This window comes from Pristiophorus japonicus, chromosome 9, assembly GCF_044704955.1.
Source record: "Pristiophorus japonicus isolate sPriJap1 chromosome 9, sPriJap1.hap1, whole genome shotgun sequence".
NCBI classification, from domain to species: domain Eukaryota; kingdom Metazoa; phylum Chordata; class Chondrichthyes; family Pristiophoridae; genus Pristiophorus; species Pristiophorus japonicus.
Window position 1 is genome coordinate 121309540 of NC_091985.1, and position 72089 is coordinate 121381628.

Here is a 72089-nt window from a genome sequence, read left to right on the forward strand (position 1 = left end):
TACACTCTGTCCCCTCTTCCAGGTCATCTATGTATATTGTAAACAGTTGTGGTCCCAGCACCGATCCCTGTGGCACACCACTAACCACCGATTTCCAACCCGAAAAGGACCCATTTATCCCAACTCTCTGCTTTCTGTTAGCCAGCCAATTCTCTATCCATGCTAATACATTTCCGTTGACTCCGCGTACCTTTATCTTCTGCAGTAACCTTTTGTGTGGCACCTTATCGAATGCCTTTTGGAAATCTAAATACACCACATCCATCGGTACACCTCTATCCACCATGCTCGTTATATCCTCAAAGAATTCCAGTAAATTAGTTAAACATGATTTCCCCTTCATGAATCCATGTTGCGTCTGCTTGATTGCACTATTCCTATCTAGATGTCCCGCTATTTCTTCCTTAATGATAGCTTCAAGCTATAGGTTAAAGTCACACATGATAACTGCTGTACCTTTATTGTACGCATCCCTAATTTGTTGTTTGATGCTGTCTCCAACCTCACTACCACTGTTTGATGGTCTGTACACAACTCCCGTTTTCTGCCCTTTGGTATTCTGCAGCTCCATTCATACAGATTCCACATCATCCAAGCTAATGTCCTTCCTTACTATTGCGTTAATTTCCTTTTTAACCAGCAATGCTACCCCACCTCCTTTTCCTTTCTGTCTATCCTTCCTGAATGTTGAATACCCCTGGATGTTGCGTTCCCAGCCTTGGTCAACCTGGAGCTATGTCCGTGATGCCAATTATATCATATCAGTAAGTAACTTTTAGCACTGTTGTTGCCAATTTAAGTGTATCTAAGGGTTAATCAATGGCAGGAGCGCTCGGACACGTGTTATGCTCCTCCTGTGTTATGTGGGAAATCAGGGATGCCGCCGGTGTCCCTGACGACTACGTGTGCGGGAAGTGTATCCGCCTGCAGCTCCTGACGGACCGCGTTGTGGAACTGGAGCTGCGGGTGGATTCACTCTGGAGCATGCACGATGCTGAGAATGACGTGAATAGCACATTTAGTAAGTTGGTCTTACCGCAGGTAAACGGTACACAGCCAGATCGGGAATGGAAGACCAACAGGAAGAGCAGTGCAAGGAAGGAAGTGCAGGGATCCCCTGTGGTCATCCCCCTGCAAAACAGATACACCGCTTTGAGTACTGTTGAGGGGGATGACTCATCAGCGGGGAGCAGCAGCAGCCAGGTTCATGGCACCGTGGCTGGCTCTGCTGCAGAGGGCAGGAAAAAGAGTGGGAGAGCTATAGCGATAGGGGATTCGATTGTAACAGGAATAGATAGGTGTTTCTGCGGCCGCAACCGAGACTCCAGGATGGTATGTTGCCTCCCTGGTGCAAGGGTCAAGGATGACTCGGAGCAGGTGCAGGACATTCTGAAAAGGGAGGGTAAACAGTCAGTTGTTGTCGCACATATAGGTACCAATGACATAGGTAAAAAAACGGGATGAGGTCCTACGAGGCAAATTTAGGGAGCTAGGAGCTAAATTAAAAAGTAGGACCTCAAAAGTAGTAATCTCAGGATTGCTACCAGTGCCACGTGCTAGTCAGAGTAGGAATTGCAGGATAGCTCAGATGAATACGTGGCTTGAGGAGTGGTGCAGAAGGGAGGGATTCAAATTTCTGGGGCATTGGAACCGGTTCTGGGGGAGGTGGGACGAGCACAAACCAGACGGTCTGCACCTGGGCAGGACCGGAACCAATGTCCTTGTGGGAGTGTTTGCTAGTGCTGCAGGGGTGGAGTTAAACTAATATGGCAGGGGGATGGGAACCTATGCAGGGAGACAGAGGGAAATAAAATGGAGTCAGAAGCAAAATATAGAAAGGAGAATAGTCAAAGTGGAGGGCAGAGAAACCTAAGGCAAAAAACAAAAGGGGCCACATTACAGCAAAATTCTAAAGGGGCAAAGTGGGTTAAAAAAAACAAGCCTGAAGGCTCTGTGCCTCAATGCGAGGAGTATTCGGAATAAGGTGGATGAATTAACTGCGCAGATAGCAGTTAATGGATACGATGTGATTGGCATCACGGAGACATGGCTCCAGGGGGACAAGGCTGGGAACTCAACATCCAAGGGGTATTCAGCATTTAGGAAGGATAGACAGAAAGGAAAAGGAGGTGGGGTGGCATGCTGGTTAAAGAGGAAATTAATGCAATAGTAAGGAGGGACATTAGCCTGGATGATGTGGAATCGGTATGGGTGGAGCTGCGGAATTCCAAAGGACAGAAAACGCTAGTGGGAGTTGTGTATAGACCACCAAATAGTAGTAGTGAGTTTGGGGACAGCATCAAACAAGAAATAAGGGATATGTGCAATAAAGGTACAGCAGTAATCATGGACGACTTTAATGTACACATTGATTGGGCTAACCTAACTGGTAGCAATGCAGTGGAGGAGGATTTCCTGGAGTGTATTAGGGATGGTTTTCTAGACCAATATGTCGAGGAACCAACCAGGCAGCTGGCCATCCTGGACTGGGTGATGTATAATGACAAGGGACTAATTAGCAATCTTGTTGTGCGAGGCCCCTTGGGGGAAAATGACCATAATATGGTCGAATTCCTTACTAAGATGGAGAGTGACAAAGTTAATTCGGAAACTCGGGTCCTGAACTTAAGGAAAGGTAACTTCGATGGTATGAGGCGTGAATTAGCTAGAATAGACTGGCAAACGATACTCAAAGGGTTGACGGTGGATAAGCAATGGCAAACATTTAAAGATCACATGGATGAACTTCAGCAAATGTACATCCCTGTCTGGAGTAAAAATAAAAATAAAGGTGGCTCAACCATGGCTAACAAAGAAAATTAAGGATAGTGTTAAAGACAAGGAAGAGGCATATAAATTGGCTAGAAAAAGCAACAAACCTGAGGACAGGAAGAAATTTTGAATTCAACAGAGGAGGACTCAGGGTTTAATTAAGACGGGTAAAATAGAGTATGAGAGGAAGCTAGCCGGGAACATAAAAACTGACTGCAAAAGCTTCTATAGATATGTGAAGAGAAAAAGATTAGTGAAGACAAACGTAGGTCCCTTGCAGTCGGATTCAGGTGAATTTATAATGGGGAACAAAGAAATGGCAGACCAATTGAACAAATACTTCAGTTCTGTCTTCACGAAGGAAGATACAAATAACCTTCCGAAGGTACTAGGGGACAGTGGTCTAGTGAGAAGGAGGAATTGAAGGATGTCCTTATTAGGCGGGAAATTGTGTTAGGGAAATTGATGGGATTGAAGGCCGATAAATCTCTGGGGCCTGATTGTCTGCATTCCAGAGTGCTCAAGGAAATGGCCCTAGAAATAGTGGATGCATTGGTGATCATTTTCCAACAGTCTATTGACTCTGGATCAGTTCCCATTGACTGGAGGGTAGCTAATGTAACACCACTTTTTAAAAAAGGAGAGAGAGAGAAAATGGGTAATTATGGACCGGTTAGCTTGACATCAGTAGTGGGGAAAATGTTGGAATCGATCATGAAGGATGAAATAGCAGCGCATTTGGAAAGCGGTGACAGGATCGGACCAAGTCAGTATGGATTTATGAAAGGGAAATCATGCTTGACGAATCTTCTGGAATTTTTTGAGGATGTAACTAGCAGAGTGGACAAGGGAGAACCAGTGGGTGTGGTGTATTTGGACGTTCAGAAGGCTTTTGACAAGGTTCCACACAAGAGATTGTTGTGCAAAATCAAAGCACATGGTTTTGGGGGTAATATACTGACGTGGATAGGGAACTGGTTGGCAGACAGGAAGCAGAGAGTCGAGATAAACGGGTCCTTTTCAGAATGGCAGGCAGTGACTTGTGACGTGCCGCAGGGCTCAGTGCTGGGACCCCAGCTCTTTTCAATATACATTGATGATTTGGATGAAGGAATAGAGTGTAATATCTCCAAGTTTGCAGATGATACTAAACTGGGTGGCGGTCTGAGCTATGAGGAGGATGCTAAGAGGCTGCAGGCTGACTTGGACAGGTTAGGTGAATGGGCAAATGCAAGGCAGATGCAGTATAATGTGGATAAATGTGAGAATTTCCATTTTGGGGACAAAAACACGAAGGCAGAATATTATCTGAATGGCGGCAGACTAGGAAAAGGGGAGGTGCAACGAGAACTGGGTGTCATGGTTCATCAGTCACTGAAAGTGGGTACGCAGGTACAGCAGGCGGTAAAGAAGGAAAATTGTATGTTGGCCTTCATAGCTAGGGGATTTGAATATTGAAGCAGGGAGGTCTTACTGCAGTTGTACAGGGCCTTGGTGAGGCCTCACCTGGAATATTGTGTTCAGTTTTGGTCTCCTAGTCTGAGGAAGGACGCTCTTGCTATTGAGGGAGTGCAGCGAAGGTTCATCAGACTGATTCCAGGGATGGCTGGGCTGACATATGAGGAGAGACTGGATCAACTTGGCCTTTATTCACTGGAGTTTAGAAGGATGAGAGGGGATCTCATAAAAACATATAAGATTCTGACGGGACTAGACAGGTTAGATGCAGAAGAATGTTCCCGATGTTGGGGAACTCCAGAACCAGGGGACATAGTCTTCAGATAAGTGGTAGGTCTTTTAGAATTGAGATGAGGAGAAAGTTCTTCACTCAGAGAGTTGTTAACCTATGGAATTACCTGCCGCAGAGAGTTGTTGATGCCAGTTCACTGGATATATTTAAGAGGGAGTTAGATATGGCTCTTACGGTTAAGGGGATCAAGGGGTATGGAGAGAAAGCAGGAAAGGGGTACTGAAGGAATGATCAGCCATTATCTTAGTTAATGGTGTTGCAGGCTCGAAGGGCCGAATGGCCTACTCCTGCACCTATTTTCTATGTTTCTATGTTTCTATATTCATTAATTGCTGCCTGCGCAGTTAATTCATCCACCTTATTACGAACACTCCTCGCATTGAGGCACAGAGCCTTCAGGCTTGTCTTTTTAACAGACTTTGCCCCTTTAGAATTTTGCTGTAATGTGTCTTGCATTTCTCTGCCCTCCGCTTTTACTTTTCTTTTTTCTATCTTTTGCTTCTGCCCCCACTCTACTTCCCTCTGTCTCCCTGCATAGGTTCCCATCCCCCTGCCATATTAGTTTAACCCCTCCCCAACAGCACTAGCAAACACTCCAACTTGGACATTGGTTCCTGTCCTGGCCAGGTGCGGACCGTCCGGTTTGTACTGGTCCCACCTCCCCCAGAACCGGTTCCAATGTCCCAGGAATTTGAACCGCTCTCTTCTGCACCACTCCTCAAGCCACGTATTCATTTTAGCTATGCTGTCATTCTTACTCTGACTAGTACGTGGCACTGGTAACAATCCTAAGATCACTACCTTTGAGATCCTACTTTTTAATTTAACTCCTAGCTCCCTAAATTAAGTTCGTAGGACCTCATCCCGTTTTTTACCTATATCGTTGGTACCTATATGCACCACGACAACTGGCTGTTCACCCTCCCCCTCCAAAATGTCCAGCAGCTGCTCCGAGACATCCTTGACCCTTGCACCTGGGAAGCAACATATCATTCTTGAGTCTCGATTGTGGCCGCAGAAACGCGTATCTTTCCCCCTTACAATAGAATCCCCTCCCACTATAGCTCTCCCACTCTTTTTCCTGCCCTCCTGTGCAGCAGAGCCACCCATGGATCCATGAGCCTGGCTGCTGCTGCCCTCCCCTGATGAGTCAGCCCCGCCAACAGTACCCAAAACGGTGTATCTGGTTTGGAGGGGGATGACCGCAGGGGACCCCTGCACCAACTTCCTTCCATTGCTCTTCCTGTTATTCACCCATCCCCTATCTGTCTGTGTAACCTTTACCTGCGGTATGACCAACTCACTAAACGTGCTATTCACGACAGCCTCAGCATCGCGGATGCTCCAGAGTGAATCCACCCGCAGCTCCAGTGCCGCAATGCGGTCTGTCAGGAGCTGCAGCAAGATACACTTCCCGCACATGTAGTCGTCAGGGACACTGGAAGCATCCCTGAGTTCCCACATAACACAGGAGGAGCATGACACATGTCCGAGCTCTCCTGCCATGACTTAACCCTTAGATTAACCTAATTTGGCAACAATGATAAAGGTTACCTACTGATAACGAAATAAAAAGAAGAAAAAAAGATTAAATACTCATCAATCCACCAGCCAATCACTTACCCGCTTGGCTGTGACGTCACCTTTCGATTTCTTTCTACTTCTTTGTTTACCTTCAGCACCTGCACCAGCTGGCTCCTGACTGCTGCTGCTCGAACTCCCGCTCGGGCCTTTTATAGGCCTCTCCGGCTCCCCGAACTCCCGCTACTGACAGCCGATGTTCGAACTCCCGCTCGGGCGTTTTATAGGCCTCTCCAACTCCCCGAACTCCCGCTCCTGACTGCCGCAGCTCAAACTCCCGCTCGGGCCTTTTATAGGTCTCTCCGACTCCCCTAACTCCGTTCCTGACTGCTGCTGCTCGAACTCCCAATCGCGCCTTTTATAGGCCACTCCAACTCCCCGAACTCCTGCTCCTGACTGCCGCGGCTCGAACACCCGCTCGGGCCTTTTGTAGGCCTCTCCAACTCCCCAAAGTCCCACTCCTGACTGCTACTGCTCGAACTCCCGCTCGGGCCTTTTATAGGCCTCTCCGACTCCCCGAACTCCGGCTCCTGACTGTTGTAGATTGGGATGTTTGAAAGTTGGAATGTTGGGATTTTGGGATGTTGGGATGTTAGGAATGTTGTGAGTTTGGATGTTAGGAATGTTGTGAGTTTGGATGTTGGAATGTTGAGATGTTGGGATGTTGGGATATTGTGGTTTGGGATGTTTGAGGTTGGAATGTTGTGATGTTGGGAGTTGGAATGTTTGGGGGGATGGGATGTTGGGATTTTGGAATGTTGATGGTTGGGATGTTGGAATATTGGGGGTTGGGATGTTGGAATGTTGGGGGTTGGGAAGTTGGAATGCTGGGATGTTGGAATGTTGGAGGTTGGGATGTTGGGATGTTTGGGGTTGGGCTGTGGGAATACTGGGATGTTGGGAGTTGGGGTGTTGCGATGGTGGGGGTTGGGACGTTGGGATGTTGGGATGTTGGAGGTTGGGATGTTAGAGGTTGGGATGTTGGGGCATTGGAATGTTGGGACGTTGAGGGTTTGGATGCTAAGGGTTGGGATGTTGGGATGTTGGGGGTTGGGATGTTAGGGGTTGGGATGTTGGGGGTTGCGATGTTTGAATTTACTGGGTTGGGATGTTGGGTTTTGGAATGTTAGGATGTTGGGGATTGGGATATTGGGGGTTGGGATGTTAGAATGTTGGGGATTGGGATGTTGGAATTTTGGGGGTTGGATTTTGGGATGTTGGGGGTTGGGGTTTGGATTTGGGGATTTGGGGTTTTGGGGGTGGGGTTGGATGATTGGGTTTGGGGGCTTGGGTTTGAGGGGTTGGGTTTGCGGGGTAGGGGTGGGATATTGAAGGTTGGGCTGGCCCAATTTTCTGATCTCAACTCCTTCCATTAACTCATAATTTGAATGCATTCCAGAATCAGCTCTGCTTTCTCTGACACTTTTTACAATTAACACACCACGCCTTGTTTATTTACTAAAAGTAGAGGTAGATCCATAACGTTCTTATTTTCTTTAATGATGTAGCTTCATCAGTCCCATTGCTTAAAAAAATTATGGTTGAATGCTAGAATACAAAGTAAATCTACCAATAATATAGAAAGTGTCAAACCAATGTCTGATTTTGTGGCTATGATTTAAATATTTAATTGTAGCGATTGAAGAGTTATCACCCATTTACCATATAGGAAATACTTAATGCAATTTTTATTTATCAAAGGCAAAGCAGATCAATTTTGTCAGAGATAGGATTTGAATGATTCATTTTTAGTCATCGCTTCACATTTGGCTGTGGAAACATAGAAACATAGACAATAGGTGCAGGAGTAGGCCACTCGGCCCTTCGAGCCTGCACCATCATTCAATAAGATTATGGCTGATCAATCACCTCAGTACCCCTTTCCTGCTTTCTCTCCATACCACTTGATCCCTTTAGCTGTAAGGGCCATATCTAACTCCCTTTTGAATATATCCAATGAACTGGCATCAACAACTCTCTGCGGCAGGGAATTCCACAGGTTAACAACTCTCTGAGTGAAGAAGTTTCTCCTCATCTCAGTCCTAAATGGCCTACCCCTTATCCTAAGACTGTGTCCCCTGGTTTCTGGACTTCCCCAACATCGGGAACATTCTTCCCGCATCTAACCTGTCCCATCCTGTCAAAATCTTATATGTTTCTATGAGATCCCCTCTCATCCTTCTAAACTCCAGTCTATAAAGTCCCAGTTGATCCAGTCTCTCCTCATATGTCAGTCCAGCCATCCCTGGAATCAGTCTGGTGAACCTTCGCTGCACTCCATCAATAGCAAGAATGTCCTTCCTCAGACTGGGAGACCAAAACTGAACACAATATTCCAGATGAGGCCTCACCAAAGCCCTGTACAATTGCAGTAAGACATCCCTGCTCCTATACTCAAATCCCCTAGCTATGAAGGCCAACATGCCAATTGCCTTCTTCACCGCCTGCTGTACCTGCATGCCAACTTTCAATGAATGATGAACCATGACACCCAGGTCCCGTTGCACCTCCCCTTTTCCTAATCTGCCGCCATTCAGATAATATTCTGCTTTTGTGTTTTTGCCACCAAAGTGGATAACCTCACACTTATCCACATTATACTGCATCTGCCATGCATTTGCCCACTCACCTAACCTGTCTAAGTCACTCTGCAGCCTCTTAGCGTCCCCCTCACAGCTCACACCACCACCCAGTTTAGTGTCATCTGCAAACTTGGAGATATTACACTCAATTCCTTCATCCAAATCGTTAATGTATATTGTAAAGAGCTGGGGTCCCAGCACTGAGCCCAGTGGCACTTCACTAGTCACTGCCTCCCATTCCGAAAAGGACCCATTTATCCCGACTCTCTGCTTCCTGTCTGCCAACCAATTCTCTATCCACGCCAGTACATTACCCCCAATACCATGTGCTTTGATTTTGCACACCAATCTCTTATGTGGAACCTTGTCAAAGGCCTTTGAAAGTCCAAATACACCACATCCACTGGTTCTCCCTTGTCCACTCTACTAGTTACATCCTCAAAAAATTCCAGAAGATTTGTCAAGCATGATTTCCCTTTCATAAATCCATGCTGACTTGGACATATTCTGTCATTGCTTTCCAAATGCGCTGCTATTTCATCCTTAATAATTGATTCCAACAGATCCCCCACTACTGATGTCAAGCTAACCGGTCTATAATTATCCATTTTCTCTCTCCCTCCTTTTTTAAAAAGTGGTGTTACATTAGCTACCCTCCAGTCCTTAGGAACTGATCCAGAATCGATAGACTGTTGGAAAATGATCACCTTCAATCCCATCAATTTCCCCAACACAATTTCCCACCTAATAAGGATATCCTTATTAAGGATAAAAAGGACTTGTATTTACAGGAGTATACAATAAAAGAGAAAGCACATTTGGTTTCTAGACTCTAATGAAAAGAATAAAGAACAGAATGTGCAAAGAGAAAGGCCCAATTATTCAACCTGTTTCGAGCACAAATTTAGAATGGTTTCAACGTCCCCATATTTACCAATCTGTCTCAACTTTTTACTGATCTTTTCCTTTCAGAGGCAATTCCAAACTGGTTCAAGCACATGCCCATAGTGTTTTAAGTGATTGGGTTTAAATTTATAGCCCTAACCAGGAATGGCACATCATACAATACAGTAGCAGCAGATTCTGATTGTCTTTGGATAAATTGCAAAGCTGGGGCAAAGCAGTGAAATACTGATCAGTTAGTTGCATCTTAGCAATTCTAGGTTTGCTGTCAAATGTGTGCATGTTTACAAGACGGAGAGGTGGCTAACCTTTTGAAGCATATGACAAAATGCTATTTCCATTTGCGCTATGGCTTTACCCTTTTGTATTTGATGCAATGCAATCGGATTATTCTGTCCCCTCTTTTGTCACAGAAGATCATCAATCCCCGACAAGGAAATAACTGAAATGGTATTAAAACTTTGTTACTGAAAGAGTGGTATAAGTCACAGAGCTGCCTGAATGGTTCCGTGAGTAAATACATTGTGAGGTATTTGTTGGTGTTGCAGGCTCTTTTAATTAGACTCAGACATACAGAATATCAAACAAGTGAGTTTGAATAAAACAAAGGCAAGAATATTCCACTTCCCACTTAGCAACGCCCTGTCTACTCCTAACTCCCTTTTCATTAGAGTCTAGAAACCAAATGTGCTTTCTCTTTTATTGTATACTCCTGTAAATACATCCTTTTCCACAGCCAAATATGAAGCGATGACTAAAAATGAAACATCCAAATCCTATCTCTGACCAAATTGATCTGCTTTGCCTTTGATAAATAAAAATTGCATTAAATATTTCCTATATGGTAAATGGGTATCAATTCTTCAATCGCTACAATTAAATATTTAAATCAAAGCCACAAAATCAGACATTGGTTTGACAGTATGGAATAGCAGCCTCTTTACACTCTGTGACCACTGAATTAGCAAAATAGCTGAGTATTATCACAGCTCTTTAACCTGGTTATCCCTATAGTACTAGACTAGGAACAGACATTTCCGAGTTCAATATCTGCTCTCTAATCGGGCAGTGGTGGGTGGTTTTACAATCAGCCATGGTTCATGCTCTCGGTCTCTATTCAGACATATCACTCACACACACACACACGCACCCACGCGCGCACACACAAAGGCAAAGACAAGCACATAGGCACGCAGAGACACACACACGCACACAAACATGCACAAAGGCATGCACACACACATGCACACAAACCCATATATGCGCACATGCACCCACACATGCACACAAACACATGCATGCATGAACACACTCACGCACAGACACACACCCACACATGCACGCCCGCACGCACACATTAACACATGCACACACACACACAGCCACACATACACTCGCGCCCACACACACAGATGCACATACACGTGCATGCACACATGCACCCACACATGCACGCACACACACACTTGTACACACACACATACTCACTCGCATACGTGCATGCACACACATAGCTTAGGTAATAAGTTAGGTAATGTTTTTTTATATAGTTACTAAAATTACTGTGACTAGCACATAATAATCTACAAAGGTTTCAAAAATAGATTTAAAAAATAGTTAAAAATGTAAATATACCTAACCTAATGAGGGAGCCATTCTAAAATAACTGTTATTTTTTTCAAACATCTTTCTTCTCACTATTTCTGCTGTGCATTTCCTCCATGACAACCATCTGAAACATCTAATGTACTCACACAAAAGACTGCTGAAGATCGATCCAAATTAATATTTATTGGCAGCACAATCAGTTATATGTGGCAGGGCCCAGTGTGCATGGCCAGCCACAATTCATTCATTAACGCTTGTATTCTTGCCAAGAAACACAGACTGACATGTCCAGCTAAAATATGATCTCATTGAATAAGCATGTGTAACACTACCCTAGTCCTTTCAATGTTTGTGCTTAGTTTAATTCCACTATTTTTATTCATATTCTCTCTCTTTCACAGCTTCTTGCTCATGCATCCAGCAGAGAAATCGAGGCGTTGCTTAACCAGAAACCAATGTAGGTCAACGAACACGGGGGTGATAGGTGAGCGAGACTTGGTGCAAGCTAGGAAATGGGCTGCCGAGTTTTGGATCACCTGTAGTTTACGTAAGGTAGAATGTGGGAGGCCAGCCAGGAGTGCATTGGATTAGTCAAGTCTAGAGGTAACAAAGGCATGGATGAGGGCTTCAGCAGTGGATGAGCTGAGGCAAGGTCGGAGATGGGCAATGTTACGAAGATGGAAATAGGCAGTTTTAGTTATGCTGAGGATATGTGGTTGTATGCTCATTTCAGAGTCAAATATGACACCAAGGTTGTGAACAATGTGGTTCAGAAGTTGGGGAGAGGGATGGAGTCAGTGTCTAGGGAATGGAGTTTGTGGCGGGCTCTGAAAACAATGGCTTCGGTCTTCCGACTTTTCAATTGGAGAAAATTTCTGCTGATCGGACAAGCAGTCTGACAATTTAGAGACTGTGGAGGGGTCAAGAGAAGTGGTGGTGAGGTAGAGCTGGGTGTCGTCAGCGTACATGTGGAAACTGATGCTGTGTTTTTGGATGATGTAGATGAGAAATAGGAGGGGACCAAGGAAAGATCCTTGGGGGACACCAGAGGTAACGATACAGGGGAGAGAAGAGAAGCCATTGCAGGTGATACTCTGGCTATGATTAGATAGCTAAGAATGGAACCAGGCGAGTGCAGTCCCACCCAGCTGGACGACGGTGGAGAGGCGTTAGGGAAGGATGGAGTGGTCAACTGTGTCAAAGGCTGCAGACAGGTTGAGAAGGATGAGGAAAGGATGTCATTTGTGACTTTGATGAGAGCCGTTTCAGTACTGTGGCAGGCGCGGAAACCTGATTGGAGGGATTCAAACATGGAATTGCAGGATTCTGGCTCTCTACTTTTTCCTTCTTTAAGATGCTCTTTAAAACTCAAGGACCTAAAACCTTGAGACTTAAACACGGGAGAAATAGAATTAACTCCTATTTAACAGACACGTTCAATGATTACAAAATCCAAACTAATCCTAATGACTCCCTGAGTTAGCAATAACCACCTTCACACTGGGTTCAAGCCAATGCAAGATAACTGCAAAGAAATTAAACTACACAGATTGTGAAATGAATCTAAATAGCAACAAGCAGTTAAAGCCACAGGAAAATGGAGGTCCCATGAAAATTCAAGGTTTTCCTGCTTAATTGGGCTTAATGACATGAGAAGTAGTTGACGAGAATGCACAGCAGGGATTTAAACAAGTACTTAATTTTACGTGGGATGTCAATTTGGATGAGTTAACCCAATGACCGTATTTGTTATTAGGTATTAGGCTTGTCAGTCTGCGGAATTTACCAAGGGGAGGGGAGAAGCACAGAAAAAGGAACTCTCAGAAAAATTCACACAGTGCATGACCATTTTACTTTTTTTATAAATGGGTTTTACCGGAGGGAAAGTTCTGGCTTACGTTGAGGCACATTTCAGCTAAGTGAGCAGTGAGAGTTACAGGCCATGATATTGGCTTGGATTTTGCAGTCAGCGGTGAAGGGACGCCACTTGCCGTTCACCGCGCTGGCAGCTGCCCACAGAGTTTTGGTGGGTTTTTAAGTGGAGATTTGCTGTTATCGGGTGTCTGATCAACACGACGCATTCTATGGGTGATCTGTAACGTGTTTGAGCAAGTCAAGCAACAGCGAGACTCTTCAATCAATCAGATTGATGAATTCTCACTGAGCCACTCAGAGTCCAAACTTGGAAGTATAAAATAGGAATTATAAGTTATATTTAAATCATGCACAGAAAGCAAAATAAAGATTGAGAAAGAAACATAGAAACATAGAAACATAGAAAATAGGTGCAGGAGTAGGCCATTCGGCCCTTTGAGCCTGCACCGCCATTCAATGAGTTCATGGCTGAACATGCAACCTCAGTACCCCATTCCTGCTTTCTCACCATACCGCTTGATCCCCCTAGTAGTAAGGACTATATCTAACTCCTTTTTGAATATATTTAGTGAATTGGCCTCAACAACTTTCTGTGGTAGAGAATTCCACAGGTTCACCACTCTCTGGGTGAAGAAGTTTCTCCTCATCTCAGTCCTAAATGGCTTACCCCTTATCCTTAGACTGTGACCCCTGGTTCTGGACTTCCCCAACAAGAAAGATGGGATCAAGAGAGAGATAAAAGAGACAAAAATAAATTAAAATAATCGATGTATATTTAAATCTCTAACACCAATTAAATTGTGAAGAAATGAGACTCCATACTTGGGGCTAAACTTTACATTATTGTGCAGATCGCCCAAAAATGGGCGTTATTTCCAGCATTGGCATTTATTATGGCTTTTGAGATCACTGGATTACCGGCCATTTTCAAACCCCCTAGTTTCCACTTTATAAAATGGGCATTAGCAGGAGCGATGTAAAATGGGCATTAGCAGTATTTTTTTTTTCTTCTGTTGTAAAATGTCAGTGTCCATAGCAGCGCCATACCAACGGTCTTTTCCCAAATTTCAGAAGGTCAGGGGTCATTAATACATGCGCAGAAGAGGAGAGAGAGAGAAAGCAGAGAGGAAGAGAAAGCATGTGTGGGTTTGTTGTCTGGGTCTTTGTGGTTTGTTTAGCTGTTGTGGGAGGTTGGAATGATTTTTGTGAGGAGTAATAATAAATTATAGCACTATTTAGTTTGGAGAGACAGAAATATCATTGGGGAAAAAAATAATAAAATGGAAGGCATGAAAGAGGCGAGAGAGCACAATGTGGAGGTGGAGGAGGCTGGTGAGGGCAATGAGGTTGGAGAGGAATTGGAGATGGGAGTACGAAAACGAGCGAGGAAATTCTCCGATGAGGCAAATGCTGCCCTCCTGCAGGAGGTGGAGTCACATTGGGGTCAATTGACCCGGAGTGGGCGTGGGAAGCCCACCCTGAAGGTATATCAGAAGATTTGGGCTGAAATCGCTGAGGTGGTCTCGTCAGTGACGCACAAGGTGCGTGAGGACAACCAGTGCCGCAAGCGCTGGAATGACCTTGTTGGCTCCGGCAAAGTATTACATTTATTTACATTTACTTATATATTTATATAATTGGAATTGTAAGTATAATGAGTAAATTAATTCCGATCTAATGTTTTAACATTAATTCTGATAATGTTTTACTCAAATCCTACATTTATGGTGTACATCTTTAGGTTATTATTAATAATAATAATAATAATAATAATTATAACATCTGTCGGTTATGTGTTGTATCAGTATCTGTGACAGTACCTAGCAGTGATCTTATGCAATGATCTTATGCCATGTCGTGCTGTTGTTACTTTTTGCAGAAGAAGCTTTAGAAGAATAGGGCCGAGCAGTGGCACACGGGTGGCGGCCCACCAGTTATGTGTGAGCTAACCGACCTTGAGGAACAGGCGCTGGCACTAGTGGGGATCCAGATGTTATGCCATGTGAGTAAAGTATACAACATTGCGTGATGTAAAGTCAATAGATGCTACACCCACTCATATCCGTACAATATATGATAGATGATTGATGAAAGTGTTATGTAATTAATGATGGGCTCATGAAAATCATTGTAATGCAGAATTTGATTATGTTCATTAAGTGTGATGTCTGTGATTATTTTGAAAGTGATAGTGCTGTTCTCGTGCATATGCTCTGTGTAGCGTTTGAATCACCCTGTGACCCTAGCACCCCCTTCTCCTCTAATAACCTCTTTTATGTTTTGTAGCTCAGCCAAGAGCACAGTCACTGGCAACAACGCCGAGGCACGGTACAGATTAGTGGCGGCAGCAGTGGTGGATCGTGCTTCTGGTGGTGAGAAGCCCTAAATCTCGCCCGTGGAGCTGCAGGGTTCCCTCTCCACTGACGACAGAGAGGTGTTGGAGGAGCCTGCAGCAACAAGCTACATGTCAAGTACACAGATGACATTTAGTGCTCCTGCGGCCATGTCCTCCTCCACCATGGAGGTAGCAGGCCCAAGCACGTTGCTGTAGGGCACCCCAAGTGTCTCCATGCTGGCGCCGACCCCGCGGAGGTTGGTTCGACGCAGTAGGACTGCTCCACGATCGGCAGATCTCAGCGGGGACATGGTTCATTTGTCCAGGAGGAGTGTTGACATAGGTCAGCAGATCCTCCAGACAATGGGGAGCATATCTCAACAGCTGGCCACAATATCCATGACCATGACGGAGAACATGCCGCGGATGGCGGTGGTCCTGGAGGTGATAGCCAGGAACGCTATGGTGCCAGAGGACTACCAGTGTTCCCAGAGTGCAGCACTGAACCCCAAGGTGCCGCACTCCCATTGCCAATGACACATGCGAGCCAGGAGGAAGCGTCCTCCTCAGCATCTGGCCAACCAGCGGATCTGCCGTCATTCCCCGCAAAGAAACAGCACCTGAGGAGCACTGCGGCAAGGCGGCTTGGAGTCGGGAGGGGAAGGGGTAAAGGTGGGGCGAAGATGTGGGGGGAGAAGGAAAATGAGGTGCATGGCCACAGGAGTTGTAGTTGTGACAGTATTGATCTTGCTTTTGTTGCTAGTGAATAAATGTTAGGAGGTTTGGGGGAAGGGGGGGTGGGGTGGGGGGTACCTTGTTTTTTTTTGCTTTTGTGCTTTTTGTGTTAGTAGTCTTATTGGAAATGTTAAAAATGCAATAAATTATATAAATGTTATAAATTTGTGTGTGGTGGGGTTGGGGTGGGGTGTTTTTTAGAGTTATAAGTATAAATTAATACAAATATTATCATGAAAATAATTTTATTTAACATAACATTGTTGCGCATTTTCTCAGATAAGACTGCTTCTCCCTTAAAGTGCGTCAGGTGTAAGTTCTCGTCCTCCTCCTCCTCAGTCTGCCACCTCTTTGAGCACATAATGCTCTTCAATATACCTTCTGCCATCTCTAGTCTGCAGCATGTGCGTAGTCATCAAGACAGGCTGAGAAATTACAGGCCCCATTACAATAACTATCAGTATTATACATATTGTTCACAAACAATAAATTTACCTACTAAAACAAATAAAATAAATTCAATTCCTCCACAGTATGATAAGATGTTTGTTCAGATTTTCAAATCACCTTAAAATATCTCCAGATTTCATCAAAACTCCGCAGAAGTTGAAGCAGCTTTTCATATGAAAAGTCCTCCGATTTACAAAAGGGCATCTATACCGTTGGGGTAAGGTCAGGTGAGAGCAGCTTTTTCTCAGCGTCTGTTTCGGCGAGCGATATTTTCGGCGATATATGGGCGAGATGCCGAAAGTAACGCTCGCCGATATTATGGGCGTTAGTTTTCATTTTTCTGACATTTACGGCAAAAAAAAAATGGCCGGGCGGTATTATTAATTCTCAGCGTTAACTATATGCCGAAACTAACCCTGGGCGATAAGTGAGCGATAAATGGGCATAAGTTTCTTTTTTTTGCTAAATGGGCAATATCTGGGCATTATACCTCATCTCAGTGTTAAAATGGGCATTAAGTGGACGGTAGCGATGCAAAACTTGTGGACAGTCTAGCCCTTGTAAAATTAAGTTTTCAGTACCAGAGAGATGGTTGTCAATAATTATGACTTATTAGGCTGTTAAAAATGCACCAGTCCTAACTTTTTCTGGCATGTTTAGTGGGTACATACCACAACTTCACACCCTTACATGGATTTCAATGCGGAGTCTATCAGCAAGGTACTGTTATAGCGCAGCTGTGGAGGAGCAGGGTAACTTGGAACACAACTTCCGGATTTAACTGCGGATGCGTGAACTCCAGAAGTTGCTGTCCGATTAACTCCGTAATAACTGTGACCACTGTCATCAATGCAAATTCTGGTCCATTCGACTTTGGGGGCTTCTTGTTGCACCTTCAGTCCAACCCGAATAGCCTGACCCTTAACTTGGCTCATTTTCCAGAGTTAGCATCATTTAAATAACCTAGGTAGACTGCAGGCGTGATTCCACAGTAGAGGAGTGGTGCGTAGTTTGCCCTGGAATGGGATTGCAAATGGCTGTGAGCGGTGTCAAACTCCACCTGATAACATATGGGCAACTGGAGAAGACATTGACATTTATGCAAAAAATTTTAACTTTGTGGGATTGGTGCGCTAAATTGATATGGTAGATAGAGAGAAACATTTTACACTGGTGGAGGGTTCTAGGACAAGCAAATATAACCTTAAAATCAGAGCCAGGCCATTCAGGAGAGAAGTTAGGAAGCACTTCTTCGTGCGAAGCGTAGTAGAGCTGTGAAACTTTTCCCCACAAAAAGCAGTAGATGCCAGCTCAATTAATAATTTAAGATCTGAGATTAATAGATTTTGGGATATGGAGCCAAGGCGAGTGGATGGTGTTAAGATGCAGATCAGCTCCGATCTCATTGAATGGTGGAACAGGCTCATGGGGCTGAATGGCCTACTCCTGTTCCTATCTTCCAGGCAATGGAAATGTGACTTCAGAATCCCAATGATCTGATCAGTAATGATGTGTGTAGCACACAAATCTTCAATGAACATGATGTTGCTCTTGCCCTCAGATCACCAAGTGGTGTTATCAGCCGTGATTGAAGTTGGTAATGAGGGGTCTCCAAGAAACCATCCGTACACATTGCTCTGGCTGATCAAAGCAGGACTGTCGAAGAGCAAAACAAACATGTCATTTTCCAGAGTAGCATGCACTCACAGGCAGAATGATGTGGCTGGCATCACTTACAAGCTGCACATTTGCAGAATGAAGATCCTTCTATTGATGAAGGATCAGGCTTTATTAAAAACACATGAGCGATATTGATCACACCTTATAATTGAGGAAATCCCGCCATCGAATAAAACATTGCGATCTACTGTCTCTGCTTTGGTGGGCCCATGGGGAAGGATAGGAAATCTATTGCCCATCTAAACAGGGCATCCGTCACCTATTAATATAACGGAGCACGGCAGATTGACATGCGTCACCTGAGGCCACCAGGAAACATCCAGTGGCATAAACATTTTGAGCAATTGTTATCTTTACTCTGACAAGACGGTGCCTCAATGGAAAGAGGTTGCCACAACTCATTGTCTGGTTTTGGAGGAAACTGCAGCCATTTTACCATTAGAAGAATGTCATTTATGGTCTCCTTGGTCTGTATTGCCTCTGGCGTGGTATGTACATTTCAGGTGCTGCCTGCATACACAATGTCACGTTCTTCAGGCTCCCAGCCTCTTATAAGAACATAAGAAAATAAGAAATAGGAGCAGGAGTAGGCCATTCGGCCCTTTGAACCTGCTCCGCAGAATTTCAAAGATTCACAACCCTCTGAGTGAAGACATTTCTCTTCATCTCAGTCCTAAATGGCCGACCCCTTAGAGACTATGCCCCCTAGTTCTAGACTCTCCAGCCAGGAGAACTAACCCCTCAACATCTACCCTGTCAAAGCCTCTTAGAATTTTATATGTTTCAATGAGGTCACCTCTCATTCTTCTAAACTCCAGCAAGAATAGGCCTATTCTACTCAATCTCTCCTCACTCAATTCCCTGAAGGCGGCCTACTTTACAGGTTTCGGGTTTAGAATTTAGGATTCACCCCATTCCCCAAACCAAGTCCAATTTATCTTAATGCTTAGCCCTTGACAGCAATCAAATTTTACCTCACCTGATTCATTCAATTATTCAGGCTTAAATGTGAATGAAAGGATGTGGTGGTGGTCACATTTATCTCTGCATTTGAGCACATAAAGCTTTTTGTTTTAAGTAGAAAGTCTGTAAGGTGGTACTTTACATAGAGTTCCATAGTTCAATGTCATAATTGCCATTTAACCTTTTCTTTGCCATTTAGAAAGGCGACAGAGATCAGTGTTGGAGAATAGAAGATTGCCCTACTGATGTGCTTTTAATTTCAACCATACAAAATCATTCCTACTGCATTAGTGCGATATATCAGCTTTCACATCAGCTATCCTTCTGTCCTCTCTGAATGAGACTGACTGCTGATTTAGTACCACATTCGTATTCCATTATGGCACTTCAGCATGATGGACTTGGACGTACAAAGGGCTGGGTTAAAACTGCCCAGGCTGTTTTCACCTGAAACGATATCAACCAACAGAGCGAGAGGAAACTTTCATTCTGGGATGAATTGAAAATCAAAATTCCAATAAGTGAAAGTCAAAATTTGAATCCATTGTGCCACCCAGTGATATTATGGGTAGAATTTCTGCATTGGGTTCAATCGGCGATCTGGGCGCAAACTGTGCCCAAAATTGCACTAATTTTGAGAAGTGTTTTTTCCTCTCAAGTTTCTGCTCAAACTCATTTGCATTTCGCCGAACACAAACTCTGCCATGAACCAGTGCAATCGGGCAGTGTTTTTGAATGTGACTTTAAAGATTAACAATTTTTGGTATAAAAAATATTCTGTGATATGTTTAGAGTGATTAATTCAGCCGAAAATGGATTTTTCACAAAAAATAAACATTTTAATCAGAGTGTCTGTACCTGTGAGTAACCCAATTTTAAATCACTGAAAATGACTTTAAAATACTATACAGAACCATTTGCTAGTTATATTGGGGTACTGTAGTCAGTTTCTTAGTGAATGAAAAATTATATTCAAAAGCTTTTAAAACGTGCCTATTTGGTGTCCTTGCGCTTAAGAAAAAACAGCTAGGAGCCTCACGGAAGGCAGTAACTCGCCATGGTGGTTAATTCATCCCGGGGACGTGGCCAATTCTGTGGGTGGGCCCGGCTTCGAGCGCGATGCTTTTTAAACCAGTGCAAAAGATCACGAAAACTCGATTTGCGCTGGACGTAATTTGCGTTTAAAATTCCGCGATCTTTTGCGCTGGTTTGGGCGATTTTAGGCGAATTGCGATGGGAATGCCAGCACCACTGAGCGGAAACTACAGACCCATGGGTGGAACTTTCAATTTCGACGAATGTGCAGAACGCGCTGTCGTGGATCGCCCACTCGCTATACACTCCGCCCGATTTCTGTGAAGTCAGCGGAAAAGAGGCTCGGGCGGGTTGTATAATGGGCGTCAGAGCCTCTGCCACCCGTTGACAGCTCCACCCCATGTATTCAAGTGCAATTAAGGTCTCTGGTTTTAATCTATAAAAGAACTTGTTCACAAAGTAGTAAGTACTTCATTAAAAAATCTACTTTTTTAAAATTGGTGGTATAATATTGGCAATTCGGAGATGCATTGGGACAGATTGTAGCATATGCTTGCAGAAAGTACCGGAACAAAAGGAACGGCAACTTTAACATTTTGATATTTTAATTCCAGCTTAAATGAAAAGAGTACAATTTAAGTTGCTTGCATTGTCAGTCCCTAAGTGTTTTTGAATTGTAATCGCAAATTTCCAGCGTGAAAAGAAAATTGCCTGGCCAAGAGGATATAGTTGAGTAGGGTAATTTGATTAGCAACGAAGTAAAATTAATTCATCTGCATGTAGATTAATTCTGGTGGAAGCTCCTTGCCTGGATATTGATGTGTGAGTAGTGTAGAAAAGAAAATGACAATATGATTAGTAATTACGGCTGCAGCAGTTTTATGATTGACAAATTAAGAGACAAAATTGATTCATTTTCTGATAATCATAAAAGTAATGTTTCTATTTTTGTTCCATTATTCCACTGTTTTTTTTGGTAATTTTGGTGAGATAATTGAGGTAATTTTGTGAGATAATGGAAATGTACTTTATAAAACAACCTCTCCTTTGTTGAATGTTCTGACTGAGCATGAATGTTAACATTACACCCAAATGAAACCTGCCCTTCTGGCCACCTCTGTTATACAAGCATCTGCTCTAAGTGGATGATTTTTCTCAGAATCAATGGGTTCTTAATTTAATTAAATAGGATTTACATTCAGATTAAGCAGCCATCCGCTGACATAATTAAAAAAGGAATAGAAAAATAGCTCCCCCGATGGTTCAGTTCGAATTCATTGTTCAGGGCCAGGCTGAATTGAGCTGTACAGACCTGAAGATTCCAAGTCCAATCCTTTGCCTGTGCTGTGTTAGTTGATTGTATCATAGACTCACAGAATGACACAGCACAGAAGGAGGCCATTTGGCCCATCGTGCCTGTGCCGGCTCTTTGGTAGAGATAGCCAATTAATCCCACTTCCCTTCTCTTTCCCCACAGCCCTGTAAAATTTCCCCCCTTCAAGTCTTTATTCAATTCCCTTTTGACTGTTACTATTGAATCTGCTTCCACCACCCTTTCAGGCAGTGCCTTCCAGATCACAACAATATTCTGTGTTAAAAAAAAATGTTCCCTCATGTCGCCTCTGGTTCTTTTGCCAATCATCTTAAACCTGTGTCCTTTGGCTACCGACCCTTCTGACGCTTATTTACTCTTATCAGAACCATTCATGATTTTGAACACCTCTAACAATTCTCCTCTTAACCTTCTCTGCCCGAAGGAGGACAGTCAACCAGGGGAACAGTACAGAGGGTTACGAGTGCCCTCAGCAGCCCTGGGACAGGCAAACAAATCAGCAGGCAGGCTTTGACTCCTGGCTACTATCCAGTGCTTGTGTGTGGCTGTCAGAAGAGAAGGTGATCGGGCTTGTCTGTGATGCTTTTAGGAAATTAAAAGAAAAAAAAGACTTTCATTTATATAGCGCCTTTCACAATCTCAGGATGACCCAAAGTGATTTACAGCCAATGAAGCACTTTTGAAGTGTAGTCCCTGTTGTATTGTAGGAAACGTAGCATCTAATTTACGCACAGTAAGCTCCAACAAACAGTAATGTGATATTTGGCAAAAGAACCAGAGGCGAGATGAGGAAAAAATGTTTTATGCAGTGAGTTGTTAAGATCAGGAATGCGCTGCCTGAAAGAGTGGCGGAAGCAGATTCAGTAGTAACTTTCAGAAGGAAACTAGATACATACTTCAAGGAGAAAACTCTGCAGAGCTGTGGAGAAAGGGCAGGGGAGTGGGGCTAATTGGATAGATCTTTCAAAGAGCTGGCACAGGTATGATGGGCCGAATGACTCCTACTGTGGTGTATCATTCTATCATTCTGTGCTCCACCGCTATCAAACAGCCTGCTAACTCTCACACTGTCTTGGTTCACCCATTGAGTTGGCCATTTGGTACAAGGTGGCTGATACCTATGGAATCATAGTCCAGCCTGTCTTCAAGAGAGGAGAGAAGCCAATCAGATGGCAGGGATGGGGGGTGGGAGTGGGGAAGTTAGCAACGGGGAATGGAATAAAGACAAATAAAGTTAGAAATATTTATAAATGTAACCTACATCAGGATTAAATTGCTAGCGCAATAATACGACGATCTGTCTTTAGAATTATAATTTTATTGGGGTGATTTTTCTCTGCATTGTTCTTGGGGAACACTGGGTACCTAAGTGCAAAGCGGAGGAATGTGCCATCATACTGGGGTCTCAGTCTCCTTTGCAGTGCCTCTCGTACTTCTAGGGTCTGCCTTGAGGTTTGGCCGAAATTTATACCTGGAACAGGTAGGAGCAATTCATATCAACAAATGTCTCCATGCCTCATATTCTCTGGAGTTTAGAAGAATGAGAAGTGATCTCATTGAAATGTATAACATTCTGAGAGGGCTTGACAGGGTAGATGCTTGTTTCCCCTAGCTGGAGAGTCTAGAACTAGGAATTCATTGTCTCAGGATAAGGGGTCGGCCATTTAGGACTAAGTTGAAGAGAAATTTTTTCACTCGGAGGGTAGTGAATCTTTGGAATTCTCTTCCCCAGGGGGTTGTTCAGTCGATGAGTATATTCAAGACAGAGATCAATAGATTATTGGATGCTTAGGGAATCAAGGGATATGGGCATATGACGGGAAAGTGAAGATGATGTAGGAGATCAGCCATGATTTTACTGAATGGCAGAGCAGACTCTAGGGGCCATATGGTCTACTCCTGCTCCTATTTTTTATGTTTTTATGTTATGTTCATGCCTTGTTTTGCTGCGTCTGCTTGGCAGTAGCCCGACGAGAGCGGTACCTACAATTTGAAGGCAACTCACCACCATCCACTCAAGGACAATTAGGGATGGCAATAAATGCTGGCCTTGCCAGCGACACCCGCATTCCTGAACGCATAAAAGAAAAATGTCACTTGTGCCTAATCCCCTTTCACAAAAGATAAAAACAGATAGTAAGAGTTTCTATAGGTATATAAAAAGGAAAAGAGTGACTAAAGTAAATGTTGGTCCCTTAGAGGACGAGACCGGGGAATTAGTAATGGGGAACATGGAGATGGCAGAAACTGTGAACAAATATTTTGTATAAGCCTTTACGATAGAGGTCACCAACAATATTCCGACGGTGGATAGTCAAGGGGCTATAGTGGGGGAGGAACTTAATACAATCACAATCACTAAGGAAGTGGTACTCAGTAAGAAAATGGGATAATGGGACTAAAGGCGGATAAATTCCCTGGTCCTGATGTCTTGCATCCTAGGGTTTTATGAGAAGTAGCGACAGGGATTGTGGATGCATTGTTTGTCATTTACCAAAATTCCCTGGCTTCTGGGGAGGTCCCAGCAGATTGGAAAACTGCAAGTGTCACAACCCTATAAAAAAGGAGGCAGACAAAAAGCAGGAAACTATAGACCAGTTAGCCTAACATCTGTGGATGGAAAAATGTTGGAGTCCATTATTAAAGAAGCAGTAGCAGGACATTTGGAAAAGCAAAATTCGGTCAGGCAGAGTCAGCATGGATTTATGAAGGGGAAGTCATGTTTGACAAATTTGCTGGAGTTCTTTGAGGATTGAACGAACAGGGTGGATAAAGGGAACCAGTGGATGTGGTATATTTGGACTTCCAGAAGGCATTTGACAAAGTGCCACATAAAAGGTTACTGCACAAGATAAAAGTTCACGGGGTCGGGGGTATTATATTAGCATGGATAGAGGATTGGCTAACTAACAGAGAACAGAGAGTTGGGATAAATGGTTCATTTTCTGGTTGGCAACCAGTATTGGTAGGGTGCCGCAGGGATCAGTGCTGGGACCCCAACTATTTACAATCTATATTAACGACTTGGAAGAAGGGACTGAGTGTAACGTAGCCAAGTTTGCTGACAATACAAAGATGGGAGGAAAAACAATGTGTGAGGAGGACACAAAAAATCTGCAAAAGGACTAGACAGGCTAAGTGAGTGGGCAAAACTTTGGCAGATGGAGTATAATGTCGGAAAGTGTGAGGTCGTGCACTTTGGCAGAAAAAATCAAAGCGCAAGTTATTATTTAAATGGAGAAAGATTGCAAAGTGCCGCAGTACAGCGGGACCTGGGGGTACTTGTGCATGAAACACAAAGGGATAGTATGCAGGTACAGCAAGTGATCAGGAAGGCCAATGGTATCTTGGCCTTTATTGCAAAGGGGATGGAGTATAAAAGCAGGGAAATCTTGCTACAGCTATGTAAGGTATTGATGAGGCTACACCTGAAATACTGCGTGCAGTTTTGGTTTCCATATTTACGAAAGGATATACTTGCTTTGGAGGCAGTTCAGAGAAGGCTCACTAGGTTGATTCTGGGGATGAGGGGGTTGACTTATGAGGAAAGGTTGAGTAGGTTGGGCCTTTACTCATTGGCATTCAGAAGAATGAGAGGTGATCTTATCAAAATGTATAAGATTATGAGGGGGCTTGAAAAGGTGGATGCAGAGAGGATGCTTCCACTGATGGGGGAGACTAGAACTAGAGGGCATGATGTTAGAATAAGGAGCCGCCCATTTAAAACAGAGATGAGGAGAAATTTCTTTCCTCAAAGTGTTGTAAATCTGCGGAATTCGCTGCCTTCGAGAGCTGTGGAAGCTGGGACATTGAATAAATTTAAGACAGAAATAGACAGTTTCTTAAACGATAAGGGGTTATGGGGAGCGGGCCGGGAAGTGGAGCTGAGTCCATGATCAGATCAGCCATGATCGTATTGAATGGCAGAGCAGGCTCGAGGGGCCGAATGGCCTACTCTTGTTTCTATTTCTTATGTTCTTATGTTTATATTGGAGGAGCTGAGAGAAGCAAGCAGCAAAGACAATGGACTGCCCAAAAAAGATAAGTGTCCCTTTAATCCAAGTACACCATCGGATTTTCTGGCTACTGTTTTTGAAGGACTCGCAGCCATCCTCCCCTGCTGCCCCCCCCCCCCCCCACCAACTAAGGAGTGGGTCTGCACTGGGGCATGTTGGGCTGAGGATTAGGATGTGAACCTGCAAATATGGTTAGATTCAGGTCAGGTGGAGTGCATTTCAGAAGCACTCAGGCTGAATTGTGCCTGGCTGATGGGGCAGGGTGGGGGTGGGCTTGGAAGATCAGCCTTCATTTGTTTTTAAAAGAAATTGTGTATTTGTATAGTTGTGGTTGGAAAAATCTCTTGAACACCTCATTCACACATGTCTTGATGCTGCATTTCTAAATCTGGTTTGCAACAGATTCTGTAACTTTATTTCCACCTGTAGATCCTTTATTTCTGCTTTGCAAGTTACGGGCTTCCTTTGTGGCAAGTTAGCTATGTTTGATGTATCATTGGACTGTGCTCCTTGGATGGGTGAAAGAAGCAAACCAAAATGTTTTGGTTCTGTGCTGTCCAAATTCTTCGCAAAGAGCTTGAAGGAAGATGAATCAAAATTGTTCTACTCTGGCACCAGCTCCCCCCCGCCGGTCCCCGAAGAAAATGTGGACATTTTTTTAGACCTAGGAATACTGGAATGCTGTAATTTGATGAAAAGATTCTTGTATGGACCCATCATTTTCCTACATTACAACAGTGACAACACTTCAAAAGTACTTTACTTGTTGTAAAGCACTTTAGGACATCCTAAGGTTGTGGAAGGCACTGTATAAATGCAAGTCTTTCTTTATTTCTTGCTGCATAATATTTAAGATATGTTTACATATACTCTCTCCCCACACATTCAGCCCCGAGTTCTGTAATTCTTAGGAAAATCTGTATCTGGTTCACAAAACACAAAATCTTTGGAATCATCTGAAAGGGCTTTTAGATGAGAGGTTTGCCAAGAAGAGCAGAGTTTACTGCACATTATAGATTCAACCACAAAAAGTCCAGCATTCAATGACATCATGGCCGATCTGTGACCTAACTACATATACTTTGCCCCATATCCCTTAATACCTTTGGTTAACAAAAATCTACCAATCTCAGATTTAAAATTAACAATTGATCTAGCATCAGTTGCCGTTTGCGGAACAGGGTCAAAAAACCCTGACTTAGTTCTGAGCTCAGTTACACTGGACAGTTGCTGAGCAACTGAAACCACGCTGTAGTGTATGGTGATTGGAGGTGACAATTCTGTATGTTATTGTCTCTGCGTATCTGTTTTCTCATTGGTACATCGTGAAGTAAGTTAACTACTGTATATAACTAAATCCCACAGAGTTTTAAAGCTTTGTCTGACTAGCCTATTATAAAAATGCAATAAATAAATAATTAACATAATTAGTAAATAAAATCCACCATTCGACAATTTCTTCCGCATACCCCTGGAGATGTCTTGCGTACCCCTAGGGGTACATGTACCAGAGTTTGTGAACCTCTGCTTAAATCAAATCTCTGGTTTCTTTCTTCCTTGAATAAGACATGCGATTCTCCTTTCCTGATTCCTGGTAATTGGCAGGGGAATGAGATTCAGGATCACCTGAAAGCGATAATAGATGTGCAGCAGAATGTTCATTTTCAGGAGGTTAGTCTGGCCAGTGGTTTCCTGCGTATAAACTATCTGTCGATTGGGGAATATTGATCCCACAGTAATGGAGCGCCTTCTCCGTCCAATAAAATCAGAAGCTGGAATAAAATCTGTCCTGCATTCATCTCATCAGAGGCCGAGTCTTGCTTTTATTGTAGTTAATTTTATAGCCAAAGAAGGAGCTGCACTCATCAATCATTCTCAGTTATGGAGGAAGACTAATGATTGGGTCAAAACAGGAGGATGTGATCTGCATGTAATAGGATTTTATTTTGATTGCCCTGAACGCCAACATGCCCATCATCACTACTGGTCCTTATTGCAACTACAAAGGATTGACGGCACCTCATTTATGTTCAACTGGAGTTCAAATTCCTGAGATTGCCTATACGATTCACAGCAATGCGGGCTGAATATAGGATAATTAATAGACTGGCAAACAAATTCCTAAAGCTAAATCTGCTGAAAGCAGCCAAATACTCACATATACTTCCATCATGCTGCTGTTGAATTTAGCCTTTGGTAGAAGGGATAAGTTACAACAACAACAAAAATCAACCTTGGTGTTATGTTTTGTGGTTTTTGCAATCGATATAGTAGTTGCATTCAGCATTACAGGGCTCTCTTGTAAATCAACCTCACCTCACGTGGTCCATGAACCAGAGTGTGCCTTTACCTACTCGATATCTAATTGCAGCAAGTACTAAGGTTTGAACAGAGAACCCTTACCTTTGCCACATGATCTCATTGACTTTAGACCACTGGAGAATAACACTATCAGACATTCATAGGATTCTAACTGGCATTCACCTACACAAATACAGCTGCCAAACAAATGCATACAGTAAAGAGCCTCATAAGACACTTGTAATTAAACAAAGGCTTGATGCTGATCAGTTCCACACACTTTCAATGATCTGTGAGGCAAGTCTCCGTCCAAAAATAATGGCAACATCAGCCCTCTCATATCAGGGCCTTGTCATAACATATATATCAAATCATCTGAGTTGTGTATTCTCTATGACCTGCAAAATAATCACGTTTAATGAAGAAATTGTAAAAAAAGTGATGGCAGGATGTTTCCCTTGGCTGGGTAGTCTAGAACTAGAGGTCACAGTCGGCCATTTAGGACCAAGAGGAGGAGAAATTTCTTCACTCAGAGGGTTGTGCATCTTTGGAATTCTCTACCCCAGAGCTCTGTGGATGCTCAGTCATTGAGCATATTCAAGACAGAGATCGATAGATTTTTGGATACTAAGGGAACCATGGGATATGGGTATAGCGTGGGAAAGTGGAGTTGATGTAGAAGATCAGCCATAACCTTATTGAATAGCAGAACAGACTTGAAGGGGCTGAATGGCCTACTCCTATAGCTATTTCTTATGTTCTTAACCTTGTGCATGCTGTGACCAGCAAGAAAGAATCCAATCGATAATATATCATCAACAAAAATGCTTTATTTTTGATATGTTAGGTTAAAGTCACCATTCTTCAGATTCTGTCAGTACTTTTTTATTTGTGCCTGGAATGTAGGCGTAGCTGGCAATTCCAACATGGTCTTCTGGGGAGATCTCTTCCACCTATCGGAAGGGAAGAGGACCTTCCTGCGTGCTCTGACTCGGAGAATCTGGGTGCAGCCCTCTGCCTCTGTGCAATCACTGTCAAGTATTTTCAGAATTCCAATGCTACAGTGCACTGACAGTACTATGTTAGATTAAATGGCAAATCTAATGTGGCCACAGTCCCTTGAAAGATCCCGGCTGAAAACGCGTCGTGAATGATGTCACCAGTCCCGCTCCATGCTATAATATTTAACGACAGTGGGGGTGAAAGTGGTCTTAGGTTCATTAGAATTGAATATCAGGCATTTCGTATAACAACCGGCAAATGTGATTCTGTCTGGTTTGCTTCCCCGTCCATGTCCAATTTTACCCACACAGGCTTTAGAGATATTGTTTACCATCTCATCAGAAAACATGCTTAAGTAAAAGACAAATCTTGTTTGACATGTTGAGGTAGAAGATCAGCCGTGATCTTATTGAACGGTAGAGCAGGCTCGATGGCGGAATGACCTACTCCTACTCCTAATTCTTATGTTCTTATGTTCATGTATCAATTTGTTCTGAGCAGAGGACAAGCAGATAAAGGTGTAAAAGAGAGCTTAAGGGATTATGGGATCCTAGATTGTATGAAAGGTACATAGTGTACAAAAGCAACAAGGTAATACTAAACGTATTGGTTAGACTGCAGTCAGAATATTGAGCTGAGTTGTGGATGCCTTACTCTGGAGAAGAATTCCAATCCATGCAAAGGGTACCAAAGACTTTTATTAAGATGATACCAGGAATGAGAGGCTTCAGTTCTGAGGAAAAAAATAGACAAACTGGGGCTCTTCTTAGATGATAAAATGATGAAAGTGAAAAGACAAACTTAGAGCTAGGTTGTTCAGGGGTGATATCAGGAAGCACTTCTTCACACAAAGGGTAATGGAAATCTGGAACTCGCCCCCAAAAATCTGTTGAAGCTGGGGGTCAATTGAAGATTTCAAGACTGAGATTGACAAATTTTTGTTAGAAAAGGGTATTAAGGATTATGGAACCAAGATGGGTAGATGGCGTTAAGATGCATTTCAGCCATGATCTAATAGAATGGTGAAATAGGTTCGAGGGGCTGATTGGCCTCCTTCTGTTACTATGTTCCTATGTAAAAGCTATTTCCACTGGTTGCTGGGTCGATAATTAGAGGACATAAATTTAAAAACATCGCTCAAAGACTGAAGAGAGAGGTCACGAGAAATTTTCTTCATAGTTTTGAAAAAGGAAGTCGATAAACATTTGAAAAATAAATATTTAAAAGTGTAGGGAGATCAAGCAGGAGAATGGAACTAAGTGGATGGCTTTTCAGTGAGGCACAGCCGACCAAACTGGCTACATATAGCCCTTTAATGTTCCATGATTCTATTGCTGGGAATTTCCTGATCGGTTGCCATAACTCTGGCAGAAGACTGGTAGAAAACCTCGGATACACCATGCACACAGGGTTTCTGACTATCCTCTGCCAAAGTTATGGCAGTCAATCGGGAGAATCCTGAAGGAAATTCTCGGCGTATGGCTCTACACTGAGACTGAGAAAATGATCACAGGTGACTGAGTGTTTAATATATCTCACACCCCTTGTGAAAAATTCCATCTTATACCTAGAAAACTAACAAAGCCCATGGGTGAACTCTATAAAATAATACTTTCATATTTGATTTTAATACTTTTTCTTAGAACCATTATCCATCCTGACCTTCCCTTTGGTAATAAACAATCATAATTATGTTTTCCCAAAATAGAGTATCTCCAATAGGGTTGGAGTTATTAATCATCCAAACCTACAGCATGTTTATGCATTTATAACATCACAAGTGTCTCCATTTCTCCCAGCATAATATGGATATAAAATGAGTAACCTCATCATGTGGTCTCTCTTATAACTGGATCGTTAATAACTCATCCAGTTCCAAAATATCCTATTTGAAGAAACCTTAGTTATTAATGTAATGAAGATGGGGAAATAATACATGCAAGTAATGTTATTGAAATCAAATTTGGTGTCAGGCTATGGTGGTAATGTTTGGTGAATGAGCACCCTTCATGTAAGTATGTGATTACAAGAGTGTGACCTGGTTTATATTCATAATTGTTTTGCTTTGTGGCTGACCTGGTATAGAATCTAAGATGCTATTTTGTTTGTCTTGCAGTCACCAATTTGTTGTGCTTTCCTCAGAGAGAGACAATTTGCATTTATATAGCACCTTTCACAACCTCAGGATTTCCCAAAGCACTTTACAGCCAATTGAAGTGTAGTTACTGTTGTAATGTAGGAAATGCAGCAGCCAAAATGCGCACAACAAGATCTCACAAACAGCAATGTGATAATGACCAGATAATCTATTTTAGTGGTGTTGGTTGAAGGATAAATATTGACCAGAACACCGGGCAGAATTCCCCATATCTTCTTAGAATAGTGCCATAGGATATTTTATGTTCACCTGAGAGGGCAGACAGGGCCTCGGTTTAAAGTCTCATCCGAAAGATGGAACCTTTGACAGTACAGCACTCCCTCAGTACAGGCACTGAGAGTGTCAGCCTAGATTATGGGCTCAAGTCTGTGGAGTGGGGCTTGAACCCACAACCTTTTGACACAGAGGCGAGAGTGCTACCCACTGAGCCACGGCTGACACTCAGCCCGAAGAAATATAGCTACCCTAAAAATGTTCCATTCAGAAAGAACCAATGACCATTTTCTATCCATGCCCATAGCCATTATTCTTCTTAAGTGAATTCAAGTGAATGCTGGATCAGTTTGTACTGCACTCAGTCACATTCTATTTTCTTCATAGTGCCACTATAGTGTGTCATTCACTTCTCACTTAAATTATAATTATAGTATAAATGGAAACTTTATAATATGCTATTTTCCATTGTCCCATAATAAAATGGCCTCGATTACAGGTTCTAATTATCAATGATGTGATATACCCTTTCATTATCTGCCATGGGAAATCACTACTGTCTTCAGCAGACTGTTACGACTCAAAAATGCCAGAGTTCCCAGCCCTAGCACTCTAACCATTGATGAAATACCAAAATTATATAGCCAGTGTACAGATTATAAAAAATAACAGTAGTGTTGGTGAGTTAGGGTCTGTAAAATTCATCAACTGTATTCCAACCTTGCAACAAGGTTTAACCCAATTGTTTACATTCTGTATATTTTTTCAGTCTATCATTCTACTCATTCCAGCAAACTGGCATTGGTGATCTTGCTAAAGGGCTCGTATGTTTCATTGTAATTTCTGTTTAGCGAATATTCTTGTAAGTGAGCAACATTTTTTGACAAGCAGATTACGCACTCAATTGTGAATGACTGCAAAAAGGCACAAAATAACTGTAGATTATTTCAGACATGCCCAAAACTTGTCATCTAAACCCTGATGTGCATTTTCAGTCATTCTTTATGAATATAACATCTATTGACTGCAATGGGTGTATCCTGAACTTTAGTGAGCTGTCATCTTAGAATGGTGTAGCAGTAATTGTTACATTTAGAGTAAATAAGGAGGAACTGTTCCCAGTGGCGGAAGGAATGGTTACTAGAGTACATAGATTTAAGATGATTGGCAAAAAAACAAGAAGTGACATGAGAAACATTTTTTTTTACACAGCGAGTTGTTGTGATCTGGAATGCACTGCCTGGAAGGGTGGTGGAAGCTAATTCAATAGTAACTTTCAAAAGGGAATTCGATAACTACTTGAAGGGAAAACATTTACAGGGCTATGGGGAAAGAGCGGGGGAGTGGGACTAATTGGATAGCTCTACCAAAACGCCATCAGTGGCACAATGGGCCAAATTACTTCCTTCTGTACTGTATCATTCTATGATTCTATGAAAGGCACAGACCGTTGTTTAAAAAGGGAGAAAGAGATAGACCAAGCAATTACAGGCCAGTCAGCCTAACCTCGGTGGTGGGCAAATTATTGGAAAAATTCTGAGGGACAGGATAAATCTTAATTTAGAAAGACACGGATTAATCAAGGACGGTCAGCATGGATTTGTTAAGGGAAGGTCGTGTCTGATTAATTTGATTGAATTGTTTGAGGAGGTAACAAGGAAGGCCAATGAGGGTAGCACGTTTGATGTAGTCTCATCGTCATCATCATAGGCAGTCCCTCGAAATCAAGGAAGACTTGCTTCCACTCTAAAAGTGAGTTCTCAGCAGACGGTACAGTCCAATATAGGAATTACAGTCTCTGTCACAGTTGGGAAAGGGTGGGTGGGGAGTCTGGTTTGCCGCACGCTCCTTCTGCTGCCTGCGTTTGATTTCTGCACGCTCTCGGCGACGAGACTCGAGGTGCTCGGCGCCCTCCCGGATGCTATTCCTCCACTTAGGGCGGTCTTTGGCCAGGGACTCCCAGGTGTCGGTGGGGATGTTGCACTTTATCAGGGAGGTTTTGAGGGTGTCCTTGAAACATTGTAGTCTACATGGATTTTAGCAAGGCTTTTGACAGGGTCCCAGATGGCAGATTGGCCAGAAAAGTAAAAGCCCATTGGATCCAAGGGAAAGTAGCAAGTTGGATCCAAATGAGCTCAGTGGCAGGAAGCAAAGGGTAATGGTCGACGGGTGTTTTTATGAGTAGAAGGCTGTTTCCACTGGGATTCCACAGGACTCAGTACTAGGTCCCTTGCTTTTTGTGGTATATATCAATGATTCAGACTTCAATATAGGGGCCATGATTAAGAAGTTTACAGATTCATCCAATCTATCACAGACCTTCCCTTTTGTTCTTCTCTTTCCCCTTTCAGTGCTTGTTAAGAATTTGTCTTTTCCAGTTCTGACGAAGGGTCATCAACCCGAAACGTTAACTCTGCTTCCTCTTCACAGATGCTGCCTGACCTGCTGAGATTTGTAGCATTTTCTGATAGTAAGGAAGATGGCTGTAGACTGTAGGAAGACATAAATGGACTGGTCAGTTGGGCAGAAAAGTGGTAAATGGAATTCAATCTGGAGAAGTGTGAGGTAATGCACTTGGGGAGGGCTAATAAGGCAAGGGAATACACAATAAATGGTAGAATACTGAGAAATGTAGAGCAACAGAGGGATCTTGGAATGCATGTCCACAGATCTCTGAAGGCAGCAGGACAGGTGGTTATGGAGGCATATGGGATACTTTCCTTTATTAGCCGATTCATAGAATATAAGAGCAGTGAGATTATGCTTGAACTGTATAAAACACTATATAGGCCACAGCTAGAGTACTGCATACCTCCTATATGGCTCAGAGACGTGGACCATATACAGCAGACATCTCAAATCGCTGGAGAAGTACCACCGATGCTGCCTCCGCAAGATCCTGCAAATCCAGTGCGAGGACAGACGTACCAACGTCAGTGTTCTCGCTCCAGCCAACACCCCTAGCATCGAAGCACTGACCACACTCGACCAGCTCCGTTGGATGGGCCACATCATCCGCATGCCCGACACGAGACTCCCTAAGCAAGCGCTCTACTCGGAACTCCTACATGGCAAGCGAGCCCCAGGTGGGCAGAGGAAACGTTTCAAGGACACCCTCAAAGCCTCCTTGATAAAGTGCAATAACCCCACCGGCACCTGGGAATCCCTGGCCCAAGACCGCCCTAAATGGAAGAAGAGCATCCGGGAGGACGCTGAGCACCTCGAGTCTCGTCGACGAGAGCATGCAGAAATCAAGCGCAGACAGCGGAAGGATCATGCGGCAAACCAAACTCCCCACCCACCCTTTCCTTCAACCACTGTCTATCCCACCTGTGACAGAGACTGTAATTGGACTGTACAGCTACCTGAGAACTCACTTTTAGAGTGGAATCAAATCTTCTTCGATTCCAAGGGACTGCCTATGATGATGATGATGATGACTGTGTACAGTTCTGGTCACCACATTACAGGGAAGATGTGATTGCACTGGAGAGGAGATTTACCGGGATGTTGCCAGGACTGGAGAATTTTAGCTGTGAGGAAAGACAGGATAGGCTGAGGTTGTTTTCTTTGGAACAGAGGAGGCTGAGACGAGACTTAATTGAGGTGTATAAAATGATGAGGGGCCTAGATAGAATGGATAGGAAGGACCTATTTCCCTGAGCAGAGAGATCAATAACCAGGGGGCATAGATTTAAAGTAATTGGTAGAAGGATTAGAGGGGAGTTGAGGAGAACCTTTTTCACCCAGAGGGTGGTGGGGGTCTGAAACTTACTGCCTGAAAGGGGGTAGAGGTAGAAATCCTCATTGCATTTAAAAAGTATTTGGATATGCTGTAACCCAAAATGGGATTAGGCTGGATAGCTCTTTTTTGATCAGCACACACAAGATGGGCCGAATGGTCTCTTTCTGTGCCATAAATTTCTATGGTTCTATGGCCCCGGTTTTCATGAGCTGCAAGGCTCGCCCATTTGCCGCCCGAAGGACTGCCGATGGCCGCCGAGAGACCAGGCGGTACTTTGCCTGAAAGATTCCTCCAACAGAGGTGGCAGTACCGCCCGGCGGCCAAATAATGACTTACGCCGCCAATCTGGATGGCAGCGGGTGGGACCTCTCAATCTCGATGGCAAATGAGCTTGCCGCCCAAGTGCCGCCGGGGATGGATTCGGGCCCGGGGAGGGAGGAACGCTGAAAAGTAAAAAACATCACCAAAGGAAAAAAACCTTCAGGGGACCCCATCCAGGTAAGTCGCTGTAAAACAAATTTTTAAAAGATGTTCACTAACCTTTTCTTTCATGTCTTCATACCTACCATCGGGGTAAGAACAGCTTGCTCGCAGTGGTCTTTCCCCCTGCTGGTGCCGACTCCTGCCCGCACCAATCTGGCATCTCGGTGAGCGGGAGGCCAATTACGCGACTTGGCCACCAGAGGGCGGTTCTCGGCGGTGCTCCCCTCCCGCCCACTCCAGCCCAAGTGGAAACTGGGAGCGAGAGGAAAATGGCAGCAGAACTCGGAGGCAGTTGGCGGCAGCAGGCGGCATTGGGCGGTAAAGCCGTCAGTATTGGGGCATATGATTTCCAATGGCACAAGATGCATTTTGCAGAAGTTGTGAACACTGACTAGGTTATTACAATTTTCACTTCCTGTTTAAGTGATTGCTAAATCATTGAAGATATTTCCTGGCTAATTGTGGAACATGGTGGAATGGTGTCCTAACTCCCTAAACCAGTGCATACCATCTACAAGATTCACTGCAGCAATTCGCCAAGGCTTCTTTGACAGCACCTCCCAAACCTGTGACCTCTACCAGGGCAGCAGACGCATGGGAACACCACCATCTTCAAGTTTCCCTCCCAAGTCACACACCATCATGACTTGGAAATATATCACCGTTCCTTCATCAACGCTGGGTCAAAATCCCAGAACTCCCTAACAGCACTGTGGAAGTACCTTCACTGCATGGACTACAGCCGTTCAAGAAGGTGGCTACCTTCTCAAGGGAAGTTAGGGATGGGCAATAAATGCCAGCCTTGCCAGCGATGCCCACAACCCATGAATGAATAAACAAAAAGAAAAATCAGTAATTTATTACATATCTCCAACAATTTGATTTGCACAAGTGGATTCGTGATCAGGGCACGAAGCCACAAATTACTGACTTGTTCCGAAAAGTATTTTGATTGTACACTGCTCAGGCATACCTGCTAGTTGATTGACCTAGATATGGTAGTAATAATGTCTGTGACCCTAACCAGGCATTACATCCAACCACAGAGAGTGGTGTAGAAATGATGGGAAAAACACTTGAAAGACTACTCGTTAAGCACAAAACTGGAACTTTAGAGTAAATCTTGGAGGTAAAAAATTGGCTGAAGGGTAGAAAGCAGTGGGTGCTAATTAGAAAACTTATGTTAGTACTGAGCTCGAGGGATATGTGCCGCATCCTTCCTAACTTACATCAATCCTTAATTTTTGAGTTTATGCTGGCAGTGAGGTATCTCGTCCATCACCCGAGCAAAATCATGGAGCTGATGCCCACAGTTTTCAGTCCAAAGTGGATGCGCTGGCACCATGTGAGGTACCTTATTACTGGTGTGGACTTGGAAATATACCTCAACATGTAAGTGGGCAGCACATATGTAATGTAGATTAATGTAAAGTATTGCACAAAAGAAGAAAAAAATTGGGCAACACACATGATCCATTAATGGGTTCAGGTCCCACTCCAGAAACTTCAGCATGGAAATCTAAGCTAACACTCCAGTGCAGTGCTGAGGAAGTGCTGCACAATCGGAGGTGCCGTCTTTCAGATGAGGAATTAAACCGAGACCCCGTCTGCTCTCTCAGGTTGATGTAAAAGACCCCATGGCACTATTCGAAGAGCAGGGGAGATCTCCCCAGTGTCCTGGCTAATATTTATCCCTCAATCAATATCACTAAAAAACAGATTATCTGGTCTTTATCACATTGCTGTTTGTGTGAGCTTTCTGACTGCTAATTGGCTGCTGCGTTTCCCACAATACAACAGTGACTACACTCCAAATGTACGTTATTGACTGTAAAGCGCTTTGAGATGTCCGGTGGTCGTGAAAGGTGCTAAATAAATGCAAATCTTTCTTCTTAATGGTGCTGAAAATGCTAAGGATGAAGCTGAAAGAGCTCTTGGGGTCTTAGACTTGTATTCTTAGACTTGGGTTCTACTTGTCTAACAATTGTGGAGCACCATTCAGAAAAAAACAAATCGAGTGTTAAACTACTCAGAACAATAGAGTAGAAGTTGTGCTCAAATGTACAGTGCTCTGGTCAGATCGCACCTTGAGCATTGTGTCAAGCCTGGAGGCAGTCCAGAGAAGGTGCGTAGGCTGATATCTAGCATCAGATGACTAAGGTTTGAGGCAAGACAGGAGAAACCTGGGCTTTTCAGTCTTGAAAGGAGGAGATGAAAGTTAACACCTTAGCGATATACAAGATAGTAAACCACATGGAAAAAGCAGATCCAAAAAATTACTTGAAACTTAGCTGTGAAAGCAGGTCAAGGGGACCAACTAGAAAAAGGAAAATTAAGGACTGAGGTCAGAAACTCCTTCACACAAAGAATGATCAACAGATGAAATGGACATCCAGATCTTTCCGTCCACCATAAAGGATAGACAACTTAACATCTTGCTCAAAAGACGTCACCTCCGACACTGTAGCACTCCTTCAGTACGTAAGCCTAGATTACATATTTAAGTCACCATACAAAAGATACATGCTGCATTTTCCACTGTGGACACAATTTAGCTTTGAATGGTAATGTATGGGTTTTACACAGACTCAAATGGAAATGCGCTGTTTACATTGAATTTTGTATTGCTTCAGTTGTAGGTTCAGATGGATGTTGTTATCGCAGGAAGAGGGTAATTTTGACTTTACGCTATAGTGTAAACCGAGCATTTCAATTGACATAATTGAATGAACTCAGGATGTATCAGCCCGATTTTCATTGTCATTGAAGCCAAAACTATTTGGATTTGTATAGACAGTTATGAGTGTTGTCGTTTTCATTATGGTTCCAGTGTTGGCATAACACATCTTTCTTGTGCACTCCCGGGAGAGTGCTGTGGTTAATTTTTTTAATTACTTTATTGTAAGATCTCATGGCTGATTTTCAATGGTTACGTTTTTTTTAGTTGTGAACCAGGCTCATTCTTGGAGATTATTATTTTCACCTTGCAATTCCGAGAGGGAAAAGTATGGTACTTGCATACTGTTGTCTGGACACCAGAGGGCCCCCTGATGGGAGTAAGCACATTGTAATAATTACACTCCAGTGTCTTCTCCTGTATTTGTTACTCTTTGACAGAGGGTCTGGAAACAAAAGCAGTGAGTTATTGCCACACCAAGTTGCATGTTCGTTTGGACGTAACACGTGTATTCTCCAACCAGCTTCACGATTATGGAGTTGAAGGCGCCCTGAAAAGGAAAGTTGTAAATTATTTTCGTGGGGTCAAGATAAGCTTGTAGGTGTGTCCCCGTCCCCCAAAATAACCCGGGCTGCTGCTGCCACTTGGGCTCCTCACCCCTCCGTGATCGTGACTCCCCATCATCATCATAGGCGGTCCCTCGAACGAGGATGACTTGCTTCCACATGAGTTCACAAATGTTTCAATGAAGGATCCGATATTCCAGTCCTGAACTCCGGTGGAAAGGGTGGAAGATGCCTGTGTGTGTATTTTTTTAAAGTGTGGTGACCGTTGCACAACAGCCACCACACGGGCTTGACAGAGCTAGGCCTTTATCCAGTGGCAAGGGTTAACCAGGATGACTGGAGACCTGCTCTGCTGCACGGACCTAGTGCACGCACATATGCAGTGTGGGCTGGCCCGTGCTGCCCCTGGCTCTTGTGGGCCCCGCATTTGCAATAGCTCCACCACGATCTCTCGCCACTCCTCTGCCACAAACATTTGCCGCACTTCCGCCGCGATCTCTCAGTGCTCCTCCACCACAAAATACTTACTGCACCTCCGCCACAATCTCCCACCGCACCTCCGCATCAAACATTCGCTGAACCTCCGCCACAATCACCCACCGAATCTCAGCCACGATCCCTCGCACTCCTCTGTCTCGATCACTCGCCGCACCTCCGACCTTCCCGCTCCTTTATTGTGTCCACCCAACAATGGTGAAGGAATGGCGATATATGTCCAAGTCAGGATAGTGTATAACTTGGTAGGGAACGTGTGGTGATGGTGTTCCTATCAGATTGACGTTCTTGTCCTTACCTTAGTGAGTTGCTGCAATGAAGATAGTACATACTGCAGCTAGAGTGTACTGGTGATGGCGGGAGTGGATATTGAGTTCAGTGGAAGGGTCACCAATAAAGAGAACTGCTTCGTTCTGGATGGTGTTGGGCATCTTGAGTGTTGTTGAGATTGCATCCATCCAGATGACCGTTGAGTATTCCATCAGGCTCCTGACATTATGCAGATTGAATTACCTTGCTGCTGGCTGGGCAGTCACAGGCCACAGATATTGTGCCAGCCTAAATCTGGCGAGTTAAAATCAGGCCCATAACTCTCTTCTGCCATCATGACATCAGATATTTCTGTTTATTTTTGGACATGATGGGCCTGGAGTTTCCGCTCAGTCTCTGCGCAATTTTCCCAAAATCGTCCAATCAAGGAATTTCAACTGCAAATTTCATTCCGTGCAAATCGAGTTTCCACGATCTTTTGCGCTAGTTTAAAAAACATCACGCTGGAAGCTGGCCCCGCCCACAAAACTGACCACGGCCCAGATTGAATTAATCACCATGGCGAGGTCCCGCTAATTGCACCCGTTTGCAGGACTTCGAGGAGGCTCTTAAAATTAAGCTGTTTAAGTGTAAAAGTACTAATAGGCTTTTAAAGGCTTTTAAAAGTCTTTATGTATTTTTAAAATTTTACTAAGAAACAGACTATTGTACCCCAATGCAACGAGTAAATGGTTCGGTATTGTTTATTAAAGTTATTTTCAGTGATTTAAAATCGGGTTAGTTACAGATGGTGGACCTGGCACTGATTAAAAATGATTATTTTTGTGATAAACCCATTTTTAGCTGTATCAATAAAACTGCACCAAGTTACTATTAAGTATATCAAGGAATACTTTTTAATGCAATTTTTAAAAAAAATATTCTAAAACGTTGCCCGATTGCACTGGCTCAATGTAGATTTTGTGTTTGGCAATATGTCAATGAGTTTGCGCAGAAGCTTGAGAGAAGAAACACTTTTCAAAACTAGCGCAATTTTGAGCGCAATTTGCACCCAGATTGCTGATTATGTCCAAAGCGGAAACTCCAGGCCGCAGTTTATCACAAAAAAGTTCTGCACAGGGTTTAGGAACTATAGAAAGATTTCAGGGGGTGGGTTTGAAGATTTTGCATAGTTTGTCATAACCCATGCATCCCATTTCAGTAGAAGATTCAGTTGAAAGCTTCTCAGCCATTTAGTACAATTGTCTGACTGAGAAAGAGATTGAAATAAGTAATTAAAAACCCCTACAATGCCGAGTTTCTTCCACATCTGCTATGTCTATTTCTCAGCTATCATGCACGTGAAATGCCTTCAGGCTGATTACAACATTACTCATTTTTCCACTTTTAATTTTGACGACGCTTCATGAGCAGATTATACAATCAAAAACTGCAACAGATTTCGACTTGCTGCATGTCTTGGCATGCTTTTCTTCCATGGATAATGCTCTCTGCAATGAGCATAATTAGGCTTAAAAAGTATCTACATAAATGATAGTGAACCAAACCAACAAAAGTGCACATGCTATAAAACTGCAGTTCTCAGCATTCAGAGGTTAAGTATAACTCGTCATGTTAATTAAATGCTGCTTTTTCAACTAATAGGTACAACGGGATAGTACAGAGTGACCGTAATTATTGTATTCAACTTTCTGTAGTTTGAAATTCCAAGGTACTCCCAGTTCTTTTGATTGAAATTCTTCTGCACTTTGCAAAGTCCATTGCAGCCATACATGACTGAGTACAGATACAGTGCCTGGGGAGTTGGAACATGTTGTGGCATGAGTCCATCTAATCATAGTATAAATTAGATAGTGACCCAGAAATTCTGGCAGCATGATTTTTCAGCACTGCCCTCTACCCTCCGCCTGCAGGGTGTGTAACTCCACGCCTGGCTCCGGCCATGCTCTACTGCTGCAAGCTTTCGCGAACTGGGGAAGCGTGTGAAGGAGATTCGAGGAATGTAAATCTTCAGCCAGCGTACTTCAGGTCATAAAAAGAAATCATTAATTGAAAGACGAATTTCAGAAAACAACTAAAGGAAAAGAAGATTGAATACATGTTAAGCTGTTGCAAGCAGCTAAGAGAAACCTCATAAAAGGTTACTGCACAAGATAAAAGTTCACAGGGTTGGAGGTAATATATTAGCATGGATAGACGATTGGCTAACTAACAGAAAACAGAGAGTCGGGATAAATGGTTCATTTTCAGGTTGGCAATTATTAACTAGTGGGGTGCCGCGGGGATCAGTGCTGGATCCCCAACTATTTACAATCTATATTAACGACTTGGAAGAAGGGACCGAGTGTAACGTAGCCAAGTTTGCTGATGATAGAAAGATGGGAGGAAAAGCAATGTGTGAGGAGGACACAAAAAATCTGCAAAAGGACTAGACAGGCTAAGTGAGTGGGCAAAAATTTTGCAGATGGAGTATAATGCTGGAAAGTGTGAGGTCATGAACTTTGGTAGAAAAAAAATCAAAGAGCAAGTTATTATTTAAATGGAGAAAAATTGCAAAGTGCTGCAGTACGGCGAGACCTGGGGGTACTTGTGCATGAAACACAAAAAGTTAGGATGCAGGTACAGCAAGTGATCAGGGAGGCCAATGGAATCTTGGCCTTTATTGCAAAGGAGATGGAGTATAAAAGCAGGGAAGTCTTGCTACAGCTATACAGGATATTGGTGAGGCCACACCTGGAATACAGTTTTGGTTTCCATATTTACAAAAGGATATACTTGCTTTGGAGGCAGGTTCACTAGGTTGATTCCGGGGATGAGCGGGTTTGACTTATGAGGATAGGTTGAGTAGGTTGGGCCTCTACTCATTGGAATTTAGAAGAATGAGAGGTGATCTTATCGAAACGTATAAGATTATGAGGGGGCTTGACAAGGTGGATGTAGAGAGAATGTTTCCGCTGATAGGGGAGACTAGAACTAGAGACAATGATCTTAGAATAAGGGGCCGCCCATTTAAAACTGAGATGAGGAGGAATTTCTTCTCTTAGCGGGTTGTATATCTGTAGAATTCACTGCCTCAAAGAGCTGTGGAAGCCGGGATATTGAATAAATTTAAGACAGATATTGACAGTTTATTAACCGATAAGGGAATAAGGGGTTATGGGGAGAAGGCAGGGAAGTGGAGCCTGAGTCCATGATTGGATCAACCATGATTGTATTAAATGGCGGAGTAGGCTCGAGGGGCCGTATGGCCTACTCCTGCTCCTACTTCTTATGTTCTTATGTAATGGGCCAAATTTTTCTGTAAAAATAGTGGTGAGGGTAGCAGCACTCAGCGTTATTTAGGTTGAAATTGTACAGCATTTTCCACAACCACACATGCACAGTTAAATGCAAAAAAACTTGTCTTTGAAAGAGAGAGAAAAAGAAAGAACAGATGCATTTACTTAATGCCTTTCGCAACCTCCTACATTCTTATTGAGGCAGTAGATGCAGAGAACCTAATGGCCCCACAACTACCTCAAAACAGTTGATTATTGAGAGGAGAATCCAACCATAGTTTTCATAAGTGTTAATAAAAGGCATTTTAGCGAATACACAGATTTCCAGGCAATGGTCAGTTTTAGAGCTGAACTATGGTGACTGTACAAACTGCCCTACAAACAATCCAATTTTCAAATTGTTCCTATTTTCACCACATTTATCTTTAACGATCCCTGCTCTGGTCTAAGGTACAGAGACACTTCATGGTCATGTCAGGAGAATAACGGTGAAAAAAAGAAGGGCAGATGTATTTCAAATTAACAGATGTTCACAGAATCATAGAATGGTTACAGCACAGAAGGAGGCCATTCGGCCCGTCGAGCCAGTGTTTCATGAAATAATTCACCTGGAAATATCAGATGCATTGATAAATAAGTAATTAACAGAGAATGGGAAGCTGAAGAAGTATTTAAACCTAGTCTGGTTTCTAGATTCATTTAGAGTGCTTCCAAATCATCAAGCTCTCTAGGAATATTTGTTGAAAATAAAGAACAAAGTTTGATTTAAAGCTGTAACTACATTTTCCGATCAAACATAAAAACCACACATTGTTTTGACTTTTTAACAGTATTTTTTTCAGAGTGTTGCTTTTTTAACTATTCACATGAGTTTGGATTTCTCGGAAAACATTGTTGTTTTAAGACCTTGTCAATCCTTCAGATTGTTCAGGGTATACTTTGTCCAATCGGAAAAAACGTGTACACATTTTATCACGCCTGGTACACTACCCCATGACCTACACATTGTAAAAAAAGCACAGGCACATTGAATTAGTCAAGAAAACGGATCAATGACAAATGGAACAACCATTCAGAAAATCCGCGTCTGCACTGGACAGCTTTAGCCAACTATGGAAAGCTGCCAACTGATTTCTCAGAATACTGAAAGATTGGATTTCCTCTGCCATTCCAGCAGACTCCTGCTGGAGCTGTGGTGGGAGCTTGGTGGAATCACTCAGAAAATCGGCAGGACCCAACATATCTGGATCCTGAGCTAAATTGCGGCTTCCCTACTCGATTTTGCAGTGGGTGGAGCCTTGATCCACACCTGAGAAGGCCATTGACACAGAAGGTTGCCAACCCTGCTGGACTGTCCTGGTGTCTCCAGGAACTGAAGACTGATTTCCAGGAGAAAAATCATCAGGACATTTAAAAAAAAAGGGTTGGTTTTTAAAAAGATTTCTTTGAACACTTTTGCTTAATACTAAGAAAAAAAAACATTGGAGATGGGAAAAGAGCTGTTTGAAGTTGGGAATCATTCAATCGGGTAATAAAGAGTCTGTTCAATTTTCAATTGGCCGTGTGAAGCTGGGACGCAGCGAGGATGGGCATACTGGCTGACCAATGGTGGAGGCGGGGCAGTGGAAGGCGGGAGGTCATGTGATGAAACCTCCAGGAATACGTCCAACCAAAGTTGGCAAGCCTACTGCACCCCTGAACCAGTAATATGTTCGTCTAACTTGCTCCAACCATCATTATGACAAAGTTGTGTGTGCAAGAGATGTTTTAATTTTGACTTGCACAAGAATCTGCACACTGGTGGAATGGGCAAACGCATGGCAGATGAGATTTAATGAGGAAAATTGATTCATTTTGGGAGAAACAACATGGAGAGGCAGTATAATCTAAATGGTACTATTTTTAGGAGGGGGGGATGCAAGAACAGAGGGACCTGGGGATCTTTGAAGGTGGCAGAGCAAGTGATAAGATGGCTAAGAAAACATATGAGACACTTGTCTCCGTAAATAGTGGCATTGAATACAAAAACAATGAAGTCAAGTTAAAGCTTTACAAATCTCTGGTTAGGCCTCAGCTGGAGGATTGTGTACAATTCTGGTCACCACACTTTAGGAAGGATGTCAAGGCCCTGGAAAAGGTACAGAGGAAGTTTACCAGGATGATACTAGTAATGAGGGAGTTCAGTTTTGTGGCAAGATTGGGGAAGTTGGGATTGTTCTCGTTAGAGCAGAGAAGATTAAGGGGAGACCCAATAGAGATATTCGAAATGATGAGAGCTTTTGATAGAGTAAGCAGGGAGAAACTGTTTTCTCTGGCAAATGGGCCAGTAACCAGAGATCATAGATTTCAAATAATGGGCAAAAGAACTAGAGGGGAAATTAGGAGAATTTTAGAGGGTTGTTAAGATCTGGAACACACTACCTGAAAGGATGGTGAAATCAGATTCCATAGAAACTTTTAAAAGGCAATTGGACATGTATTTGAAGAAGACTAATTTGCATGGGGAAAAAGCTGGGGTGTAGGGCGAAATTGGACAGCTTTTCCAAAGAGTCGGCATGGGCCAAATGGTCTCCTTCTGTGCTGTAAGATTCTATGATCCTATATGCAAGTGTGCAACAGCTTTTGTGTGCAGTTAAAAAAAAATGTAACCTTTTGTTACCTCAACGGTTGACAAACATCACAGCAGTTCATGCAAGCAAAGATGGCATGCTGTTGGTTTCAGGGACCAGCGATCGTCAGCTAGTAAGGCTAATTGCGGCCATTTCCTTTTGCTTTGTGCCGTCATAACTTTCAGCACTGCCATGCTTTACAGTGGTGGGGAAATGTATTTACTCCTTTATCTCTAGCTTTTAGAAACTCGGCATAAAAATGATGCAGAATTGCACAATTTACAATGGTAGCAGAATCATGAGTTAATTTAGCTCCTGTTTGGGTCTTAAGGGGCATTGCGCCTTTTCTCAGTGGCTTACCTGAACAATTAAAGAGGTATATGACTCAGAAGATGTCAAGAGTCTATTTCCATGTCATTTTGTAGTGGTTCCTTTAAGAATCATCCTTTCAATTTTTAAAATTGCATTTACCCCTCTTGTGCTGTGGTAAAACAGGCTTTCATTGGAATTATTTGTGTACATTCAGGGATGCCCTTACCCTAACAAAGAAGGACACCGACACTAGCCATTCCCAATCACCATGTGAATAGACTAGAGAAACTGGGGTTGTTCTCTTTAGAGTAGAAAAGGAGATTTGATAGAGGTGTTCAAAGTCATGAGGGGTCTAGACAGAGTAGATAGAGAGAAACTGTTCCCATTGGCAGAAGGGTCCAGAACCAGAGGACACAGATTTAAGGTGATTGGCAAAAGAACCAAAGATGGCATGAGGAAAAACTTTTTAACGCAGCGAGTGGTTATGATCTGGAATACACTGCCTGAAAGGGTAGTGGAGGCAGATTCAATCATGGCTTTCAAAAAGGAATTAGATGATTACCTGAAGGAAAAACATTTGCAGGGCTACGGGCAAAGAGCGGGGGAGTGGGACTCGCTGAAGTGCTCTTGCTGAGAACTGGCACGGGCTCGACGGGCCAAATGGCCGCCTTCTGTGCTGTAACCATTCTATGATTCTATGTTCCCTTTGCACAGTTACAGTGGAAAGCAAGATAGGAACATGCAAGAGCATTCGCTAAATCTCTTAAATTTTTTAAACATAAATTTTAGCCTCTGCCTATTATGATAAGCACCTTTCCTATTGAACTGCCAAAATGCAAAATTCTAGAGGGAGCAATACTGTGGTAAGTGCTCCTAGGTGAATGACCTTATTACGTCATTGCTCGATGAACATTATTGGAACGTTGTTGAATGTTATTACTTTGCATGTTTAAAGGATGAAAAAACCAACATTCTCAAAATTGCTGACTTTTAGAGATGAGATAACACAACCCCAGAGGGACCTATAATACATCTCAAATTGGTTTTAGGAACATATATAATGCAGTTTCTATAAATCACTTTTTACCAAAAGAATGTCTGTCTACGTACGCAGTTTAGAGTGGTCACATTGAGATTTTACTGATCTTTGATGCAGAGGATCATTCAATGTCTCAAATCTAATATGCTGAAGATGAAGGATTTTGTAAAATTGAGAAAGTTAGGTGTAGGCCCATAATATAAGGTATCAGTAAAGTTGGGAAAAAGTAGAGAGAAAACAAGGAGAATCAGGAAATAGTGATTCAATGATGACAAGTTGGATATTAATAGGCTCCAATGTACGACTCAATGGCTCGTGTGGAGCATAAACACAGCATGGACCATGTGGGTCGAATGGCCTGTTTCTGTGCTGTAAATACTATGTATCAAATAGGATTAAAGTAGGTATCCGCCAACATGCTTACACAAAAGAAAACTCTGGTGCTGTCCGCTGTTTATATAATTCCCTATTCAAAGAATCGCAAACTTAAAAATGTGCATTGCTTCCTTCCAACCATCTTAAGAATTATTAAGTGAAGAGTATACTGAAGATCATGAAATCTAATTATGCACAAAAATCAAGCACGCACCTAAATGCCTTTATAAAAAAAAGACTTGCATTCATATCGTGCCTTTCACAATCTCAGGACATCCCAAACACTTTACAGCCAATGAAGTGTAGTCACTGTTGTAGGAAATGTGGCAGCTAATTTGTGCACAGCAAGCATTATTTTAAAAATCTCCATCAGGGCCCCTCCAAGTCTGCACTGCTCCAAAGTAAATAGACCCAGCTCTTTATGCCTATTTTTTTGTGGCTGATTAATTATCTACTATAACTTCAAGATATTCCTCATCTGAAAATATGTTAGTATAATGAAAGAAAAGAAAGACTTGCATTTCTATAGCGTTTTTGACAACCTCAGGATGTCCCAAACGCTTTACAGCCAATGAAGTACTTTTGAAGTATAGTCGCTGTTGTAATGTAGGAAACGCAGCAGCCAATTTATGCACAGCAAGCTCCCACAAACAGCAATGTGATAATGACCAGATAACCTGTTTTACTGATGTTTGTTGAGGGATAAATATTACCCAGGACATGAGGGAGACTTCCCTACTCCTCTCCAAAATAGTGCCATGGGATTGTTTACGTCCACCTCGCTTTAACGTCTCATCTGAAAGATGGCACCTCCGACAGTACTGCACTGGAATGTCAGCCCAGCTTTTGTGCTCAAGGCCCTGGAGTGGGACCACAACCTTTTGACTCAGAGGTGAGAATGCTACCCATTGAGTCACGGCTGACACAATAATCTATATCGTAACCTATAGCATCAAGTGCGTTCAGAATCATTCTAACTTTCTAAACACGAGCTGGTTGCTACTAAATGGCGAGTAACTTGTGAGTATGAGTAAAATGGAGCACTTGTCTGGAACTAATTGTAGGGGAGGGGAAGCTAGAGGTAAGGTTCTGATAGGACTACTGCACGGTTGACAACTTCAAGGGGTAAACCCTGCAATCTAACCCGATGTACGATATCAAAGTCTTCTCAATAAATATCTTCCTATTATCTGCAAAGCACGATGTCTGAGAACAATATATAAGCCGTGTCTAGTTCACTTTCGATGTCTATACGGGAGAGTTTCTGGAGTGCTTGGGTGCAGCGAATGTCGACAAATTAAACAGTTTGGGGTTCACAACTGGAAAAGAATCTGTGCAATTTTCTTTAATTTGATTTGATGGAAGGGGTGTCGGATGGGTTTGTTCAGAGGCGAGCATCCCAAGCTGCCCCTTTTTACAATATTCACTGTGCCCAGGCACAGACCCAGGAAAGTCTAATTACATTTAATAATCATCAGGGTATTTCTGTAAGTGCCGGATCGAATAAACACATGCCAAGGTAAATAAAGGCAATTTAAGGGTTTTGCTGCTCCTTTCTCTTCATATTTTGCACTAAAACATCTTTTTGAACATTGCTTTATCTTTTTGGAGACAATAGGTGCATACTTTGGTATCACTTCTATGCAGTTCGCCATGGTTTCCGTATTTTGCAAGGTCATTGAATAATTCTTCAGATAAAGAGAAGTCCATTGGCGAGACAAGTAATATTCATTGCATTTGGATAGAATCCAGGGACATTGTGTACCTTATGCTTTATTTTTCATGTAAGATTTATTATTGTGCAGTGTCTTCTCTCTCTCTCTCTCTCTCTCTCAGATTTTGCTTCAGAAAAGCTCCTTTGTCTGGGAGGTAAAAGCAAAGATGAGCTATTGAGCATCTTCTCTTCATGGACCAGTGAGCATAGGGAAAAACCTGCCCTCCTATTACCTGAGGACATTCAAGAAAGGCAAGAGCAATTAGTTGGTAGATAATTAAGCAGTGCATAATCTGAATGCTACAGACAAATCACCTTTAGTTTAAAGTCGCACTGGGGCACACAAGGCATTCATGTAGGAGACTGCAGCTTGTTTTCCTTAATGAGCACACTGTTGTTTGTGCCTTCCCTTCCTCCTTTCTTTCCTTCTGACATTTTTTTATAACTGAATTTCAGTATTTATGCTATACATTGTTAGGTTAACAGATGGAGAAAATATACGGGACTGTCGTATATACATAACAGATTAATTATTTTGAGTGAGATGTAAATACATATTTTATATTTTGTTTGTATTAAAAAGTGTAACCAGCTTATCATGAATTATGTTATTAAAATGGCACACATTACTTTATTATAATGCCTTTATTTTTGTTTTTGCATTATCTATCTCAATTTTTTTTTAAATAATGTCCTGCTGTTGGAAATGGTCTGTCCTTGGCAGCAATCTCTGTGTCCCTGCACAATAACCATTGCACATTATCCTCAGTGTCACAGCATCAGGCATATGGACTTTTATATCGCATGGCTGAAAGTTCTTGGAGCCAAACTATTTTGCAATATGTCATCCGTATCAAAATGAAATGTCAGATATTATCATTGACACCTCTGGAGGTCACTATTTTGCTTTGTTGACTTTGCATTAAAATGACAAGATTTTCGTTAAAAGAAAGTCTCTACCCTGAAGGTACTGATTCACGCTGAGATTTGCTTTTACAAAGATACCTCATACAGAGGCTCACCATTCATGTGTAAGCCTTGACTATGAGTGTCGGCAGGGCATTTAACCTTAGGGGGCTCTTCCGCCCTTGGCCTGATCGTGTGATCAGCAGTGGAACACGAGGGCTATTTTCCTCTCCCCAATCTGGGGTTCTGAAGCCAATGGTAGTGAGAGCACCACTTTAATCGAAGTAATCTAACGCAGTACAAACTGGGAATTGACATGGGGGACCTTGCTGAGTTATATGCTTGGCTCTATTCTTGGAGGTGCACTTAACAAGTGAGCTGTCGAGAGAACATAATTACATCTCTAAGTAATTCAAAATATCGTAGTTGCTTTTATAATGGGCTTTCTGTAAAACCTGCCCCGCCTCCAAAACATTGGCTGATACTGTGGTGCCAATAGACACGGTGGGAAAGGACCTTGACATGGTTTATACGAAAGATGTTACCTGTAAATTAAATCTAACTCTCTCAGAATTAAAATGACCACAGTAGCCATGTATGAAAGCAAGATCTACCTGCTTGTGGAATATTGCTACTGGCATACCACTTCAGACAGGGTTTACAAGAGTCAACTGATTCACTTCTTCACGCAAAGGTGGTAGAAGTGTGGAACTCTCTCCCACAAAAAGCAGTAACTGCTAGCTCAATGAACCATTTTAAATCTGAGATCGACAGATTTAATTCTAGCCAAGGGTATAATGCGATAAACTCCAGACACTTAAACACAAAAATCTAGGCTGACACTCCAGTGCAGTGCTGAGGGAGTGCTGCACCGTTGGAGGTGCCGTCTTTCACATGAAACATTAAACTGAGGCCTCATCTGACCTCTCAGGTGGATGTAAAAGATCCCACAGAGTTATCCACGGTGTCCTGGACAATATTTCCCCCTCAATCAACATCAACATCACTAAAGACAGATTATGTGGTCATTAGCACATTGTTGTTCATGGGAGCTTGATGTGTGCAAATTGGCTGCCATGTTTGCTGCGTTACAAATTCATTATATATGGAATCCTTATTAAACCATGAGGTACAAAGGAGCCCAGTTGCAATTGTGAGGTACAAGTGGGCGGAGCATGTGCTGCACACTCACCGCCCATTTGTATCGGGCAGCTTGCGGTTCAACCAGTGGTCCTTAAAGGGAGGCCACTCACAAAACAAGCCAGGAAAAATAGCTACTTTTTTTTAGCAGTACTCCTCCCTGAGCCCAGAAAATAGCTGCTGGCCCATCCAAGCTCCTTTTGGATTGCCTCTCCTGCCCGCCCGCCTGCCAGACTTTGACTGTCGGTCAGCTCAGCGCAACTTTCCACCCATTTGTACCAGGCAGTTAACGGACCAACCAGTGGTCCTTAGAGACATCGTTGGAGGCCACTCTACATCCATGTCTGGCTTCTTTCCAGGACTGCAGGATTGTTCAATTTACCATTATAATTATTTGGGCTGTAGCAAAGCATATCGGGGGTTAAGTTTCTCTTGGGTGTTACGCAAATCGTGCGATAGCGAATTGGCCGCCCATTTTGCACTCTGCCAGATTGCCACTTCCATTGATGTCAATACAGAAGAAAATCAATCGGAGTGTAAAACGGAGCTGCCGATTCACTAAGGCCAGTTTAGCATTACTGCCCAAGACCACGCTCAGCCCTGACTTTTCTTCGAGCTGGACTAGTTGCTGCTGGGTATTCTCTCACAGACAAAGCCAAAGAACGGTCTCTGTTTTGCTTTTGTTTTCAATTATTCTTGCTGGAAGTAAGTTGTTTGCATGTGTGGAAACTGCTCTGTATTGTCTCTGTTTCTCCTTTTAGGAAGAACAAAGCCCGAATCATCAAATATACCGAATGTACTGTGAGAGTAACTGTCAGCTCGATGTCAAAAATAAGACCGATATCTAATCTGATCTACAGCATCAAAAGAAAGCCTTGAAAATATGATATGAGATAATTGAATGATTATCTTTAAAAACAAACAATAAATAACATTTGAAATTATTCAGTTTCCCTTTGATTTAGTAATGATCACAATGGATAAACCTAATCCTGTTGCTAGAATATTCAGAAAGATTATGACCCAATATAAGAGAGGAGAATATCTGCATAATTATTACAATGTTGTACAGGATTGATCATTCAGGAATCTCCTTTTGTGTCATATTACCCATGATTTCAAGATGTAAACTAATTAAGAATACAACTTGCACGGTACATGGTCAAGATTTCAATTGGAATATACAGCAGCAGCAGGTCCTTATCGTCATTGCCATGACATCACAAATCTTCTGCTATAGCTTGTTCTGTCACAAAGAGCAGCCATTATACACTGGGGGGCTTTTTCTCTTATAAAGGACATATTTAAAATGCTGCTACAAATAGCAGATAGAGGACATTTTCCCCTTTCTGTCCCACAGCATTCCCCTTGCTTGAACACGTTAATTTCTGTGTTACACAGAAATCATCTTGCCTTTATTCCGATGAGTTTTTCTGTACTCTTCTATCAATGGTTTTCACTGGTTTAATTAGATTTTAACTTTAGTTAATTAGTCTGATTTGTGTTTATATGAGTGGAGTTCACTGCCTCCTCCCACTCACAGTAGATAAGCTGCCTGAAGCTGCAACCTTAAATGTCAAAGAGAGGCATTTTTCAGTTTGATAGTGTAACAAATGCATTCGCGGGACTTGACATTGTAATTGTCAAGCGTCATCATGTTGAATAAGCGAGGGTAGATATTCTTACTGTCTGGGTGTCTGATCTGCAGCCTAAGCATCACACTGGTTTCTAGCATTAGAGATTAAATTAATGGTTATCTGGCAATCCAAGATGTAGGGTTGTTTTTAGCACCTGCTGATTGGATGACAGCTATCTGTTTTGTGTTCGATACAATATCGTAACTGGATTCCTGGACTTAATATTGCAAACTAGCATTCGGATCAAACTGGATTTTGGAAGCAGATTTCATTCAGATCCCCTAAAACAGGGGATCAAATATTGAGACTACTGGTGAACAAGAAATACAACTTTCTTCAGCTTGCAAGGAATTCACTAGACTGCCGGGGATTGACTACATTCCCCCTAACCCTAACCCAAAACGCAGGACTGCCATTCGCCCAGTGAGCTTTCTCACAGGGACTACCAAGAAGTAATATTAAAAACAAAGAAGTGGATGTTGGATGGTGACTGGTGACTGTGTGTTTTCTGGTGATCACTCACCGAGATGGAAAACAGCACCGACAACATCAGCTGGAGATTTTGAGATTCCGGCTTTCCATCCTAGAAGCAGAACACATTTACATTAATGTTCTGTTGTAATTTAATGCTTACTGCTTAATTATCCCAAATAAGAGATGATCTGAGTTGGCATTATTGCATCGTCAGGATAAGTAAACGTGCCGGTGAACATTACAGCTGCAATACGCACTGTTCTGTATTACTACAGGAAGCAGAGGACAGAGAGGGTACATAGAACACTCATCGCAACCCACACTACCAGCTCTAGTCCCACGACAGCAGGCCATGATTCAGTTACCTGTCCCTTGAGCAGCAGACGTGCATGCAAAGACACAGGATATTCAGGGAGTTCATTACTAACCTGAATGACAAAGTGTAGGGACAATCTTCAGTCAGTATTGTCACTCCATGGTATCAAGGTAATGAACACTCTCAGTTTCAATGTCAAGGCCAGCTTATAGAAATAACAACAGGACAACACAAGGGCATGTTGATTCCACCAAGCTACGAAACATGTGGTAAATGCACTGCTTAGCCATGCCCACCAGTGATAGGCATGGGGCAACACCAATGATCCCAAAGTCAACAGAGTTTCAACCATCTTGGGGTGACTTTCTAAGGTTCAGAGAACAATGGATTATACCGATTTTGTTATTCAGACACTAATGTCACCAATGCCACAACTTATGTCAAAAGTGCTGATACTCCCTTTATTTTAGGTATTATGCACTAATTTAGGACTATGAATATTAATGCCCACAAGTGTTGGCTGCAATGATAACTGTCCTGTCTGGTTAGTCACTGTTGCACACCGGGCTCTAATTTCCTATTTCTTTAATCAGAATGACCATTTGCACTCGGTTTTTTGTGTCCTTCTGCACATGCGCGTATTGGACTCCACCCCTTTTCCAGCACGGGCCCTCGATTCAGTCATGCATGCACAGTGCGACGTACGAGAAAGCCGGAAACGGGACAGAGAGAGACAGCCGTGTGGAGCAGCTTCCAGCTTTTGCATTATATGCGACATTTTCGTGGCCATCTGTGGGAGAGAAAACATCGGAGGTAGTGGGAGAGAGATACTCTGGGGGGGAGAGAGAGGTGGGGGGCAGGGGAGAGAGAGGCTGGGTGGGAGGGAGAGCCTAGGAGGGGAGAGAGAGAGATTGTGGGGGGAGAGAGGGACTGGGGGGGTGGGGCGGGGGGGAACAGAGAGACTGAGGGGAAGAGAGAGAGACTGGAGGGACAGGAGAGAGACTGAGGCAGGGGGTAAAGAGAGAAATAGACTGCGGGGGTGGGGGAGAGAGAGAGACTGGAGGGAGAGAGACTGGGGAGAGAGAGAGAGACTGTGGGGAGGGGGAGAGACTGGAGGGAGAGAGAGAGACTGGGGGGGAGAGAGGAGAAGCAGGAGGGGATCGGAGGGGAGAGCGGGAACTCAGGAAGATGGATCATGTTCTTCCAACCCCCTTTACACCCACACCCGAATTCTCGGAAAGCTTGGTGCGTATGTGACAAGGGATATGATTAGAGTGGATGAAATCTGGAAGTCACGACACTCACTATTCACTTCATACCCAATAAACTTGTTAACAATCCATAACACGCACAATGCCCTATCTATGGCAGGGCGGAGGGAGGTAAGGTCAGGAACTTGGGCTGAGGGTGTCCGAAATTAGGGCTGGCTGGGGTGGGTTAGAAACTTGTCTGGAGGGGTAAGGAACTTTGGCTGGAGGAAGCATGAACTTGGGCTGAGGGTGTCAGGCACTTGGGTTGAGGGTGTCAGGAACTTCGGCTGGGGGAGACATGAACTTGGGCTGGGGGGAGAAACTTGGCTGGGGGGTAAGGAACTTGGGCTGGGGGAGACATGAACTTGGGCTGGGGGGGCAGGAACTTGGGTTGGAGAGTTAAGGAACTTCGGCTGGGGATGGCATGAATTTGAGCTGGGGGGCAGGAACTTGAGCTGGCGGTGGGGGGGGGGGGGGGTAAGGAACTTCGGCTGGGGAAGACATGAAGTTGGGCTGGGCTCCGCCGCCCAATTTCAGAAACTTGGGCTGGGGTTGTCAGGAACTTGTGCTGGGATGGGGAGCTCTATCCTGTCTGGGGTCTGAAATCAGAATGGCTCGAATTACTTTTTGCAAAGTTACTCAGAACTTGGGCTGGGCAGTTCCAATTACACATTCCAGAGAAACTTCTGGGTGTGGATTATCCTCCAAGGGAACCAATCAGCAATCAATGTGATCATGGAGAGCCAATCAGAGCATTTTCTAGTGCAAATAGCTCTGCCCCTTTTTAATTAATTCTCAGGATGTGGGCGTCACTGGCAAGGCCAGCATTTATTGACCATCCCTAATTGCCCTTGAGAAGGTGGTGGTGGGCCGCCTTTTTGAACTGCTGCAATCCGTGTGGTGAAGGTGCTGCCACAGTATTTTTGGGTGGGTGTTCTCGAATTTCCTTGCTGCAATGCTCCATCTCACCCTCAGCAACCTCCCCGCTGGAGTGGAGCTAAATTACAGAACAAATGGGAATCTGTTCCCCCTCCGCCGCCTCCAGGCCAGATCCAAGGTCATCCCATCCTCCATCATCAAATTACAGTACGCAGACGAGGCTTGTGTCTGCGCACACTCGGAGGGCGAACTCCAAGCCATCGTCAACACCTTCACTGAGGCATACAAGAGCATAGGTCTTATACTAAACATCCGTAAGACAGAGGTCCTCTACCAACCTACCTCCGCCACACAGCACTACCCCCAGGTTATCAAAACCCACAACGAGGCCTTGGACAACATAGACCATATTCCATACCTTGGGTGCCTTCTGTCAACAAGGGCAGACATCGACAACGAGGTCCAACACCTGGTGTTCAAACACACTGAGCAAGAGAGTGTTTGAACACCAGGACCTCAAACCCGGCACCAAACTCATGGTCTACAGAACAGTGGTGATACCCGCCCTCCTATATGGCTCAGACATATGGACTATATACAGCAAGCACCTCAAAACACTGGAGAAGTATCACCAGCACTGCCTCCGCAAGATCCTGCAAATCCACTGGCAGGATAGGCGCACCAAAGTCAGTGTTCTCGCTCAGGCCAACATCTCCAGCATCGAAGCACTGACTACGCTCGATCAGCTCTGCTGAATGGGCCACATCGTCTGCATGCCTGACACGAGACTCCCAAAACAAGTGCTCTACTCGGAGCTCCGACACGGCAAGCGAGCCCCAGGTGGGCAGAGGAAACGCTTCAAGGACACCCTCAAAGCCTTAAAGCATATTAGCATGGATAGAGGATTGGTTAAATAACAGAAAATAGAGAGTCAGGATAAATGGTTCATTCTCGGGTTGGCAATCAGTAACTAGTGGGGTGCCACAGGGATCAGTGTTGGGATCCCAACTATTTACAATCTATATTAACTACTTGGATGAAGGACCGAGTGTAATGTAGCCAAGTTTGCTGACGCTACAAAGATGGGAGGAAAAACAATGTGTGAGGAGGACACAAAAAACCTGCAAAAGGACATAGACAGGCTAAGTGAGTGGGAAAATAATTGGCAGATGGAGTATAATGTTGGAAAGTGTGAGGTCATGCACTTGAGAAAAATCGAAGAGCAAGTTATTATTTAAATGGAGAAAAATTGCATAGTGCTGCTTTACAGCGGGACCTGGGGGTCCTGGTGCATGAAGCACAAAAGGTTAGTATGCAGGTACAGCAAGTGATCAGGAAGGCCAATGGAATCTTGGCCTTTATTGCAAAGGGGATGGAGTATAAAAGCAGGGAAGTCTTGCTACAGCTATACAGGGTATCGGTGAGGCCACACCTGGAATACTGTGTACAGTTTTGGTTTCCATATTTAAGAAAGGATATACTTGCTTTAGAGGCAGTTCACTAGGTTGATTCCAGAGATGAAGTGGTTGACTTACGAGGAAAGGTTGAGAAGTTTGGGCTGCTACTCATTGGAATTCAGAAGGATGAGAGGTGATCTTATCAAAATGTATAAGATTATGAGGGGGCTTGACAAGATGGATGGAGAGAGGATGTTTCCACTGATCGGGAAAACTAGAACTAGGGGCCATAATAGAGTAAGGGGCCGCACATTTAAAACTGAGATGAATTTCTTCTCTCAGAGGGTTGTAAATCTGTGGAATTAGCTGCCTCAGAGAGCTGTAGAAGTTGGGTCATTGAATAAATTTAAGACAGAGATAGACAGTTTCTTAAATGATAAGGGAATAAAGGGTTATGGGAAGCAGGCAGGGAAGTGAACCTGAATCCATGATCAGATCAGCCATGATCTTACTGAATGACGGAGCAGGCTCAAGGAGCCATATGTCCCACTGCTGTTCCTATTTCTTGTGTTCTTATATTCTGAAGGCCTTGAAAACATGTAACATCCCCACTGACACCTGGGAATCCCTGGCCCAAGACCGCTCAAAGTGGAGGAAAAGCATCTGGGAAGGTGCTGAACACCTTGAGTCTCTTTGCCGAGAGCAAGCTGAAGCCAAGCGTCGACAGCGGAAGGAGCACATGGCAACCGAGGCCCCCCACCCACCCGTTCCTTCAACCACCATTTGCCCCACGTGGACAGAGAGTGTAGGTCCCGCATTGGACTCTTCAGTCACCTGAGAACGCATTTCTAGTGTGGAAGCAAGTCACCCTCGCCTCCGAGGGACTGCCTATGATGATAATGGGTGGGTGTTCCAGGATTTAGATTTTTACATCTCCAATGGATAGTACAATTAGTAAAAATAGTAATGTCTGAAATATTTAAGGACAATTCCATTACGTTATCATATGAGCATTGTAAATTTTGAGGCTTGATCATTCACCATGGCAACTGGTATCACTTGGTTTCCAATTTTACTAAAGGGATTTAATGCCGACATCAATACATCAAAACAAAATAAAATTTCACTTGAAACTACTTAAAATATTTCAGAGCAAGAAGTTGCTGACAACACAATCTTACAGAGAAGAAAGTTTCACAAATAAGTAACCTCTGTGATGTAGGATCTTAAATTATACCCATGACAACCAATTTTTATGAAACGCTTGTGTGTCTCGCATCCAATACACCAAAATTTAATAACACACCATTACAAGCTGTGCTAGTTGGAGCTTATAACACCTGTGTATTCCCAAACCTGGGACAAATAAAATCAGAGTATTGAGATATTAATGTGCAAACACTTAACACCTGCATGATATTCCTCTATCGACTAGTTTAAAGGAGTTTATGGCTCTGTTAAAGTACTACACAGGTCATGCCTGTGCACTAATCATCATGCTGTGGTAAAAAATTTAAGACAGGCAACATTGGAATGTAAAAGTTAGTTACAAAGGGTTAGCTTAGTACTTAGACTTCTATTCTATAGACTTATTGTTTTTCCATTCGTGGAATTAGGCGAGTGGATTTTTGCTATAAATATAGAGCTATTATCTGATTGCTATGTAATTGCTTATTCATTTTTGTTAAATACTATTGTTTACGTCTTTTGCACCGAGTTAAATCCCATAGTTAACATGGTGGCTCCTGTTACTTTGTCACATAGGGGCACCTACTTGGCAGACTATGAAGAGAAAATGAGAAGCTACATTAAATTCAGGGGATTGAATTAAAATCAGAGGAGGCAAACTAGCCCCTTTTTGAGAAGTCCATTAGCGCAAGACACTTTTCGCCCAGGGTAGTGGGGTGAATGGGGTTCACAACCGGCTCGTGGGAATTTGCCCGGGTGTTTGTGGAGGCACTGCCACAGCAGCGTGCGCCCCGCAGGTAGCACCCTGGCGCTCTGTGCAACCGCCGATGATGTCATTGGCCCGCGGCAACCCATGAGGAAATTGCCCCACGGCCCATGAGGCTGGCGCAAGTGTGTGTCAACGCCAGCTTCACGACCCGCTCACGGGGCAGAAGTTAAAGGGGAGGTCGCCAGCGGCCCCGCACCATTTTGCTGCTTTTGACGACTGTCGGGTCGGCTTCCCTACTTGCATTTTCACGAGTTCCAGGCCATCATCGTGCAGCCCGGCACTCCGTTTTGGCCCATTACCACGCCCCCCTGGTGATCTAGTGGAGGCCATCAGAGGCCTTGCAGAGTGTGCAGCAGCCCTCCCCTTTAAGCGAAGGGGAGGGGCATTGTAGCGCTGCACTACTCGCCCCAGGACCCGTCCCTAAAGGAAACGGAGCGCGTGAGATTGCGCTCCACTTCCTTTGAGGGGCGGTAAGCCCAATTCTGCGGTTGGGGTGGGACTTCAGCATCAAGCGCAGGAAGTCCCGGCCTCAGTAGGTTACCACCCCAATCGGGGCGCAGGGCAATTTCACCCCCAGAGAATCATAGAATGATACAGCACAGAAAGAGGCCATTCATCCCATCGTGCCTGTGCCGGCTCTTTGGTAGAGCTATCCAATTAATCCCACTTCCCTGCTCTTTCCCATTCAAGTCTTTATCCATTTCTCTTTTGAAAGTTATTATTTTATCTGCTTCCACCATCCTTTCTGGTAGCGCATTCCAGACCGTAACAGCTTGTTGTGTAAATTGTTTTTCATCATGTCGTCTCTGGTTCTTTTGCCAATCAATTTAAATCTGTTTCCTTTGGTTACTGACTCTTCTGTCACTGGAAACAGTTTCTCCTTATTTACTCTAACAAAACCCTTCATGATTTTGAACGCCTCTATCAAACCTCCCATTAACCTCTCTGCTCTGACGAGATCAACCCCAGCTTCTCCAGTCTCGCCACAGAACTGAAGTCCCTCATCCCTGGTACCATTCTAGTAACTGTCCTCTGCATACTCTCCATTTGCCGGAGAAAAAGATAGACAGTGATATCCTCTTGTAAGATATGGCTCCTGGGTATGTAAACTTTTTAGGGCTCATCCTTTGGTCATGACCTCAAAACTGCTAGCAAAGCCATTCATATAAAGTGCCAAAGATGTGTCAAAAGTGGTCACAATGCATTTTGAAGTTGCTTGAGCAACCAGCCAACTACTAATACAATATATAAGAAATATATAGAGACAAGTGCACTTCCCTGATGCCCCAAGCTGATTACAATGCAATTTTCTCTTTACTTTAGTGTGTGTGATTAGGACACTGACCTAATGCATATTCTTGCAAGGTAACTTGTTCTGATATTTGACAAGAAGTGGAGGATTTAGGATATAGGTCTCAAGCAATATTCCTATCAAGCCGAACTCTTGTAATATGCTGTTGTTAAAAGAGTTAACAATTATTTCAGCAGATCAAGGAGAGCATGAAAATAAAAAGATGTAACATAAGATAAAGTGAAACAGGAAATGGGAACAGCAGATATGGAAGAGCAAAGGCTAGGAATGAACAGGAAGTCAACCTAAAACCAAATAGATAGAAAGAAGGACTTGCATTTATATAGTACCGTTTACAATCTCAGGATGTCCCAAAGCGCTTTACAGCCATAGAAATGCTTTTGAAGTGTAGTCACTGTTGTAATATAGGAAATGCTGCAGCCAATTTGCGCACAGCAAGATCATCACAAACAGCCCTGGAAGTCCTTAATATTGACTCTGGACCCCATGAAGTTTCATGGCTTCAGGTCAAGCATGGGCAAGGAAACCTCCTGCTGATTACCACCTAAAGCCCTCCCTCAGCTGATGAATCAGTACTCCTCCATGTTGAACACAACTTGGAAGAAACTCTGAGAGCAGCAAGGTACAGAATGTACTCTGGGTGGGGGACTTCAATGTCCATCACCAAGAATAGCTCGGTAGCACCACTACTGACTGAGCTGGCCAAGTTCTGAAGGATATAGCTGCGGCAGGTGGTGAGAGAACCAACACGAGGGAAAAACCTACTTGACCTCGTCCTCACCAATCTACCTGTCGCAGGTGCATCTGTCCCTGACAGCATTGGTAGCAGCGATCACAGCACAGTCATTATGGAGACAAAGTCCTGTCTTCACACTGAGGATAATCTCCATCGTGTTGTGTGGTATTACCGCCGTGCTACATGGGATAGATTCAGAACGGATCTAGCAGCTCAAAACCGGGCGTTCATGAGGCGCTGTGGGCCACATGCAGCAGCATAATTATATTCCACCACAATCCGTAACCGCATGGACTGGCATATCCCTCACTCTACAATTACCATCAAGCCAGGGGATCAACCCTGGTTCAATGAGGAATGTAGAAGAGCATGCCAGGAGCAGCACCAGGTGTACCTAAAAATGAGGTGCCAACCTGAGGAAGCTGCAACACAGGACTGCATGCAGGCTAAACAGCGGAAGCACCATACTATAGACAGGGCTAAACGATCCCACAATCAATAGATCAGATCAAAGCTCTGCAGTCCCGACACGTCCAGTCAGGAATGGTGGTGGACCATTAAACAACCAACAGGAGGAGGCGGCTCCACGAATACCCTCATCCTCAATGATGGGCCTCCTCCTGAGGTCCCCACTATCACAGAAGCCAATCTTCAGCCAATTCGATTCACTCCACGTGATATCAAGAAACAGCTGAGCGCACTGGATATAGCAAAGGCTATATGGGCCCCTACAACATCCCAGCTATCGTGCTGAAAACTTGTTCACCAGAACTAGCCGTGCCTCTAGCTGAGCTGTTCCAGTACAGCTACAACATTGGCATCTATCCGACAATGTGGAAAATTGCCCAGATATGTCCTATCCACAAAAAGCAGGACAAATCTAATCTGGCCAATTACCGCCCCATCAGTCTACTCTCAATCATCAGCAAAGTGATGGAAGGTGTCGTCGGCAGTGCTATCAAGGGCCACTTACTCACCAATAACCTGCTCACTGATGCTCAGTTTGGGTTCCGCCAGGACCACTCTGATCCAGGCCGTATTACAGCCTTGGTCCAAATATAGAAAAAAAGAGCTGAATTCCAGAGATGAGGGGAAAGTGACTACCCTTGGCATCAAGGCAGCATTTGACCGAGTGTGGCATCAGGGAACCCTAGTAAAACTGAAGTCAATGGGAATCAGGGGGAAAACTCTCCACTGGCTGAAGTCATACCGAGCACAAAGGAAGATGGTTGTGGTGATTGGAGATCAATCATCAGGACATCGCGGCAGGAGTTCCTCAGGGCAGTGTCCAAGGATTACCATCTTCAGCTGCTTCATCAATGACTTTCTCTCCATCATAAGGTCGGAAGTGGGGATGTTCGCTGATGACTGCACAGTGTTCAGTGCCATTCGCAACTCCCCAGATAATGAAGAAGTCCATGCCCGCATTCAGCAGGATGGGTTTGGACGGATAAGTGGCAAGTAACATTCTCGCCACACAAGTGCCAGGCAATGATGATCTCCAACAAGCGAGAGTCTAACCACCACCCTTTGACATTCAACGACATTGCCCATTGCTGAATCTTCCACCATCAACATCCTGGGGGTCACCATTCACCAGAAACTTAATTGGAAAGCAACATAAATACTGTGGCAACAAGAGCAGGCCAGAAGCTGGGTATACTGTGGCGAGTGTCTCAACTCCTGACTCCCCAAAGCTATTCCACCATCTATAAGGAACAAGTCAGGAGTGTGATGGAATATCAGGAGTGTGATGGAATATCTCCACTTGCCTAGATGAGTGCAGCTCCAACAACACTCAAGAAGCTCTATACCATCCAGGACAAAGCAGCCCTCTTGATTGGCAACCCATCCATCACCTTAAACAGTCACTCCCTCCACCACTGCTGTACTATGGCTGCAGTGTGTACCATTTACAAGGTGCACTGCAGCAACTTATCAAGGCTTCTTCGGCAGCTCCTCCCAAACCCGTGACCTCTACCACCTAGAAGGACAAAGGCAGCAGGCACATGGGAACACCATCACCTCCAAGTTCCCCTCCAAATCACACACCAGCCTGACTTGGAAATATATCGCCATTCCTTCATCGTCGGTGGGTCAAAATTCTGGAACTCCCTCCCGAACAGCACTGCATGAGTACCTTCACCACACAGATTACAATGGTTCAAGACAGCAGTTCATCACCTCCTTCTGAAGGGCAATTAGGGATGGGCAATAAGTGCTGGCCTTACCAGCGATGCCCAAATCCCATGAATGAATGAAACAAAACGGAGTAACTATTTGTACTAACTGCTTTCTGCGCATGTGTCCTCCTGACCTCCGCCCCTCAAACTTGAAGTGGGGCTGTGAGCACGTTCATTCTGAACTGACCACGTTGTCCGACCATGCCCCGAGCCTCCCGCTGAGTCATGGTGGTGGCAGGGGGAGAGCGGCGGCGGCAGCAGAAGAGAGAGAGAGAGCCTGCGGGGAGGAGGGGGGAGGGGGGGAGAGCCTGGGGGGTGGGGGGGGTGGAGGCAGAGAGAGAGGGGGATGGAGGGGGTGGAGAGAGCTGGGGGGGGGGGAGAGAGAGAGAGCCTGGGGTAGGGAGGGGGGAGAGAGAGAGAGAGAGAGAGAAAGCCTGTGGTGGTGGGTGGGGGGGGGGGGGAGAGAGAAAGAGAGCCTGTGGTGGGGGGTGGGGTGGAGAGAGAGAGAGCCTGCAGTGATGGGAGAAGAGAGAGAGCCTGGGGGGAAGAGAGAAAGGGCCTGGGGCGGAGCCCGGGGTGGGGGGGAAGAGAGCATGGGGGGGGGGGGGTAAAGAGAGAACCTGGGGGAGGGGGGGAGATAGAGAGAGCCAGGGAGGTGGGGGTGGTGGGGGGTGGAGAGAGAGAGAGAGCCTGGGGGATGGCGCGAGGGGGGGGGGCGGGGGAGAGAGAGAGAGAGTATGGGATTGTAGAGTGAGACAAAAGCAAAATACTGCGGATGCTAGAATCTGAAATAAAGACAGAAAATGCTGGAAATCCCAGTGGGTCAGGCAGCATGTGTGGAGAGAGAAACAGAGTTAACGTTTCAGTTCAAGACCCTTCGTCAGAAAGAGAGAGAGCCTGGGGAGCGGGAACAGAGAGATAGCCTGGGAGGGTGGGGGTGTGAAGAGAGACGGGGTGGGGTTGAAGAGTGCGACAAGGGTAGTGTGGATCGGAGGGGAGAGAGGGAACTCAGGGAAGCCGGATCACATTCTTCTAACCCCCTTTACACCCACATCCGATTTCTCAGAAAGCTCGGTGCGTGTGTTACAAGGGACATTGTTGGAGTGGATGAAATTCAAAAGTCACGACACTGTCACTATTCACTTCATACCCAATAAATCTGTTAACAATCCGCACACAATGCCCCATCTATGGCGCGGGGTGGGGGTGGGGAGGAGAGGGTGGGGGTGGGTAAGGTCATGTACTTGAGCTGGGGTAATCGACTTCTGCTGGGGGAGGGATGCACTTGTGCTGGGGTAAGGGACTTTGGCTGGAACTTGGTGGCTTTTGCTGGGTTGTTCGAGATGTGTCCTCTCTGGCTTCTGAAGTCAGAAAAGATCATATTACAATTTGCAAAGTCACCCAGATCTTAGGCTGGGCGGTTCCAGTTACACATTCCAGAGAAACTTCTGGGTGTGACTTATCCTCCAAGGGGACCAATCAGCAATAGGTCATGTGATAATGGAGAGCCAATCAGAGAAACAGCAGCCATTCAGTTAGTATAAATAGTTGGATCCAAAAAAAAAGCAAAGTGCTAATGACCAGAGAATCTGTTTTAGTGACGTTGATTGAGGGATAAATATTGGCCAGGACACTTGGAATATCTCCGCTGCTCTTCTTCGATATAGTGCCATGGAATCTTTTATGTACACCTGAGAGAGCAGACAGGGTCTTGGTTTAACGTCTCATCCGAGAGTCAGTAGTGCCAACGTGCGGCGCTCCCTCAGCACTGGAGAGTCTCTCTACATTTTTGTGCTCAAGTCTATAGAGTGGGACTTGAACCCAAAACTTTTGACTCAGAGGCAAGAGTGCTACCCACCGAGTCATGGCAGCTTCATTCTAAGAAAAAGCAAGAAATAAGTAAAAAGAAGAGATACAATAAAAAAAAATTAAAATGCACTTGGGAGGTTAGAGTGGAGGTAAGTAAGTTAAAAGGGTAGTTCTCTTTCAGCAACAAATATCTAGCTTGCACTGCCACTGAATGGAATGTTTAGCTTACTCTGCAAGAGTGCTTACTGGTGTCAATTGACTGCAAAATAGAAAAATGGTTCTATTCTGTACACTGCTCACTCAGTACAGTAAATGCAATGGCCCGGAATTTGCGGTCAGTGGCGAAGTGACCTCAAAGAAACCTGCCCACAAAGATGTGGCATCGATTTCACTGTTCTCGACATTAATTTGATTCTGGTGCTAAGGCTAAGTCCAGGGGATCTCCAGTGTCCAGCAACAGTGATGTCATCAAGCAGGCGAAGCAGCCAATCACATTGAAGAATTCTCACAGATAGCAAACCAGGAAGTAAAATGTACTGATTATCCTTCACTCTTAATAAATTTTACAGAGAGCAAAATAAAGATTGGAACATAGACGTGGGATTAAGATAGAAGATGAAATATTATCAGCAAACTTTAACATTTTTGTTTTATTACGAATTTTTATCATAATGGAAAAATTTGCCATTCCACAAATATAAAATTAGTTTTTCAGCGCCAGAAAGGTTGTTCAGCAGCAATTATGAATTAGTACGCCGTTAAAAACGCAGTTACGCCTCATTGAACAAGGCTAAAGTTTTTCAGAGGTTTTGAACAGCAGTTTTAGAGTGTAAAAGTTGAAGTTCTCGTCAGTTCAGTGATTTCAATAGGAGTACCATCTGTGGAGTCTGCAACAGCGCTCCCTGTGGAGGAGCAGGGAATCACTGATAGCAACCTCTGGATTTCCACGTTCAGCTGTGCATGTGCGGATGCCAGAAGTTGCTGACAGTTTTGCAGGGAAATGTCGGTGAACGCTGACAGTTTCATCTTCATTATAACTGCAAAATCTGGGCTAATAAAGTAGGGAGGAGGTTGTGTCTATACCATATCATCACAACTATAAATCTGAGACTTTTTTTCGGTGAAAGTTAGTTATAATTAAACCGAAGTGGAAAACTCTGGGTCATAGGTCTGATGAAGCACAACGGCTAAGATTCCTTCTTCATCTTAATACGGCGCATCATTTTGTGTGCCCCGTCGCAGATTCTAATCATGTATTAAGAGGCTTTAATTTCCCAAACTGCAGTGTTTATGCTGTGGCCCTCTTTGTTTTCCTCCAGTACTTTGGTAATGACGCCAAGGACCATTTCCTTGTTTTTACAGACTACACTGAACCATGAAAAATGCTCCCTGTTTAGCGAGTTCTGGATCACAGATGCCTTCTTGCTTTGATCATGGAGTGGCACCAATAGGGAGTGAGATCTTGATTTTCCTGTTGCCAGGACAGTCCGACACAGCTACCGTGGATCGCCATGGAGAGGACTCGCATTGGAATGGTCAGGACTGAATGCTGAATGTCTGGCTTCAAAACAACACACACAATGCTCTTGTATAAACTTCCTATCTGAGGATCAGTCTTTCTGGGCCAAAGTCAATTTCACGGAAAGTGAAATGCTGCATGGCTTGGCTCCTCCTTAGCTCTTTATTTACAGCATGTTGACTTGAGCACACAGACATGCTTTTTTACCACCTTCTGAGGCAAACGCTGCATAAAATCTCCATAAGGTACACTAATAATTGGCCAGTGCTGTGCTTCTCAAAGAATAAGTATTACCTTTAGTAAAAAAAAAATATTCCAGCAGATTTGGGTTTGAAATAATGCATTATGCCTCATCGCACAGACCAATTTAGGAGCCATCAGAAATGTATTGTACAAAACCCCTGCTGAATGCAACGCCAGCTATTTTGTTGACATTTTAAACTCCACGGATGACAGCAGCGTCTATAAGTACTGTTCCAAGCCAGCTACATCGTCGCTTCCCTGGTTTCAGCCATTTTCTTTGCATACAATCCGTGACAAAGTGAACAGTAGTTAAACTAAAAAAAAAATGTGAATGCAGATTTTGCTGTAATCGTTCTGTAAAGCTACCTACAAGAGTCCCTGCAGATTTCATTGGCAGGTCATTTAGTAATGGTTATTGACATGTCATTTCAAAAAGAAATGAAAATGAATTGAAGACACATCATGTGCAAAATCTCCCGCCACCTAGAATTCATTGCTTTGACTTGCTAATTTCACAGCATTCAGACGTTTCCCAAATTTCATTGTGGATTCGCACCTTTCAGTGCATTGATGCCAGTTGTGTCCTCAGCACCAAATTTAACCTCCTGAGTGCCAGCTGACCTTTGAAACTTCTGTAATATTGTCATGTTTTCTATAATAGAACATCTACAAAAATGATTCTCTGCTTGTTTCCAATACAAGACGATATAAAGTGTGGCACAAATTACAGAACTCTCACTTTCAGTTTGTTCGTTGAGAACGTCCTGACAGGAAGAACACCGGCAAATAATAGCTTTGTTCTCCCCAGTATCATTTCTGTTTTCATGTTGTTACTCAGTATTATCATCAATGGTTTCACACTCAGTGCCGATACTGAAATATTAATAACTGCTCGGTTCAAAATAGGAAACATAGGAATGTACAGCCCTGGGTAAAGATCATTTCAGGTCCATCAGGTCAGCTCCAGAGTTCGGAATAAGCACTACATTTATTTGTAGTTCCAGAAAGACCATTTGACCATCTTAATTGATCCATCCAGAACAAACCTATAATCATTTCCTAAATAATTCCAGGGTTTCCACTGTGACCACTCTGCTCAGAGGGTCTGTTTCATGTTGATCATTTTCTGCGTGAAGAATTTCTTGACATCAATCCTAAAGTAACTTTTCACTATTTTGAACCCGTCCCATTGTATTACTCCCACACTTTAATATAAAGTAATGTTTTGCATCAACTTTTTCCATACCTTGATACACCTTGATAAGATTACCTGCAAGACAAGATCTTCCCAGGCTGACAACCTCAAGTATCTCCAGCCTATCCTCCTAACTCAGACCTCTGATTCCTGGGTGCAGCTTTATACAAGAGGGTCGTTAACCAGTGGACACAGATTTAAGATAATTGGCGAAAGAACCAGAGGGGAGAGGAGGGGAATTTTTTAATGCAGTGAATTGTTATGATCTGGAACGCACTGCCTGAAAGGGTGGTGAAAGCAGATTCAATAATAACTTTCAAAAGGGAATTGAATAAATACTTGAAGGAGGAAAAATTTGCTGGGCAACAGGGAAAGAGCCGGCGACTGGGACTAATTGGATAGCTTTTTCAAAGCGCTGGCCAGGCTGATGGGCCAAATGGCCTCCTACTGTGCTGTATCATTCTATGGTTTCTATGATGACTCGAACAACAAGCAGACCTGCGATTTTAATACATGTGTTAATTTGGAGTCAAGTATTTAACAACTTGAGTTATCCAGTTATTAATACAATGTTTGTACTTTTGCGCTGATATCGGCGGCGCTGCCGGCCATCCGAAAATGGCAGCCATCGCGGGACCGATGGCAGCGTTAATATCACGTGTCACTAAGCCTCCGAATTTTTAACCCTGTACAGTGTGCTTCAAATGGAAATATTACAGGAGTGCAGTGGAGATGCTCTTCAGAGATTGTGCTCCAGGTAAGGTACTTTGTTGGAACAAGCTAGGCGGAACTTCACTTTGCATCTGACCCTTGCGTCTGATCCATGCAGTATCTTGAGCTGGGAGACCTGCAAGTGCTTGATGTTATCACTTGAAGCAAAGTGGAGAAATGTTCCATTCCCCAGCTGTTAACAGCAAGGCATACATACAAACAAAACAGAAACCATTACACATTCTTCCAGTCACAAAAGCAATCTGTAGAGTTAAAAGAAAACTATGGGCACTGACATAACTTCTATTCAACACACATCAAGCTCCTCCAGTATTTAACTCCTACTGTCGATTCACTTTTATCATTTCATCTACATAGCAAAAACAGGTTTCAAAGTCTCCAGTTACTGAAAGCAGCCATTACCTGTTTTGAGAGATTGCTGGCTTGTCTGACAAGTTGATGGATCAGATCACTTACTGCGAGCTGCAATTAAATGGAAATGTAGAAGTTTTAAGAACTTTTCTTTTCCAGCAGATGGTCAGCACACGGACAACTCACACTTTGCTGAATGCAAAAATGTTTTGCAATGAAATCTGCTGATTTAAAAGCAATAGATTTTCCGCTTTGGTTGCAATTGGCACTCCGAGCGCAAACTGTGGCCAAAATTGCGCTGATTTTCACAAGTGAATTATTTGCTCATGTTTCCGCTCGAGCTCATTTGCATATCACCAAACATAATTTTTTCCATGAACTAGTGCAATCGAGCAACATTTTCAAATGCAATTTAAAAAGAAATTGCACTAAAAAATATTCCTTGATATATTTAAGAGTAGTAACTTGTTGTAGTTTTATTAACACAGTTGAAAATGTGTTTATCACAAAAAAAAGCATTTTTGATCAGAGAATCTAGTCCACTACCTGTGAGTAACCTGATTTTAAATAATTGAAAATTACTTAAAAAACAATACAGAAACATTGGTGTACAACAGGCAATTTCTTAGTAAATTAAATAAATATATATATATATTAAAATGTTTCTTTTTTAAACCTGCACAAAAGATCGCGGAAACTCGAGTTGCACTGGACATAACTTGCACTTGAAATTCCTTGATGTTTTGCGCTGGTTTGGCCAATTTTGGGTGAATTGTGCTGGAAAAACCAGCACAACCGAGCCGAAAATGTTTTGCTTCCCCATTCATTTGAACCTGAGAATTCTTGACTCAGTCAAAATCAACAAGAATTATTGGTGAAACTTTCAATGGAGACGAAAATCGGGATGGGTGTATAATGGCCAAACTATCACCCGAGATATGGCCCCTTATGCACCCCGGCTGAAGTAGAAAATTTGGCCTTGATATTTTGCAGTCCTGACGTCACTCAATTGACGAGCACCAAATTCAACCTCAGCCTCAACATTTCCTTCTTAAAAAACAAATAAATATGAATAGATTTTTTAAATTAATGTGAGATGATTGAATGTATTGAAGATGCTAGATGAACTCAACAGGCCAGTTCGCAGCTCTAGAAAGAAAAGACAGGTGTTAACATTTTTGGGCAAGTAATCTATCATCAATGCTTGCATCTTTCCTATTTATTTTACTGTTTAAGTGAATTTTGTGCTGAGCAAGTTAAGGGACATCCATATCCGAGTCAAAGCAATGGGAACTTTTTACTATACCATTGGGTAGAAAACCGCCAGTAGTGGTTTGGTTGCCTGTTACACAACCTCGCCTCAATCACCCACTCCCACCACCTCCGCCCCACGCCCCCATCCAAACTAAACCTCCTGCCCAGCCCCCACCCCATTCACCTGCCCATTATGCACCTTCCAAACCCCACCCATTACACACCCCTGCCTATTATACATCCCCCCACCCACTCCCCCCGACCCATTCCCCCACCACATCACCCACGCATTATACACCCGTCCGTTGTACACCCATACCCATTATATAGTACTCACCCATTATACACCCCTGCCCATTATACACCCCCACCCATTATACACCCCTGCCCAATATACACCCCTGCCCATTATACATCCCTGCCCATTTTATAACCCTGCCCATTATACACCACTGCCCATTATACACCACTGCCCATTATACACCCCTGCCCATTATACACCACTGCCCATTATACACCACTGCCCATTATACACCACTGCCCATTATACACCCCTGCCCATTATACATCCCTGCCCATTTTATAACCCTGCCCATTATACACCACTGCCCATTATACACCACTGCCCATTATACACCACTGCCCATTATACACCCCTGCCCATTATACACCACTGCCCATTATACACGCTAACCCATTATACACCCCCATTATACACCCCCACCCATTATACACCCCCACCCATTATACATCCCTGCCCATTATACACCCCCACCCATTATACACCCCACCCATTATACACCCCATCCATTATACACCCCTGCCCATTATACACCCCCACCCATTATACATACCCTGCCCATTATACATACCCTGCCCATTATACACCCCTGCCCATTATACACCACTGCCCAATATACACCCCTGCCCATTATACACCCCCCATTATACACCCCCACCCATTATACACCCCAATCCATTATACACCCTACCCATTATACACCCCTGCCCATTATAAACCCCCACCCATTCTACACCCCCACCCATTATGCACCCCTTCCCATTATACACTCCCACCCATTATACACCCCTTTCCATTATACACCCCCACCTGTTATACACCCCCACCCATTATACACACCTATTAAACACCCCCACCCATTATACACCCCCACCCATTATACACCCCTTTCCATTATACACCCCCACCCATTATACACCCCCACCCATTATACACCCCACCTATTAATCACCCCCACCCATTATACACCCCCACCCATTATACACCCACTGCCCATTATACACCCCCACCCATTATACACCCCCACCCACAATACAGCCCTGCCCATTATACACCCCCACCCATTATACACCCCCTGCCCATTATATGCTCCCACCCATTAAACACCCCCACCCATTATGCACCACTGCCCATTATACACCCACCCATTATACACCCACTGCCCATTAAACACCCCCACCCATTATACACCCCCACCCATTATACACCCATTGCCCATTATACACCCCCACCCATTATACACCCCTGCCCATTATATACCCTCTGCCCATTATCCACCCCCACCCATTATACACCCCACCCATTATATACCCACTGCCCATTATACTCCCCCACCCATTGTACACCCCCACCCATTATACACCCCCACCCATTATACAATCCCACCCAGCCTCCGCCCCCTGCCTCTTCGCATTATATAATCCCCCACCCATTATACACCCCTGCCCATTATACACCACTGCCCATTATACACCCCTGCCCATTATACACCCCTTCCCATTATACAATCCCACCCAGCCTCCGCCCCCTGCCCCTTCGCATTATACAATCCCCTGCCCATTATACACCCCTGCCCATTATCCATCCCCTGCCCATTATACACCCCTGCCCATTATATACCACTGCCCATTATACACCCCCAC

At 43.8% G+C, this 72089-nt stretch overlaps 1 long non-coding RNA gene across 1 annotated transcript; it reads left to right on the forward strand.

The window, feature by feature from the left end:
- Window positions 1–20606: 20606 nt before the first annotated feature.
- LOC139272682 (uncharacterized) lies at window positions 20607–51818 on the forward strand. The gene is made up of 3 exons (XR_011594941.1): window positions 20607–20731; window positions 48978–49107; window positions 51663–51818. It is a non-coding gene; the product is annotated as an uncharacterized lncRNA (long non-coding RNA).
- The last annotated feature ends 20271 nt before the right edge of the window (window positions 51819–72089 follow it).